Here is a 72,089-nt window from a genome sequence, read left to right as displayed (position 1 = left end):
ATCCGGATCTTGGCATCTCAGCGCCTTGTGGTGTCTTCTATTCAGGAAATATTGTTGCGCTGCCTTCGGCCTATTCGCACATCTGTCCGCTACTGACACCATCTCACAGGCCAACAGGGCGCCCCACGCCGACTTTCAACATTGTAGGATGGCCACACCAGTGCGGCAACTTACTAGACACCACCTCGGTGCCATCCGGATCTTGGCGCGTTGTGCTGCCTTCGGCCTATTCGCACATCGGTCCGCTACTGACGCAAACTCACAGGCCAACGGGGTGCCCCACGCCGACTTTCAGCATTGTAAGATGGCCACACCAGTGCTGCAACTTGCTGGACACCACCTCGGTGCCATCCGGATCTTGGCGCGTTGTGTTGCCTTCGGCCTATTCGCACATCGGTCCGCTACTGACGCCGCCTCACGTGCCAACGTATTTTCTCCGCATTTTATACCCTATGCCGCATAACAGGTCATGTGACTTGTTTATAAAACTTTTCATTGGTTCATTTTACTTTTGGTTTCCTAATGATGGAAGGCTTGATCATATGACCTAAAAACAACACTTTTCATTGGATGAAAACTTTTTTTTTTTCCCAAACGATGAAAGCCCCACCTTGTTTCTGGATGTTTCAGACTGAAGCTGGCATCAGCATGAGAGCACCACCATCTCGTAGCTCCGTCGTGGTCATTCCGCGAGCAATCATGGCAGCCGCTCCCCACCAGAAGCCTACAGGAGTCGGGGGCCCCCAAAACTTTTGATGAATTCTCAAGGCGGAGGGGACGCTTTCGAGAATGGGGTCCAAGACCTAGCAGACTAGCGTCCGATTTCCAAGGTGTCCCAGGGCCATTTCAATGGACCAGGCCCAAAAAGTAAACAGCCTGCCGCCATTTTGAGAGTCCTGTGACAGCCGCCTATCGCTGCACCGCAAGAGTGGGCGCAGCCGCCTATCGCTGCACCGCAAGAGTGGGCGCAACACAGCTGAATTGCGGCTTTTGACACAGTGGACCAAAAGCGGACGGAATGGCAACTGAAACGGTAAAGGGGCGCCCCACTACAACAGATGAGACTCCACCTGGAGAGGCCCGTTCACGCCGCCTCCCCCGGGGCGCCCCACGCCGTTATTCGGAGCAGCATTGTAGGATACCAAAACCAGTGCGGACACTTACTGGACATCACCTTGGTGCCATCGTTCTGCTGCCTTGGAACTATTCGCACAACAGTTTGCTACTGATGACCCACCCCCCGCGACGCCCCACGCCAGAAATCTGGACGTTGTGCTGCGTTGGGACTATTCGCACAGCCGACCGCTACTTCGTTGTTTTTCCCTAAAAATGTTTATATGTTATTACTGTTTTTGTTTTCTTGTATATATTTATAAGTTATTAAAGTTTTATAATCTTACTACTTTGTTGGAGTGCTATATATTTTTAATGTGACACATAATTGTAAAAACTTTGATGTACAAAGAGTCATCCCTGGAATCTTCCGCTTCAGGATCGGTCCCCTCCCCAATCACAATACAGGATGGTTTTCAGATAATAGGAACGCGTCTGCTGTGACGGATCTCATCGAGTGTGGGCCTTGATCTACTATAACTCCTTTGAAGAGGGGTGATTCTTTACAGCTGGGGCCATAAACTACATCTGCAGGGCTAGCTGATACCCTAGGACCGGCCTGGACAATCGGACACAGAGGAAAAGGAGTGTCAGAGGGTGCGGTAGTAAATAGGGCGAAAGGGAGGTGTCGGGCGGGCACAGGGTGTGATTCTCAGGGAAGAGCAGCGCAGATGGGGGGTGGTTTATTACCCATGCATAAGACAGAGAGCGGGGGTGACCACTGCCTGGGGGAGATGCTTGCGAGGGTGGGGAGCCATGCTAAGGATCGACAGCGTGCACAGAGTGGGTCTGGTCAAGGCATCTAAAATGACTGCCGTGCACGACAAAAGTGTGGCATTTGAAAAAAGGCAAGATGGCGCAGACAATGTTTTTCAACACTTCCTGATTTCCTTCGAATCGAACGTTAACAGACGTTGGGGCATATTACCAAAGTTAAGCGATATTTATCCCTAACGATGCTTAGCAACGATTTTTTTACCGCTAAGCATCGTCAGAAATTATCGCAGATAAACCTTGCTATTATCAAGGTTTATCGCAAATACGATAAAAAACGACCGCAATGCATTAATATCGCTGAAAACTCAGCGATATTCATGCATTACCGAGCTAATGCTCTTAGCCATGTTATCCACCTCCCATTGGATGACATGGCTAAGAACTGCTCAGGGCAGGTGCTAGCTTTTGGAGATATTCGCGCTTATCGCGAATATTTCCAAAAGTTGATAATAGGAGATAGCGATGTTAGCGACTGTTTCCAGTCGCTAACATCTTGGCATCCCCACTTTGCATGTCATTAGTGAAAATATCACTCACATGCAAAGTGGGGCCCAAGATGGTCGCTATCTCCTACTAGCCGTCGCTAACTGGTGTTAGCAACAGCTAGGTAATACAGATATAATTTTATCTCCGCGAAGCGGAGCGCTGTTACAGATATATATCTTGTTTTTGAACGTTAATTTCTCAAAATCCACTGAATCACATATATTGACACCTAGCAAAGGCACATCGAGCTACCAGTCCCTACAATTTTGCCAAGTTTCGTGCAAATCCATTCAGCCGTTCGATTATTATTATTATTATTTTTTTTGCCCCGCGGGGCCCTTTTAAAACCTCCACATCAAACCTAAGAGGTCAAGGAGGATCTACTATGCCCCCTTATCGTCATTTGCCCCTTCGCTTTGGCCTCCTCTTGTCTCTCGATCCTACCGAGAGACAAGATGGCGGCCGCTACGGACTGTTTGCAATGTTTACAGACGCCGGAGAACCAATCAGCTTCGCAAACCTCGTTACGCGAAGCGGAGCGCTGTTACAGATATATATCTTTTTTTGAACGTTAATTTCTCAAAATCCACTGGAGCACATATATTGAGACCTAGCAAAGGCACATCGGGCTACCAGTCCCTAATATTTTACCAAGTTTCGTGCAAATCCATTCAGCCGTTCGATTATTATTATTATTTTTTTTTTTTGCCCCGCGGGGCCCTTTTGAAAACCTCCACATCAAACCTAGGGGGTCAGCGAGGATCTACTATGCCCCCTTATGGTCATTTGCCCCTTCGCTTTGGCCTCCTCTTGTCTCTCGATCCTACCGAGAGACAAGATGGCGGCCACTACGGACTGTTTGGAATGTTCACAGACGCCGGAGAACCAATCAGCTTCGCTTCACAAAGCTCCGTTGCGCGAAAAGTCCGCGAACCGGAGCGCTGCCCGGTCCGCTGTTACAGATATATATCTTTTTTTGAACGTTAATTTCTCAAAATCCACTGAAGCACATATATTGAGACCTAGCAAAGGCACATCGGGCTACCAGTCCCTACAATTTTGCCAAGTTTCGTGCAAATCCATTCAGCCCTTCGGGCTAAAAGTGAGGCCAACCGCCCTATGGAAAACTCAATGTTAAAAACATGTTTTGGGACCCCCCTTTTTTCTCAGCCCCCCCTTGACGAACCCCCCCCAAATTTTCAGGGGCTGCTCAGAAACAAACTGTTCCATTTTCCTGAAAATTTCAGCCAATTCCGTCCACAAACGCCAAAGTTATTAGACATAGAATTTTCAAAAATCCCATAGAGAAAAAATCCTAACTATATATACCTACTGGCGACCGCCAGTAGGTAATATATATATATATATATATATCCACATAATCTCCCCGAATGGAAAGAAATTGAGCCGCACACGGAGCTTTGTCTTGGCCGTTTTAATTGATGGGTGACAATAGGATAAGGCATAGTCCTGACGCGTTTCGTTTCCCCATGGAAACTTTTTCGCGGTGAGCCTTGCACCAAAAACAAGCCATGTGTTCCACAGCCCGATGTTTTGCATTGATTTCACTTCCTCCGATGGCACTTCTTTTTTGGAATCACTTCCTTTCAATACTGCATTATGGGGCCTGTGGTTCAAACGGCTGTTCATATTTACAACCCTCCAGTGGGCGGTGCATTGGTTTCCTGTTGTGATATAAATCATTATTAGCACAATTGTCCATCATTGCCGGCAAAAAGTTCCCCCATGTCAGCCTACTTTCAAAGCTGACTCGGGGCCAGTACCGAGGTCCAGTCCTCGGCGGCACCGCTCTCCTGAATCGTTTTACCGAATAACACTTTGGTTCAAGTTTGGAGGGCAATGGCGCTCTTGTGGTGGTGCGTCGCTCTTCGGCGGAACCAAGCCAATATTTATGTCCACATAATCTCCCTGAATGGAAAGAAATTGAGCCGCACACGGAGCTTTGTCTTGGCCGTTTTAATTGATGGGTGACAACAGGATAAGGCATAGTCCTGACGTGTTTCGTTTCCCCATGGAAACTTTTTCGACGGTGAGCCTTGCACCAAAAACACGCCGTGTGTTCCACAGCCCGATGTTTTGCATTGATTTCACTTCCTCCGATGGCACTTCTTTTTTGGAATCACTTCCTTTCAATATTGTATATATATATCCTACTGGCGGTTGCCAGTAGGTAGTTATAGTTAAAACCTAGTTTCCATAGGAAAAGCACATTTTTGAATTGCTAATAACGTTGGTGTAGTTTGACGAATCTTCGCGAAATTCTCTAAAAAAAAGTCTATCCAGGTCAGCTCCTATCCTGAAAGTTTGGGGGTGATTCGTCAAGTGGGGTTTGAGAAAAAAGGGGGGTCCCAAAGCGCGTTTTCCTCATGTTAATTTCCATGGGAAATTTTGCGACGAGCTACAACCTGAACTGTTGAACGGAATTACCCCAAATTTGGCAGAAAGGTAGATCTTTGTTCAGAAAGTGACCTTTTTTTTAAATGGTGTAAATCCGTTCAGTAGTTTTTGAGAAATTCAAAAAATAAGAGTAGAAAAATCAATTTCCCATAGGAAACTTTGTGCAAGGCTACAGCCGTAACTACTGAACGGAATTACCTCAAATTTGGCAAAAAGATAGCGCTTGGATCAGAAAGTGACCTTTTTTTAAATGGTGTAAATCCGTTCAGTAGTTTAGATGATGTCATCAGTGATGTAATTTGAGATGTCATCAGTCATGTCACTGACCATTGACCGTGTCATGAATGATGTAATATGTGACATCATCAGCAGTGCATTGTGGGGACGCGAGTTATAGTTAGCTCAACTAATTATAACATCGGAATTTCTATGTTTTTGTATGAGTGAAATATCCAACTAACTATAACTTCCCTGAAACCTATGTTTTTTTCAGTGAATATATATATATATATACACATACACACATATATATACACATACATACATACATATACATACACATATATATATACACATACATACATATACTTATATATATCAAACCTTAGAAATTCACTGAAAAAAATATAGGCTTTCAGGGAACTTATAGTTAGTTGGACATTTCAACAAGAGAAATTTGAACGTTATAGTTAGTAGAGCTAACTATAACATGCGCCCCCGCAGTGCAAGCAATCCAAACGCCTCAACAAACAAAGACGAAACGCCATATTGTATATTGTATATATATGCACCAGATCATTGCCAGTGCTCGTTGTTGACATGTCTGCCCATATGCCTCGGTAAATCCAAATCTCCTTTCTCCACTTAAGGAAATACTGCACTCCTTGATGCAATAAATCACAAGTGTGCAATTTATTGATCAATCTTTTGTTGCTGAGGATAGACATCACCTTGTATTGGCCTGTCAACTGACTTGATCACGACATTAACTTGTACTTTTTAGAACAGCGTGTGTACAGCTACTAACATAACATACTACATAACAACTTTATCTGATTTACATGTCTTATGTGGTGGCCATCTTTAAAGAGTATTAATAATTCAAACTTCACATAATTTTTTCTTATAGAGCTCATTTTAATAAGAAAATATTCATTAATACTCATGCCAAATCAATTATATAATCATAATCCAACTCAATAATTCCTCATAAAATAAGAGGTATACAGCATCTTGTGTCAGACTTCTCTTCTCATACAAATATATAACCAGTTTTCACAGCCTGTATCAAACCCCAGTTGACATATTAACTAGAGTTAAAACCATTTTTGAATGAACTTCCAATCTTAATCATAAATACTTTTTTTCTCACTTTGCCCTGTGGCATGCCTGAAAAAAAGAAGACAAAAAGAAAATAGTTTCTATCCATGAAAAATCATACAGCAATGTCAGATACCCTTAACCTCACCCGGTATCACCCCTGCAGGGGTTCAAAAGTGTTCATGCAGTTTCTCATCTACACTCATACCTCTGGGTTTCTGTGAACCAAGTCTGAGGATATATCCGGATTCCAGTGTACGTGAAATCTTCTCTCTATTGCCCCGTCTCATCATTTTGGTAAATAACCATATATATAAATTCACTCAGATCCCCTTTATTTTCTTTCCCAAAAAGTCTTGTCACTGAATAACTCTCACCTCTATTTTTGATGGCACTAAAGAGCTGCAATATCTGCTTAGATATTTGTAAAATAGCACTTCCTAGATATATCTCCTTCAAGGACATCTCAGTACATACACAGCATATTCACCTTTACATCTCAAATTCCCTTTGATTTTGATAACTTGTAAAATGTTGTGCTTATGGAAGTGGCATATTCAGCATGTCTGTAAGCTTTGCATTTACTGCATTTCTTAGATTTATATTTTGGTTTCAGCCACATTTGTACTTCATCCCTTATATCACTTCTTACGAATCAGTCTCTTAATGACCTAGCTCTTCTGAATATAACGTGTGACTTTCTAGAAACCAACCCTCCAGTAATCGGTCACTCTTTAGTAAATGCCAGTGTTTAGTCATCATCTTTCTTTTTCAAATGATGGATATAAATCTGATCCTACTAATGGTGCTTCCCTTTCTCTTCTTGTTGGTCCTCCCAAATAGGCATCTTTTTGATTACATTTTGTGACTTTTTCCTGTGCTGACTGTAGCACTGCTTTAGATTACCCTCACTGCTTGAATCTCTCTACTATATTGTTTGCAGCTGCATCGTACCATTCCTGAGTATTACAGATTCTCAGTATGGTATACTCTGTTTCAATTATCGGGGAAAAAAGCTTTGAGCATGTAAAGTACCGTTAATGCTGTAGGTTTCTGTAGCGGGCAAACTATAAGGAGGAAGTTTGAACACACCGTGATCCCACGGGACATGTGTGGGGAAGTTTTACAGGGATCCTACCTTCATGAACAATGTTATGTGACAGTCATTACAGGACTCAGGGGCCTGCTAGCCATTGAACTGTTTTTTAGGAGCACATATAAAGAGTGATGCAACATTTTAGTCACAATATAAATCTTTTATTGATGATAACTTACTAATTTTAGGAATTGTGGTGCAATCTAAGTTGATTTTACCTTGTGAAAAATGATGATTTTTGCTGAACCATATTTAAGAGAATTTGATTTCTCTCATGATGTTCTCAAAGAGGTTAAAGGGGCCTCTAACTACAGTTCACATTATCCTCTTCAGCCAATTGAGAATAAAGTCTGATATTCTGAACAGAAAGTACTTTTAACAACAGCAGCAGTCTTTCAGTGAACTTCCCAGTGTATTACTGCAGCTTTCCACAGTGTAATAATACAAAACTAGAGTGCAAACATCTGTACTTATGACAGTTGTGTGTCACACCTGAAGCAATCTTGATGGCATCAAAGTAGTCAAACCTCAAGCACTTCCTTCAAATACAAACAACATAAGGGGGTTCTTTTGTCATGTAAATTATGGCTACTGCTCTAGAAAGCTAAAAAGAGAATGCATTTTCTGTTAACAAATAGCTTGCTCATCCATTTAGTGAAATCGTACTTATGTGCTCATGTTGACAGTGTTGTTCTTTCAAAAATGATTGATCCACCGGATTAGTGGGAGGCAAAAGTGGATTCCGGAACTCCGCCGCATGGAAATCCACTGAAAGCACTCACTTCATCTTTTCATTATTAGATTTATTCAGTAGATATAATTAACATTATAGTAGTAATCAGCTAAAATATATAAATCATTAGTAAATGAGTATACTTGTGGCATATAAATTGCCTAAACACAATAGGCAAGCCAAATCAAAAGGGTATAATCAAATAGTCAAATAATTAAATAGAACATAATACTCGGCACGACAAGTGTGCTCAGTAAACACTTAAAAATATGCATATGTCAACAGTGCCTGTAAAATGGGTAAAGTGAGCCAAATTAGTTACTTGCTAATACACTTGAGTCTTCTAAAAGAGATTTGAATAATATACACCATTTATGTGTACAGAACAACTGTGGCATTTTTAATACAAAACGTCAGCAATGAAACAGGAACTGAGATGTTGCACGCAAATAAAAGCATTCTCTCTTGCTGTTTATCCAGACATAAATATCTTTAAAACACAACTAAACTATTATTTTCTATGAAAGCATTCAATCTTCATGTAATCTCTTCACCAAAAGTAAAATAATAACTTCAAATATATTGCATTAATTTGTTTCTTTTCACAATATTTTCCTGCACGTATTTCATGCTGGAAGGAAGCATCACATAATGTAACAATGGGAATGTTTACTTTTGCCAAAACATGCTGCAGACTTTGTCCTTGTAATTTTACATCTTGTTAGTTATGGGATGATACGATCGTCCAGCAATGTAGGCAGATGAAACCTAATTCAAAATATTTGCTATTTTACGGAGAAAGTAACACATGCGCTGAGTTATGCTTTTGGCATTAGAATCCATGATGTTCAGGCCACACTCAGATGATAGTGGCTTGTATATTAAACTATGTCACAAACCTACTGGTTTGGTAAACTGTGGCCTGTATAATACTAATATTAATAACAATAACAACAATAACAACAACCGTATTATTATAATAAATATTATTGATAATAACAATGGCAATTCTTTTTGCTTTAATAACAATGGTGCAATAAAACAATAACAATTATTATTTACATTGATAATAATGTTAGTTGCTATTACTGCATTGCTCTTACTCTTATTACTGCAGTAAAAATAGTCATTAAAAAAATTATTATTAGCAATATTGTTATGTGATTGTTATGATTGGAAGTAGCAGTAATGGTAGTTGTAGTGTTATTAGAAGAACAAGTAGTAATATTTGAAGTAGCAGTAGTAGCTCAAAAGGCCTTCTCTCAGTGTGAGATATGAATGTGTAATATTTAATTTGCTGCCATCCCTTTTCCCTTAGCTCCTACACTGCAACAACAGAAACAAACATTGTCAAAACCAATGGGTCTGGTTAATGACCTCATGTTTTTTTCACTGCCTATTTTGTTTTTGGAAGTTTTTTGTATGAATACACTCATCATATTAAAACATTCATGACCGTATTTATGAGAAGTGTTGTATCGCTGCGACAAAGCAGCGATGGAACATTTCTCAGTGCACCCTCCTTGCGGCATGATGGATGCGCCATATTTAATGTACGGTGCATCATGTTTCAAGTGGTTACAGATACGTCAATATTACTGACGTATATGTAGGCGCAAAAGTGATGCATTGCTGGGGTGTGTCTAATATCAGACACAACTCCAGCAATGTGTACTTTCAATTGGGGCAAGCCCCATGTGACAGGGCCTGCGTCACCCGTATGCCTACTATGAGGCATGTGTAAGGTTTTGACGCAATGGCATCATAGAAGTGGTGCACTGAAATCTTATAGATTTCAATGTGCCACTTCTACGAGGTTTTGATGTGGGGGAACGCTCACCCAGCATACATTATACCGGGCGCAGGTATTATGTAGTACAGGAGTTTATGAACTGACGCATCTGCCTAGATGCGTCACTTCGTAAATATGGTGCAATATGGCGTGTTATTTACGCTGCCACAGTGTCGTAAAAAGTGATGCAACAGCGGTGTAAATGTGACGCAAGAGCTCATAAATAAGGCCTGCTTTGTCCAAAAGCCAAAATGTTCTTTTTTGTATAAAAACATAAAACCCACCAGTACTCCCTGGCACTGAAAGATACTACTAGTTTTGAGGGTGTGTACATAGTGCAAGTCAGAATGCCATCTCTCACTGTCAGGTGAGCAATGACTGAAGTGGGTTTGCTCTGTGCCCCATGCTGTAGGCTGTGATGGACTTAAGCAAACTATGAATGACCCTTCAGCAGACAATAAATGAAGATAGATGACTGAACTCCTCTGTAATTACGTATAGGATATATATAATTTTTTTTTTTTAAAGAAAGGTCTTGGCTAACTCTAGACTTAATAAAAATATGCTTTCCAACAGTAGTAAGATTTGAAAGCAAGAGAAAGATATTTGGGTTAATAAGGGGAAAATGTTCTTTTAAGACTTTCACAGAGAACAAGGCCATGAAGTGTGTTCAATAATTAGAGTAATAGATCTAAAGATTAGAACTGTTTTTTGTAACTAGAGGCATTAAAGACATATAAATAAAATATGCGGGTCTTTGTTGCAAATCCCTTATGAAAATATAAGAATAACTGAGCGTATGTATCTTCTTCCTCCATCAAAACAGCAGAGCAGTTGTCAGTGTCACCACCATTTCCCAATCTCAACAAAAAACACAGGGCTTATTCCCACATCTCACTGTACAATTCACATAATAGCAAATTTATTATGTGAGTGTTGATATATATGGCCCTCGAAATATCTGGTCACAAAATTAGTAAAAATGTCTTCTCTGACTACAGAATTGATGAAAGAGCACTGTTTAAACAGTTTAAGTGCAATAGTATATAACTGATTGATTAGTAAAGTACTAAAACATAAAATAATGGTTGTGTTTCATTGACTGAGTGGAGCAAGAAGCCAAAGGTTCGGAAAGATTAACGCTTACACTACACTGGTTAAAGGGGAGAAATATCACTCCATGGGCCTTGTGGTTATGACTAAGAGCTTGCAACTGCCTTTCCATGCCAGAGAAATCACCCGGGAAGGGCATACACTTCCTTTGAACATGCTTCAAAGTTAGGTGCAGCTAGGTATTAACTAGGTTAGGCAGTTAGCCTTATGTGTCTGGGCCGTAAAAAAGAGGTCTGTAAAGAGGAGTGATAAACGCATGCAATAAAACACAGCCCAAAAAAATCAAACTTTTATAAAGTAAAAAATCTACATTTTATTTGCAAGGGCACACACATCTAGTAAAATCAACCTGGGTAGATGGGGAAGGCTTTGCCTGGATGTATTCACATTTCAGCTTCAGGGACATGAGGAGAAATCAAGCACATGTATTGGACGACTAAAAGTAGTTTAACATTTTTTTAAATCGCTCTCAATGTGGTTTGGTAGCCCATCCTGTTGTTAACTCAAGTTAAATCTGCATTTGATAACAAAGTATGGGAACTCAACATTCATGATATAAATGTTCTGAATCATATAACTGTACCTATTGCGCATTTGTCTCTACTTTCATTTGCTTCCGTAACTGAACCTCTCCTACACTATACACAAGTAATGCATACTGTGTTGATGTTCCTGACATGGAGATGAGGTTTGTCCTCTTGCCTGAAAATATATCGGTGTGGAATCATACTCGAGTAAACCTACCTGCGGGCCTTGGCCACAATAGGTGCAGTTGCTGTCATCAGAGATATAACTTCAGGAAATCTAGAGTTCTCCCACCACCTGGATAATATTGCCCACCCAAGGCCATCCTAGGGTCCTGGGACTTTTTGATTGTCCACCCGACTGTCTCCAAGTTTGTCACTGTCACAAGAAAGTTCCTGAAACCACTAAATAATCTGCTCTGTCCCTTGTGGTCATCAACCCCACTCCAGTAGTCTTAACATTTCAGCATGAGCCTTGAGCTGTACTTCTTTCCTGATAGAATGCTCAGTGTAATTTCTCAACAGAGAGTCAACAGTTATAGCAGGGCTCTCAGGACCAGTGCCCCCATCACACTTTAGAATGGACTGGCCTGGTTGTCCTTATTAACCACAGTTGCGCAAATTGGTGATGGTCTACTCTGAAAATACCCGCTGACATCTAACAGTAGTCATGCTGAAACCTATATCTCTCAGAGCCTCCATTTCTTCCCATTGATTAGTTGCTTCCTGCTTGCACTTTTAGGTATCATCAGGAATGTGAGCTGTATCTTCACCCATGGACACTATGGTAACCTCTGTCATCCTTCTGCCCCAACAGGAACTTCATCACCCAGACCTAGACTAGCAATTCTCGTGGACTGCTCACCTGTGGATGGCTTCATAGAACTAGTTGAGTAACCTTTCGGGTGCCCTGTCCATAGATAGCTATAGCAACAACCTCGGATGGAGAGAATAAATGCTTTCTTGCCTTTTAATCTGCTTGCCTTTTGATAAATGGATTAGGATTCCCTCCCTTGTTAGTGTTTTGGGGCCCTCTAAAGAACTCATTCTCATTATTTTTCTTTGCTACAGCAACCTCTGGTGTTGAGAGCCCAAAACACTCTTCCCGTGGTTCCCCATTGCACTTTCTTTGCTTCTCGGGTGCTAAGCCAGAGGTTAGCCTCCTTTCAAAGCTACCTGGGATCAATGGCCTTAGAGGATCAATCAGATGCTGTGGCAACTCCGTAGAACAATGACTCAAATTGTCTCCAATATAAACAAATTATGCAGGCCATAATAGTCATCAACTTCGCTGCCCTTCACCCAACAATACAATGCATTAATGGCACATAAACTACATCTTCCCGAGAGAGTTGTGACTGCTTTTGGCATCCCTAATGATAGTTTTCAGGAGTGAGATCAAAGTTGTGAATAAGGTTGGCCTTAATGGGTTTGCATTGTGTGTGTTTTTTCTCCTTCAGGTTCAAAAGACTGTCCCTCCCGTAGTAGGCAGAGACTTGTTTATGCACCCCCAAGCACTTCAGGTACTTTGTGCAAGCAGAAGGTAAGCTCATAAGCAGCAAGCCCCTTTTCTATGTCATCTACAATCACATTGCTATGCACCATATCTTTGGGAATATCAGTTTTGTAATAACGCCACTTGGGTACCCTTTGTATCACTGCCACCATCCTTACTGGACTTTGATACCCTCTTGAAACTCCAGTCCATCTTGCACTAACTCCTCTCATGGGCTAGGATAACCTTTTACTCTGCCATGGCCAACTTTTTCTCAGCCAGTGCAAGGTCTACTAATGCCTAGTTCTCCTCAGCAGCGAAGGCAGGAGCTAACATTTTCTCCAGTAATTCCTCACACATTTTTCGTCAGTGATAGATATTCTCTACAGAATGGTGATTTATTTTTTCATCACTCCCTCTCTTCATGCTTCTCATTTATACTTGGACTACAGTCTAAAGTGGGGCAGTACATCCCTAAATGAGAGCTAATCTAACGGCAGAGTAGAGCAGACTTCAACTGCAGGAAACTTTGCAATTATGGGTGGACTTGGCAAGCAACTTCAAACAAGAATGATATTGAGGGGGTTCTGGGGACCCACTTTACAGGATCAGTGAGGAAGCCACACCAGGAGGCTGCAGTAAATGTAAACCTCTGTAGTATAATATCAGTGAGCTCTGCACCTTGGGAAATCCTGCAAATAGGGGTTCAGGATTGATTGCATTATAGTAAGTGTGAAACTCTTCCAGGGTGCAAAATCAGGATGCAGGAATATCAATAATCCTATGTTACCAGATGATTGAGCAGGCTCTTGGGTTCATGTGAAAACTGGTCTGGTGTACTCCAATGCACCAACGTCACTCCTGGATAACTGCAGACTTTCCTAGAGTCCATGGAAAAGCGATGTCTTCAGTTACACACATACACACACACACACACACACACGCAGACACACATACACACACAGACATGCACTCACTCACACACCCCTCCTATGAGTTTTTCTACAGCGTGTAATGCTAACTATACAAATGATTAATACACTTCAGAAAAGCTGCATGGATCTTGCACTTAACTCTTAAATAAATAGTTGGAAAGTTCTTACAATAATAAAAAATAGAGGAAAATATCAAAACGTATGGGGTACAGGTTAAAGTGGATTTTCATAGAATGGAAATAATACCTTTTGGAGCATTCAGATCAATAGATTGCTGACATAAATAAATGGTGGTGTTTCTAGTTTGACAATAAGGATGTAATACCTACATTGTCTTTTGTACAGGTAACCTAAGCTGGTGTTCTCCTGAATGATTGAATGATACAACTTAAGAAACGCACGAATGCCCGCAGGCGTCCTGACGCTCTGCGGAGCAGAGAAGAGCCGATGATGTTCTCAATAGTATTGTAGGAGATCACTGATTAAATAGCCAGGTTGTGAGTTGCGTCCTAAAGACAGGGAATGAGGTAGCTGTCTTCAGTTCAAGTGGCAAACGGTTTCAGTGAAGAGCTGTGATTCTAAAAAAACATCTCCAACCCCAGGTGGCGAGTTTGAAGGAAGCAACATTTATAATTCTAGCTGAACCGGAACACAAAGTTCTGCCTGGTGTATACCACTTAAAGTTTTTCTTAAAATAGGCTGGGGCTTTCCAGTGGAGTGTTTTATAGGCGAGTCAGAGTGCCTTAAAGGTGATATGATGCCTAACTGGAAGCCAATGAATTGTCTTATGGCTGACCTAACTGATAGAGATTTAGGAATTTTTAAAAGAAATTGTGCAGCCGCATTTTGAATGGTCTGCAGCTTCTTAAGTGGACCTTTTGGGAGGCCAAAAGAGAGACTATTAATATCATCCAGAAGATCAACCGGGAGAAATTTTTCAGTTTCTTTGATAATTCTAAGCCAATGGAAGGAGGAGGAAATTACCTTATTAACTTGATCTTTATATTTTAATTCCCTGTGCAATCAGATCCCCAGATTTTCTGCTTTGGACATTGGCATTAGTGCTGTGCCCAAATCTGAGGGCCACCAGTTCGAGGACCAGAAGGACGGATTTTTGCCAAACTGGATGACCTCTGTTTTTGTAGAGTTAAGCTTCAAGCAATTGGTATCCATCCATCTACTCAATGTGCCCATGCATTTAATTACCGTGCTACCGGAGTAATTTTCACTTTTCGTAAGTGAGGCTATTATTTGTGTGTCATCTGCGTTTGATGCCAGAGACAGGCCATAGGATTTAATCAAGGAGGTGTCAGGCTTGGCGTATCCTCAGGGTTGGATGGATGCTAGTAGGGGTCCACCTCTCAATAACTTCAAGTCTGACAGCTATCACAGCACAGATTATTGAAGTGATTAAGCGAGGGAAGGAAAGGTAGGTATCAGCAGGGAGGGAGATCTGTAACAAATAAACACAATTAATAATATTTCTCAATATCATATTGTGCCCTCTCCCCCACCTCCTCTACATCATTAATATTTATAACTGAAAAATAAAAAGGATGACAAGGAAACGATTCAGGATTGGGAGCTGCCTTCTCAAGGTGTGTCCAAAGCTGCTTAAAGGTAAGGAGGCGATAAGTATATTTAGGAGAAGGGGCAAAAGAACAGGATCATGGATGCAATGCATTTAAACGGTCTACTACTATGTTCCTGTCCTTCATCCGCATACCCTTAGTCTTGTCCTGTGTTAAATCACAGGGGATGTGTGAACTTAGCCCTCCTGAGTTCCTACACGGTTCCCCTGTTGGAAGCAGAACACACAGCAAGAAAGACAAAACAGGATCAACATGCTATTTCACTTATAGCGTTATCCGTAGGAGTACCCCTGTTTAAGGTCACAGAACTTAGTAGAAATTCCAAAAGTAATCAAGGGCATGCAGCCTATATAGGTTTGTAGCTCACAACTAAAGTTTGACTCCCAACAACTGGAACGGAACACACTCCTTATAACAGTTTGTGTTCCCTTGCGTCTAAGTCAGGGAAAGGGGATTACACTACTAGATAACCCCTGCTCAGCCCCTTGGTAGCTTGGCACGAGCAGACAGGCTTATGTCAGAGGCAGTGTGTTAAGCATTTGTGAACACATACAGTAATACAGTGAGAACACCACAGATGGACACCACACAGGGGTTGTATAAAAATAAGTATTCTTTATATAGACTTATATCAAGACCACAAACAACAAAAATCTACAATACTGTAATAATTAATACTTCACAGTGGTAGAAATAATTAAGTAATAGGCGATTCACCTAATCAGTCTTAAGCAACAGATTACCCCAATGGGAGTTCTCCCGACCTCGAGGTCAAAGAGTTCCCAAAGTACAGCGCCTACCGCGAGGTGTGCGGCTTCGGGCCCGGAGTCAAAACAGAGCCCCACAGAACAGTACCTTGGAAAGCAAAAACAAAGACAGCACAATGGCGTCGGGGATGTGCAGTGTCGTTGGTGCATTGCGGTGTCGGTTCCTTGCTTCGGGGGAGATGATGTGTCATTGTCCTGGATGCTTGCGTAGGCAGGGGAGGCGTTGGTTCTTGACCTGAGAGGAGGTGACGTTAAAATGGCGCCAAAACCACGGTTCCTTACGATGTCACGGTGTTGATGAGTTCTTGGCCACCTTCGTTGAGAATCGGCTCCTCGATTATGTCAGTTATATTGTCGATACAGCACAGCAGCAGGCATCAGTCTACGTGTACAAGTCGGAGCAGCGCTCACGATTTCGATGCAGATTGTAGTGCCCCTTTAACACCACCACCAAGGATCCATGACTTGGAGGGCAGAGGCCAGGTGCATGGTTCAAGGTCTCTGGAGCTTGTCATGTCCCTGTATTTCACATCGGAGGCCAGACGATTAGCCCTTGGAGTAACTCTGTTAGTCCTGGGTTCAAGCAACAAAGCAGTCCTCAAGCAGCAGGGCAGCCCTCTGGGGGGGCAAGGCAAGCGTCAAGGAGCAGAGAAGTCCTCTGGTACCAGCAGGGTAGTACTCTGAGGTACAAGGCATGCCACGAACAGAAGGGCATTGTTCTGGGGCTCCAAGAGAGTTTCACAAGTATATGAGGTAGGAGTCTACTGAGGGCTGCTCTGAGGGTCCAATATTTAGACTTGGAGCAAGTCTTTGACATGGTGGAATCTTCTTGGCTACCCCCACATCTGGTTCTCAGAAGTTCTTCCCTCCCCCTGCCAAGGTTTCAAGAAGTCTAGGGTGACAAAGACTGGTGTCAGTTTCCTTTGTGTGTGCTAAAGACAAGCCATTTGAAATGAAAGAGGGGAAGGGAACAGTTTCATCCCCAACTATCATTGCAGGATGGCCCGTCCTGCCAACACCTTGTCCCCCTAGTCCCCCTTTGTCTCACTGTCTGGGAGGAATACACAAAGCCCAACAGCTAAGCTATTCACAGTCATGTGACCCATATTAGTGGCAGCAAGCACCAAATGGTTAGGTCAAGAAAATGCCAATTTTCTAAATGTCTTCTAGACCACATTCAGACAAGCATATTAATACACTCTATGAGACTGTACCTGACTTTAACAAAACTTATACCCTGATCATATAAACACACAAAAATACATTTCAAATTGGGCTTGGATTGCCAGTCCCATAATGCTAAAAAATGCAGAGTTTTACAATAGTTATTGCACCTCTGCTTTATTGTACATTATTAGACTGGTCATCTAAGCTTTATTTGATTTTTTTGTGTGTGTTTATGTAAACAGGGTATGAAGTGCATGAAAAACCGAATAATCTATATAAAAAAATGAAAGTATGTCTGTCTGTCTGTCTGTCTGTCTGTTTGTCCTTTATGCATTACTACACCATTCATCCGATCGCCATGAAACTTTGGGAAGTTGTTGAGTACACTCCTGCGAAGGTTTCTGACATAATTTTTTTTGGGGCACCCAGGGCCCTCATAATCTTTCGAATACTGATGTACGCACCAGACGGAAAAACAAAAAATCGTGTATCCACAAGCACTCAAATAAATAAATAGAATTAAAACACCATTCATCCGATCGCAATGAAACTTTGGGAAGTTGTTGAGTACACTCTCGCAAAGGTTTATGGCATAAACATTTTTTAAATATCGGCCCCCCAGGGCCCTCATAATCTTTCGAATACTGATGCACTCACAAGACGGTAAAACAAAAAATTGTGTATCCACAAGCACTCGAATAAATAAATAGAATTAAAACACCATTCATCTGATCGCCAGGAAACTTTGGGAAGTTGTTGAGTACACTCCTGCGAAGGTTCTGGCATAATTTTATTTTAAATATCGGCCCCCAGGGCCCTCATAATCTTTCGAATACTGATGTACGCACGAGACGGAAAAACAAAAAATTGTGTATCCACAAGCACTCGAATAAATAAATAGAATTAAAATACCATTCATCCGATTGCAATGAAACTTTGGGAAGTTATTGAGTACACTCCCGCAAAGCTTTCTGGCATAAACATTTTTTAAATATCGGCCCCCCCAGGGCCCTCATAATCTTTTGAATATTGAATGTTTCCATTTACGGAATACCAGGCGAAGCTACAATGTATAAGTCCATCGATACTGTGATGAATCAAGATGAAGTTGTCAATTACCCAACGAAATTCTGGAATTAACTGGATTTGCCAGGTATACCACCACACATTTTAACATTGAAAATTGGCGTGCCTAGCATTCTTCTCTGAAACATCAATCCACCACAGCTTTGCAATGGGAAATTCAAGGGGGAAGATGTACTGTTGCCACGTATTCCAATGATCCCAACAGATATGCCTTTTGAATACAGTTTCCGGTGCGACTCGCTTTTGCAATGACCATCAACAAAGCACAAGGACAATCGCTGCAAGTGTGTGGACTACATTTGGAGAATCCATGCTTCTCACATGGACAACTGTATGTGGCCAACTCACGCGTCGGAAAACCTTCCGATTTATTCGTGTACGCACCGGACGGAAAAACAAAAAATATCGTGTATCCACAAGCACTCGAATAAATAAATAGAATTAAAACGACACTTTGAAATGTTTTCCATATTAAAATGAATACGTTTCAATAAAAATGACACAATGTAAATTAAATGTTATCATGACGAGTTTTCTTGAATTTCCTTTCTTCTGAGATCACAGCAACGCGTGACGGGTAAGCTAGTTGGAAATAAATGCACAGGCCAAGACAATTCATTTACTTGTCCTACAATTTAAAGCATTGACTAATTTTAGATAGGGTAAATGTTTATATATATATATACTTCAAAGGAGGCCCAGCGCAGCTGTTTAAAAAGGGCCTGACCCCCTGATATACAACTTTCTAAAAGTGTCATTTTCAAGAGTTGTGACGTAGAATCCAACGTTATCATTAAAGAAAGTTTGAATTCCTACCTGCTCTCAATCAAAAGTTATCTCTTATTAAATGTAGTTAGTTAATCCAATGTTATCTAATTGGAGTGATAGGCTTTACACAGTAGTGAACAATGAATTTAGGAGCATTTTATTACTAGGACATGTAAAATGTAAAAAGACATGTCCTACTTTTTACATACAATTCACCCTGCCCTATGGAATTTAAGGCCTACCTTAGCAGTGACTTATGAAGGAAGTTGCCCGATAGGGGTCACTCGGGTCACTCACAACCACCTCTCAGCATTCCATACAAATGAAGAGTCAATCAGACAGTAGAGAATACAAACAAATAACAATTTATTCAAAGTACACTCAGAGTGGAGCCCTGTTTGCCCAGTCACTAGGAGTGTTGCAGAGAGACTTGCGTCAGCAAGCATAACAATACATCATGTAGACTTCTAAACCAATGAAAATGCGCCCACCATGGAATTTTCCAGAGAGATGCAGCTGGACAGTAAATTACAAAGGAGTACGTTTCGATTCTGAGGTCGGGCGCACATTATCTGCTTTTCAAGGTCATTCCGCCTGTGCCCGCTGCTAGACATGTGCGAGCAGGCCTACATCTAACAGAAATGTATGCGCTAATAAGAACAGTGTATTAATTAGTGTAGCAGAATTCGATTCCGAAGAAATACAACCTAGAGAAGGCCGTTTCTCGGAGACAGCAAAGGATTTTTTTCGATCATGATACAAAATGGCGCCTGTACACAAAATGGTGCAGTAAATAGTAACTTACATAAAACAATGTGAAAGCATGATTTTTATTCCAACAGACCCTCCTTTTAGCATGAGCAAGTAATTTTCTGTTATGATAAAAAAACATGTCATTCAATAAGTCATGAATGAACTATCTTAGGAGTACTCCAAATTTTCAGCTTCGGAAGGGAAGTAGTTAGGAATGAAAAAGTCTAAAAAAATACCCACATCTGTTTGCATGAGGTCTTCAACTTCCTTCTGAATCATAATTGTTGCATTTGTATCATGAATCGATATTCTCTTAGGTGCAAGAATAGTGGTGCATAAGAGCAACATAAGGGGAGGCACTTGTCTATAACACATCAAGAAACCAGAATCAGAATGAAATAAATCACATTTTCAAGAATTCAGCCCCACCCACCAAAGAGTGACCAACTCCAGTTCCCAATTTCCATTTCTTTAACATTTTCTAGGATGTCCAAAATGTGCTGGGTACAACAGCGCACACACCACCACTCTTAGCTAGAATGAAATCAACAGCATATCTAGATTGCTCGAAATATATACACATACTTTCTAAACGGGTGGTGATATCGTGCAAAACTGCTCTTGTAGAGTTAGACAATATCTGCAGCTTACATCCAAAATATTTTCTGGCTCTTTCACCCAAAGATGATACCATTGCTATAATTACTGACTTCCATATCTGTCACTCCATCTCAAAACTCTGCCATCAACGTTCTATTAACCCATCTTATACTAGGCTTACTGTACTTACAGGTTACGCCGAGGGGAAGCATCAGTCCTAAAGCAACATCATCTGTACCATTATGAACATTTGAGTATGTACCATTGGATGAAAAGTAAAATCCTGGGTGTGCATATAGTGTGCCTTGATAATCTACAGGGGCATATCTGGTATGCATTCGGAGGTATTCGGATCCTTCTTTTTCGTAAAGACATTGTATTCTTAAACAGTATTACTCCAGAACAGTTAACATACAAAAATGTGTCAGTACTATTAATTATTGGGCAACATGTAGGGTAATATCCAGCTTTTCGATTAACCGTTAAATCTTGGTAATGCCAGCTCACTAAAGTGATGATGTTCTGCTCTTTCATATACAAGCTATCACAATACGTGGTATTATAGCACCCCGAGTACCCCTTTCCTCGTGACTTTCCGTAATACAAACAACGACCAGGATATCCCCTTACCTCTATAAAGGGGGCTGGGCGACTATACGTGTAATTAACAAGTGACAATGGGTATGTAGTCCATAAACTTGTTACCGATTCAGTGGGATAACAAGCTATACCTGCCCCAAAAAGTATTTTATGCGTGTCCAAGAATGCATTACTCAGGGCTGTCCTTTTTGTGTGGATTTGAGAAATAACCTTGTTCTCAACATTTGACGGGCAATCTGATCTTGTTCAAGGGCCCAGGACCCCCAACTAGAATCAATAGCAGTAAAATCACAAAAATAATATATAGCACTTTTTCCTAGTTGACCAGAATACACGTGTATGAACAGGGGAAATCGCTGACTGCTCTTCATCAGCAACCACTCTGCCCTAGGAATACATAGCAAATGATAAATCAAGGGGGCAAAAACCAGCAAGAGGAATATACAAGTTCCCAGGGACCCGTCAGAGCCTCACTGGTATAGGCTCCTATTGTCCATCAAAACGTTGAGCATAGGCGGTGGAGCTTGCTCTACCCTAAGCCTGGGTTCCCATGTTGATCAGGATAATGTACCCCCAAAGGGATACTATCAATATATCCTGTCCAATGTTCAAACAGTGGGCAAGTCTCACTTCAACCTAAGCTAGCTCCGTTCGTACTACAGTAAAGTACACCCTAACTTACACAGTCCATCCCTACCTAATCTGATTTCTCAGTTTGTGCACTGTTTCTCAGCCGAGGTCGCAGATTGTACCTAGTGACTCCAGACACAGAGGGAACAACAAAAAGGGGCTCCTGGATTGCCCGTATTTCCGGAGTAACTGCTACATTCAGCACTTCATAATTTTCCTCATCCGTTTCGGTCCAGGTCAGCCTGGCGTCACTGAAAGGGATAAATCGAGGCACCGTTTCACACAGTGAATCCCCTACTCCATCTTTTGCCCATTGGTCGTAGGGCAGAAGCAGAGGCACCGTTTTACAATTGGTGGCATGAACCCGGTTCTTTTGGCCAGCGACCTTGACAGCTGTGCGTGTAGCCAAGAGTACCTCATCTGGTCCCTTCCAGCGCGGCTCCAAACTCTTAATCCCCTGAAAAGTTCTCACGAGAATAAAGTCTCCTGGCTGAATGTCATGTCCCGGCCATTTGGTGTAGCTAACAGGGATTACTGGTCCTGTTGGTGAATAGAACACAGACTTTCAGTTAACTGGCTAAGATAGTCTATCAACAATGGATACTCAAGATTTGAAAACCGCTGAGGGCGCGGAACGCCAAAGATATTTGCTGGGCTTCCAAACACGACCTCGTACGATAACAATCCTGTCCTAGAATGTGCCGTCGTTCTTGTTGACAAAACAGCTAATGGTAATGCATCTTGCCACTGTAACCCTGTAGTCACCTGAAGTTTCGCCAGCTTCAGTTTGAGAGTACTATTGTACTTCTCAACCAAACCTGCTGACTGTGGATGATTGGCAGTATGAAACTTTTGCTTGATACTCAAGCCATCACAAATTAATTTGATTACATTAGCATTGAAATGCCTTCTGTTATCACTCCAGATCAAACGGGGCAAGCCGAAACGAGGAAAGAACTTCTTGGGGAGTACCTTTGCTGTCATTACGGCTGTATTGTCTTTAGTGTGATAAGCCTCAGCCCATTTACTAAAGGCACAAACAACCACCAAAACATACTTCAGATTATTGCACCTGTATAACTCAATATAGTCTATCTGGAGGACCTCAAAAGGGAAAGTAGGTGGTGAATAATTACCGGGTGGTGTAGGCGTACCCTTTCCAGGATTGTGCATCATGCATACCATGCAATACTTCACTAAATGTGCAGCTGTCTTCGAAATGTTATCATTCTGCCATACAGGGTCTAACAACTTGCAAATACCCTTAGCACTGATATGGCCTACATCCTGACTACAGGAAGAACATATGTATATGGAAACATCCATCTCTGCTTCCATGACTTAACAATCCAACATCCCTCATTGTTCAATTTCTTGCCATACTGCTAATTCTTCCTTTGTGGCCTCACTCTGGATCTCTTTAACATTCTCAAGTGTATCATCAAACATGGTAACTTCAGGTACCCACCTAGCGGGACCTGCTACAAACATCCTTTTCATTTTAGTCTGGGCTGTTTCCTTAGCTGTCTAATCTGCAAAAGGTTTTCCCCTATCTACATCATCAGTGTACATCAGCACTACACTTTACTATAGCCAATCTCTTAGGGAGTGTCAAAGCAGACAAAAGCCTCAATATGAGGTGTCCATGCTGAATCTTGGTGCCATACAAAGTAAGAAACCCTCTCTCTGCCCAGAGTCGGCAAAAGTTATGTGCGACTCCAAAGGCATACTGGCTGTCAGTATAAATCATGACAACCAGTCCCTCACTCAATTCGCAAGCTCGTATTAAGCCAACAAGCTCAGCGATTGATAGGGAAATTGTTATGTCTCAACTACTGTACGCAGCGTGGTGATAGCATATGCAGCAGTTGTAGAGCCATCTGGTAATCTGAATCGACATATAGTTCCCCTTGTGGGTGAGGTGAGGGAAAATCAGTCAAGTCTACCCGTTCTTTCGTCTCCTCTTCTATCTGGAAGATGCAGTCATGTTTGTCGACTTCATCCCTCTCAGAAGGGAGGGGCAGTAACGTGGCTGGATTCAGGGTAGCACATCTTTTAATCATGATATGTTTGGTAAACAATTTTAATTCATAGCCAGTCAGACGTGCACTGGTGAGGTGCTACATCTTTGTCTTTTTCAAAAGTGTATCCACAGCATGGGGTACCATGACTGTGAGGTCAGGTTTTCAGGTTTTAAAGTCTTTATTTCGATAATAAAATCATAAAAGACAACATTTAAAACATATTAAGACATTTGGACAGCCGAACAATATTCCCTTATAATAGCATTTTACAATAACAGCAACATTGTCCTAATTCATTAGAATTTAGCTTAAAACACTTTTAAAGTTAAAAGTAGTTATTAAACATCCAAGAAATACAAAGACAAACCTGACCAGAAAATACTAAAAAGAGGATTTTAAGAATACAGAGTAAAAAAAAACCATTCCTAATACAATGTACATTATCCTGCATTTAAGAAAAACGGTTATACTTTAGTTAACAAATTGAAAAACCCTATTGATGGTTTTGTCTGCTTCTTGCCCTGATGGCCCAAGCCCACCCTAGAAATTTTGCTATGCTCACCACGAACACCTCTGAAGTGTTAGTTTTTAAAACCCAAATAGCCTCAGCGGACCTTCTGAAAGGGAGGCGTTGAAACAGAGGTTTTATCCATTTTGTTCGTGGCGCTAAGTAGGTCGGACAGGCAAACAAGAAATGACCCTCAGTTTCCTTATGACCTGGGCACCAACTGCAAAATTCCGTTGCTCCATTAGCCCAATTTTTTGTAAAAGAATTCAGTGGCAGGGCTCCTACCCGAAACTGGTGGTAAAGTTTCTTATCCAGCGGTCTGGTGATAATATCCCAGTAGGTGTTACGGGAGGGATCCAACTTAATGGTCAGAAACCTTCCCGTTAGACTAACAGAGCTGGAAGCGGTCACCAACGATTGACGGACCGAGGCCCAGTACAATGCCTTGAATTCCTGTTTTGAGGGAAAGGCATTAGTACCCGGAGATACCCACAGCTGTTCCAGTCCCATTTCGACCAGAATGGTTTTTACCGTTTGTAGCCAAGGAATTCTCCCAGAACCCCCAATTGACCTCACTTCAGCCAGTTCCTTTGCAAAGAGGGTGAGGTCAGGGGAGGTCCATATGCGCCTTCAAAAGGCCACCAATCTAAATCTTACCATCTCGTTAATTGGGTTGCATCCCAGATCCTGGCAGAGGGGTATAGAGGGCGAAGATTGGGGTAACCCTACTAAGCATGAGCGCAAAATCCGCTCCGATCGCGGATTTTGCGGATTTTCGGTAAATCCGCGATCCGCGAACTCTCGCGGATTTACCGAGAATCCGCAATCCGCGATCGGAGCGGATTTTGCGGTCAAAAGTTCAAGCCTGCATAATTTACGATGGCGCCGGCAAGCTGCCAGCGCCATCCTCAAATGGTTACTTAATTAGCTTCGACAGGAAGCTCTAACAGATAAGATAAAGCAGGGGCTCGAGCGCCTGCTTTATTTTATCAGTTGGAGCTTCCTGTTGAAGCTAATTAAGTAACTTTTGCAGGATGGCGCTGGCAGCTTGCCGGCGCCATCGTAAATTATTTACATGGTGTCTGAAGGGCAGGGTTCATTCTGGCACGACGGTCCTGGCACAAAAAATAAACCTCAACAGGAAACACTTGCAGATATCAATAACGCATGTGCCCTAGTTGCAGCTTAAATTCAGTGACTCATTCATCAGCCAAAAAATAATCGTGAGCGTTGTGGAGGCTGGGCAGGTGTGCCTTGTTCCCAAATATACCATCGAAAATCCGCTGTGATGCTGGTCTCTGACCTTTTATACACACAAGAGGCATGTGCGCTCGCATGGAAGCCCCGTCCGTTTGGCCCCGCCCACACACTCGAGGTGTGCACCGTCTTCCCGCCATTTACCCACTATGATGGACATTTCAATCAAGGGACCCCTGCGCACTTCGGCGCGATTGCATAGTAACACACACTTGGTCGCTGGAACTAGTTGAAGCGCAAATGCAGTGACTCATTCATCAGCCCAAAAAAAATCATGATGCTGGCCAGAGGCATTTGCATCTTTGACTTTCACGAGCGCAATCCCCGTGCCTTTCCTGTGACCAGGGGCTTCTGTCTCTTAATCTGTTGCTCTGATCGGTCTCTGACCTTTTGTATACACAAGAGGCATGTGCGCTCGCATGGAAGCCCCGTCCGTTTGGCCCCGCCCACACACTCGAGGAAGCCCCGCCCCCAAATCCGCCGATCCGCAAAATCCGCGGATTTTGCGGATCCACGATCCGTGAATCCGCAAATTCGTGAATCGTGGATCCGCAAAATCCGCCCATGCTTAAACCCTACCAAGCTCCATAAGAACTTACACTGGATTTTGAATAGGCTTGAGAGATCCATGAATCCCCAGAGATCTGCACCATACAGGATTGCAGCATTAATCTTAGTGTCATAAATCTTTAACGCTGGCGTGACCCGTTTTGTAATCGATCTCTTTTGCTCGTTCAAAAGGCAGCCAGTTAGTCGGGCAAATTTTAGCTGTTGAGCACCTACTTGCTCTTTCCATCGCAAGCGACGGTCCAGGGTTACCCCTAAGTAAGTCATGGTCTCAACTTGTTCCAAGCTGATCCACTCATACTTACAGAGCTCCGGACAAAATGACTCCTAGTGAGGACCATAAACTTAGTTTTGCCCACATTTACCTTAAGGTCATTGATGACACAGAACTCCTCAAAGCGGTTCAGAGCCCGCTGTAAGCCACTACGTGTTTTGGAGAGGAGTAGAGTGTCATCGGCAAAGATAAGCATTGGGAACCTTGTCCCTGCCAGCGAAGGGGCATCAGTGGGAGTGTCTGCGAAGAATTTAACTACTTGATCGATAAATAACAAGACGAGTGTTGGCGCCAGGACACACCCCTGACGGACTCCTCGAGTCACGGGAAAAGGTTCCGTCACTTGTCCCTGACCTCCCCACCTCACCCTTGCATAATTGTCCTCATGCATTTTAACAATTAGATCAAGTAGTTCCATTGGTAATCCTAAATCCCTCAAAACACACCACAGTTTATCCCTCGGCACTAGATCGAATGCAGACTTCAGATCAATAAATGCGGCAAAGATGGTTCCACCGCCGAGCAAAACCACCTTCCAGTAGATTAGACAAAATCTAAACACCTGGTCGATGGTGCTCGTACCCGATCTGAAGCCTGCTTGCATAGGAGACAAGATATCCTCTAGTTCAATCCAACCTTGAACTCTGCCCAAAACCATTCGTGCAATGACCTTTTGAAGGGAGTCGATGAGACTAATCGGGCGATAGTTGCCCGGGTTGGACCTATCGCCTTTTTTGTAAATCGGGAGAATCTCCGCCCCCTTCCATGACTTGGGAATTCTAGCCCCTTTAGCTATTGCATTTGAAATCTTGGTTATGTACGGCACCCAGAGGGCGGGGTTAGCTTTAAACAAGTCAGCAGGGATTAAATCCATCCCTGGTGCTTTCCCCCGCTGGGTCAAGCCAAGAGCTAACTCTACCTCGGTTTTTGTGAATATCAGTTTCCCCCCACATATAGGTGTCAAGGGCACCTCACCCAATATAGAGGGGGGTTCAAAAGTCTCAACACTAAATTGGGCCGTGTAATGATTCACCCAAGCTTCAGGGGGCACATGGTTTGTAGGAGTACGGGAGTCTGGGTCCTTGCCCCATTTTACCAGTTCCCAAAATTTAGTCTGGTTATTCAAAGTGGAGGCATCCAGAAGATCGGACCAGTACATATCCTCCCACTCCCGTTTGGCTTCCCACTGAGTTTTCTTATAATGCGCCCTTGCTGCCTTAACAGCACACATGTTCCGGGACTTAACCGCTTTGACAAGATGTCTATGGGCCTCCCTGCACTTTTTATTATACCATTTCTGGCGGGGGCCGTATAATTTAGCGGTTCCCTTCTGGCATGGTAGAGAAAGGAGAAGCTTAAGCTGATCAAAACAACACTCATGGAGGTCAATAATAGTGCTCTCAGAGCTACCCCCCCCTGGATCATCGGGCTGTAATTCATTTAACGTTTTGGAAACCACAGTCTCAATACTCTCCTGTAAGGTCTCATCCCCCGCTAACCTAGACCATTTTAGCCTCCTTCGGTCATTAGTCAAAGCGACATCCCCTGTCCGGGAGGTGTCTGGTTCCTTCAATCTTTCCATTCCCGGCAACCTTAACTTAAGTTCTGGGCGGGGTACCACTTCCATATCTACCAACAGAGGCCAGAATTCCATCTTTAACAGGAAGTAATCTATCCGACTTTTCCTTAGTCCATTATCAAAGGTATAATTGGCACCTAGATCAGATGAAGAGCGACCATTTACAGCCCTTAGCCCCCAGGTTAAACATAGAGCCATCAGTTCAAGGCAGCCTCAGTCGCTTTTACAATTTTCTTGGTCATCAAATCCGGAATGTTCCAAACTGCGTCCTCTGCCAACCCCCAACTGTCCCTGGCAGCATAGAGCGGCTCAAAAGTACAATTCAAGTCTCCTGCTAGAAGAATAAAATTATCTCTACCCAATCCAGCAAGGTATTTATCCAATACATCCAGAATACCAGGGCAGCGGCCGCCAGGTAGGCCTCGTGCATATATATTAATGATAATCAGGTCCCGATGGCCATCCTTACTCAATTTAATGGCCAGAAGGTCCGGGTTCTCTACAAATATCTCAGTTGGATGATAACCCGATGCCTGCTTCACCCAAATCACCAACCCCCCTGATGCTCGACCTTTACTACCCCTAATAGCTGGTTTAAAAAAGTTTACAAAACCTGCCCTATGAATTGAATCTGGTGCCCAAGTTTCCTGTAGTAAAACAACATCAAATTTGTCAACAAACTCCAACCAATCCTCAGAGTACATGCGTCCCTTAACCCCTGCAACATTCCAGGACACTATATTAAGTGTTTCAGATGGAGGAGCTGCGATACATGGTGAGTGATGAACCATTGACACTGATACAGCCGGGATCGCCAGTTTACTCCCTTTTCCTGCCCTACTCTCCTTGTTGTCAATATTATCCAAACTATCCCCCACCAACATGACCTCTGTTGGGTCCTCAACAGCTGCTGCAGCCTATTCCTCAGTTACATGTGCCCCCAGGCCTGCCTCTTCATAATTTACAAGAGGTGGGACCCCCCGACTTGGCATAGCTACCACGTTCCCACAGTCCTCAGTAGACTTAATCTTCCTAGTCGGTGTATGTAGTCAGTCTATAGCCTCATGGTCGGAAAGGGGCCCAAAACGGTTAAAAAGTAGAGGATACTGCTGGGGGTAGGGTGTTCTTGCTATAGGGTACCTCCTAACTGGAGGTCTCATGTGATTGGGGCCTAATGGGAAATTACTATGTCTTTGGGGGTAGAAATAAGCAAGCCCCAGAGCTTGTACGTCTCCCTGTCTAGCAAACCTGGCTTCCCTTCTAATGGTATCCACCACCCAGGGATCCTTGAACAATATTAATATGCAATCGCCCTCCATGTCTTTGGTGCCATATCCCACCCAATCAACTCTCCTTACAAAGAGAATTTCAGTAGGAGATGATGGTGGCAAAGGGCGATTTTTATTCAACAAAAATATCACCTTATTACGTAGGTCCCCATGTGACTCCTTAGTACCATCTTTTAACGGGGCAACACCTGTTAACACCATTGTGTATTGGGTTGCCTCCGGGGGTAGGTCTGCGCGGGGGACAGTATACTTGTTTAATTTCCCCACAATTGGGGTTTTGATGGTATGGTGATTAGCTATTTGCCCTGGGAGTTGCTGTAATAAAGTACTAGGGGTAAGTTTTACCCGATCATCCGACTGGGATGCTTGAGACCTCTCTGGATCGGGTTTAGCAATACCCTTCTTCTTAAGAGCCTGTGACAAAGTGCCTGCAGCTGGGATGCTGGGATTGTCTCTGGGCCTCCCCCCCCGCTATCGGTTTGCTAATAGCTACCCCTGTTGGTACTGGGTTGGTGGCTTTACTAGTGGAAGCATTATTTGTACATTTTGTTTTGCTTACTGACTGGGTAGGAACCCCTCCCACTGGACTGGGGATAGTTAACTTTTGTAGTAAGCCCAAGTTTGTGCTCCCTACAGTCTCCAGAGCATCTAATTTAGAGGTCATTAACCTTGTTCGCTCCAAAACAGGAAGCAGGAGGGTTTTGATCATAGCCTCCATTTTTACCAATAGGATTTCGTCACTATTGAGGCATGTTGGACAGGGATTGGATTACCCCAGGGGGATAAAGGAAGGGCAAAGCACGTTGGGGAATACCGGAAGGTATTTGGGGAGCTGAGGGATGCTCAAGGTCAGAAGCATCAATACTAGATGGATCATTTAGTTTGGGCAGCTTATGGTCTCTCCCCCCCTGGTGGCTCAAAACTTGCTTTCTCTTGCGGGATACCGATCCTGATCCTGAGGGGTCAACCTGTACTGGAAAATGTGAGACAACATTGTTAGATGAATGAAGATTTTCTAAACTAATGTCGTTTTCCCCGCTATTCTGGGTTTCATCCCTGCCGCTTGACTGAGTATCATCCAGGTTCTGGTCATCATTAACCAGAAAAGCTGAAGCTGAAGGGCCCACCCCCTCTCCTTCTATGTGAACTAGTGCCTCAGTAGTAACAGAGTGTACACAGTTAAGTGATGCATGGGCAGCAGGACTAGTGATTGTTGCCAACCCACCCAACGAGGAACGCTTACCACTAACTAGATCTAAGGAGAGTCTTTTTTCCACCATCGCTATTTCCTTTTCCAGTATCCCTGTTGCTCGGGTGATAAAAGCATCAAGTGGGCCCGAAACAACTCCCTTAGTTGTTTGTATTTGGACTGTACGATCTTTGCCTGATCTTAAAGGCATGTTACAATCAACTTGGGCCAGCTATACCTATATTGTATCGCCCTCGCTGTTAATAACAAATGTTTATATTACTCTATGGAGCCCACACAATGGAAGTGATATACCTTCTACCTTAAACGCAATTTGCCAGGGGTTCCGGCCCAACCCAACCTCAGCCGACCACGGACGGCCACAGACGGTCCCGCCCTTGTCCCGGGCTTCTCCCGGCGCACTCCAGCGCGCTTCCGCGCAGCGGGTGCACTGAGTACTTTTGAGCAAGAGGGGATTGGCTGATGGGCGGGTGGGCAGGGCCAGCAGGGAGAGCAGCCCAGGTGTGGTCAGTGGGGCTCGCAGGGACTCCTGGTAGCTGGAGTCCCTGCCTCAAAGCTCGCAGCCCTGCCGGCGATTCCACCCGCCCCGAGGTCTTCCCAGTTGCAGCTCCTCACTTGCAACAGCTCCGGGTGGGTGTGGGACGCTGCGGGGCCCGCGAAGCGGGTCCGGCGAGTCGTTGGGTTCCCCGCAGAAACAGAAGGTCAGTGGCAGCAGTAATTCAGGGCGGGCAGCAGAGCACACAACAAATCCGCAATGGGAGGGTCCCACAGACAGGAACTCCAAGCCCGCTTTTCACTCCGTGGGCGGGGGGCGGGGCCAGCAGGGAGAGCAGCCCAGGTGTGGTCAGTGGGGCTCGCAGGGACTCCTGGTAGCTGGAGTCCCTGCCTCAAAGCACGCAGCCCTGCCGGCGACTCCACGCGCCCCAAGGTCTTCCCAGTTGCAGCTCCTCACTTGCAACAGCTCTGGGTGGGTGTGGGACGCTGCGGGGCCCGCGAAGCGGGTCCAGCAAGTCGTTGGGCTCCCCGCAGAAACAGAAGGTCAGTGGCAGCAGTAATTCAGGGCGGGCAGCAGAGCACACAGCAAATCCGCAATGGGAGGGTCCCACAGACAGGAACTCCAAGCCCGCTTTTCACTCCGTGGGCGGGCGGGCGGGGCCAGCAGGGAGAGCAGCCCAGGTGTGGTCAGTGGGGCTCGCAGGGACTCCTGGTAGCTGGAGTCCCTGCCTCAAAGCTCGCAGCCCTGCCGGCAACTCCACGCGCCTCGAGGTCTTCCCAGTTGCAGCTCCTCATTTGCAACAGCTCCGGGTGGGCGCGGGACGCTGCGGGGCCCATGAAGCGGGTCCGGCGAGTCGTTGGGCTCCCCGCAGAAACAGAAGGTCAGTGGCAGCAGTAATTCAGTGCGGGCAGCAGAGCACACAGCAAATCCGCAATGGGAGGGTCCCACAGACAGGAACGCTAAACGCCCGCTTTTCACTCCGTGGGCGGGGGGGCGGCACCAGCAGGGAGAGCAGCCCAGGTGTGGTCAGTGGGGCTCGCAGGGACTCCTGGTAGCTGGAGTCCCTGCCTCAAAGCTCGCAGCCCTGCCGGCGACTCCACGCGCCCCGAGGTCTTCCCAGTTGCAGCTCCTCACTTGCAACAGCTCCGGGTGGGTGCGGGACGCTGCGGGGCCCGCGAAGCGGGTCCGGCGAGTCGTTGGGTGCCCCGCAGAAACAGAAGGTCAGTGGCAGCAGTAATTCAGGGCGGGCAGCAGAGCACACAGCAAATCCGCAATGGGAGGGTCCCACAGACAGGAACTCCAAGCCCGCTTTTCACTCCGTGGGCGGGTAGCGGGGTCTGTATTGAGTACGAGTCTAGCCAATTGTCTTATTGAGGCGGCCACAGCCACGACCGCTCTTAGACAGCTCGGGAGGGCTCTTGTGACAGGGTCAAGAACAGTAGAGAAATAAGCACACAGCCGTTGCTTATCTCCAAATTTTTGTGTTAAAACAGAAAGTGCGCAACCAGCCATTTCATTGGTGTACAACACAAATGACTTGTTATAATCAGGAGTGCTGAGTACTGGAGCCGAACAAAGCATAGTTTTCAATTGCTCAAAAGACTGCTGACATTCAGGCATCCAAGGCAGGGGCTCATGCTCGTCTTTAGTGGTTAGTGCAAGCAAGAGTTTAATTAGTAAGGAGTAGTTGGGTATCCACTGCCGACAGTAGGCAGTGATACCAATGAAAGCGCGCACATATTTCTGAGTCTGTGGGATGGGCATTTTAACTATGGTACTGATGCGCTCAGGAGTCAATCCCCTACCCTCCTTTGACAGCAGGTGACCTAAGTATGTGACCTCCTGTCAGCAATACAGAAATTTAGAAAGAGAAACTTTATGTTCATGTTGGGCCAAATGCAACAACAATTTAATGGTACTATCTCCACAACCCTGCTTGGTATCAGAAGCGATAAGGAGGTTGTTAACATACTGCACCAAAACATTACCTGTGGGAAGCAAAAGGGAATCCACTTGACCTTTCAGGGCCTGTCTATAAATGCTCGGACTGTCTGTATAGCCCTGAGGAGCTCGACAGAACCTAAAGCTCCTACCAGCTAGGGTTAACCCAAACAAATATCTGCTACCTGGATGAATAGGAATACTGAAGAACGCATTTTTCAAATCAATGACAGAAATGAATTTAGCAGAAGAAGGAATCATTGTCAAAAGAGTAGTAATGTCAGGGACCACTGGAAACTGGGGAACCACTATTTTATTAACTTTGCGCAAGTCAATCGCGAAATAATAAACATCTTCATGATCATCAGAGGAACCCAAAGGTGTCCATTTCAGAATGGGAAGAATGGGACTGTTACAAACATTGGCAGAAGTTTCCTCTACCACTCCCTTCTTAATCACATCCTGCATGATTTGCAATAAGGCTCGCTCCCCTGCCGGTGGTATTTTATATTGAGGGATACGGGGCAAAATAGCACCATCTTTAACCTGTATCGAAATGGCGGTATCTGCAGCTATCTCACATCTATATCACCTGTCGCCCACAAAGTGGGTGGCACATCCGTAAATTCAACAGGAAAAAGCACATTCTTAGACAAACACTGTTTAGCTCACACTAAATCTCGACCTATTGTCATATAGATACCTGCCGGGGAACAATAAATCGTAGCATGGAATTTCTTCAACAAATCCAAACCCATCAAATTCTCACCACAATGAGAAGTCAGCAAAAATGGCGAATCCACAGTAAAAGGACCAATAGTTAATGCAAGAGGTTTTGAAATGGGGCTTACAATCGGTACACCAGAAAAACCAACACATTATTATGTCCAGACAAACCTGCCTCAGGGACCATAATTCGGGAAACAGAACTTTTTGTCGCACCTGTGTCCACCAAAAATTCCTACGTCGAACCATGCAGTTACAGCGTTATGCAAGGGCCACGCTGGTCTATAGGTATCAGAACTGGTCCCTCACTCTGTCCCTGGCTGTCCTAGCTGTAGGACATTCCCGTTGCTTCATCCAAATAGTAGTCATCATGTCAGTACTGTCCATCCAGAGGGTCATCAAAATAATTACTATCAGAACGACCCTGTGAGGCTGCAGCATTCTGAGCCCTATCAGCCCTACCAGCTCCACAACCTCGTCCACGAGAATCCTGTCATCTAGGGACCGCCACCTTTTACAAACACAGGACACTCGCTACACCAATATCCCTCCTCCTTACAGTATACACACTGATTCGGCCTCAAAAGCATATTATTCAGCTGTCTACTAGTGCGTGGATGCTGTCTGTCAGACCACCACGTCTTCTACCATTTCCCCTAAAAGCCTGCTGTAACAACACATTTGTCTTTAAATCCTTGTACCTTTTCTCTGTCCTCTCTTTTTTCTCATTATCCCTATGTTCATAATACTGTGGCCCAGGTGCTTTCAGAAGCCTGCAATCGAGACGCAATCTGAGGAAGCAAATTAGAAACAAATCTATTAACAAGCAACCGAACATCTTCCTCAATAGACAAATCCTTCCCACTGTAATCCAAAAATGTACCTTCAAACCTAGTGAAAAAATCAGACACACTCTCATCTTTCTTTTGTCAACAAGCTAATAATTTATCCCAATCTACATTTCTTGGTGGAATAAGGGAATGCATATGGGTAATAATACAACCTGGCATGCTAAAATTTCCACTCGAAGCTTGTCACCTGGCTTTCTCTTCCAGTCTCATGCTTTAATTTGATCCCACGCACCTCCCAATTCCACAACATGATCTTGCATGTGCACTTGACACCAAATATCAACCGGAACCAGTAAACCAAAGAACATTTCAATATCAGCAAGAGTCATTACAGTGGAAGAGGCAGCTTTAGTCAACTCTTTATAATATGCAGTAGGGTTATTTCTAGGGTCAGGCAAATGAGCCTTAAGAGACAATACTTCACTTATTTTCCATGGAGTATAAACCCATTGCTCCTGAAACCTGGCTGCCACTGCTGCTCGAGTAACATTACCACGACCATCTGTTAATTCTGGTATCTCTGGGTGATATATGGAGATGAACCTCTCTCATTTGAAAGTGAAACACCGACATGGGACTTTTCTCATGTAGTCTTCCCCTATAAGCTAATATCGTCGTGACATTTGCAAAAACTTTTTCTGGCTCCAATTCACTAATATACACTCGATCTCATATGTCATATAAAATTTGAGGTGCTTCCGCTTCAAAGCACTGTTGCCAAAGACCAATTAAAGTTGCACACATATGTTTAAGGGCATGTTGTTGTATGAAGGGCTCAAAATCTCTCGTAGTCACCCAGACGTCCTCTACACTATAAATGGGATTACAGGCCCACTGGGCATCCTGATTGGCTATTACCTGTTTCTCGTCATCTCCCACATCAGATCGCATTAATGGTCCCATACGCTCCTTAAATTTCATCCAATCCCTATCCTCAAATCCACGTACTGGCGTCCCATTACTCACTAGTGTTAAAGGATGAAAAACCATAGTGGGAGAAGCAACACAAGTGACAGACACTATCGTCGCTAATTGTTGTGTCACAGGTGAAAGAGCTGGTGAAAACGATGCTGAGACAATAGGTATCAATAGAACGACACAACTGCCAATGCTTAGACTGACTCCTACCACTATTTCTGGACGACTTCATGAACATAACATGATAGTCTGCTTTAGAAATTGCAACCATCCAGTTTTCATGTACTTATTTTGTCTTCATTTATTTTTTCAAACATATAATTTGTTGTGCATAACAATACATGAACAACATACAAAGCAGTACATAAATATATAATAAACTTCAAACAATTACATCATGACATACCATCATTTTAACCACACAGTTGGCCAATAAACATTCATTCCACATTCAATCAAAAACCATCCATCCTACACACAAAGGTCCCAGTATCACTAATATCCACGAAAGCAAATTTAAATACACAAATACCGTTTTTTATGTTTTCTTTCAACCTAATATGAAAATAGTTGCTTTCCTATTTACAGTACTCGATACTTATGTAACCCGGGACCGGTGACACACAGACTTTGATCATTTTCTGGATGACCGAAGGTAGGATAGCTATACAAGGGGCGCTCACTAGATTGATGGCCTTAGTTTTTAAGATTGGAGTAAGTTTAAAATATTTTGTTTTGCACCCTTGTAGAAAGTTGTTGGCCCTGAGGAGAACCCTTTAACCGTCTGGGTTCGAAATGCGTTGACCGACCCGGTCCCGGGTCACATAAGAATCGAGTACTGTAAATAGGAAAGCAACCATTTTCTTATTAGGTTGAAACAAAACATAAAAATGACAAAGGATTAAGTTTCGATTCTGAGGCTGGGCACACATTATCTGCAATTCAAGGTTATACTGCCTGTGCCCACCGATAGACATGTTGGAGAAGGCCTCCATCTAACGGAAAGGTACGTGATAATAAGAACAGTGTATTCATTAGTGTAGCGGAACTCAGCTCCAAAGAAACATAACCTAGAAAAGGCCATTTCTCGAAACGGCAAAGGATTGGTTTCGATCATGATACAAAATGGCGCCTGTACACAAAATAGAGCAGCGAATGCTAATTTACATAAAACAATGCGAAAGCATGATTTTTATTCCAACACTTTCATGTATTAAAAGGGAAGGTTTAGGCCTGGCAAAAGGTTTATTTTACCATGTAGAATTGGTAATTCTAAAACTGTGCTATAGGCTGCAATGGCAGGCCTGAGACATTTTTTAAGTGATACTTAAATAGTTATCCCAACGAGTCTAATTGGGCCATGTTTTTATGGTGAAAGAAAAAAAAACACTTTAGCACAGATTAGTAGTTGTAAAGTTCACAGAGCCCTAATGCCAGCAAAATGAAATTCAGAAAATAGGAGGGGTGAAGGCAAAACGTTTGGGTCAAGGCCACACCAAGGGTGACAGGTCTAACAGGAAGGCGGTAATAGTTTACTACAGATGGTAGTCTAGTGAAAAGTCCTCTTGTCCCAAATGTATTATTTTCTGCTAAATTGCCTGAATCCGTTCAGCTATCATCATTGACAAAATCTTCGTATCATCATTCAACAAGGATGTAGGCTGATAGGACGGTGTTTCCATGGTTTACATAATAATATATTATTTGCTTTTTAACAAGTGGAGTGTTCCTGTTGAGAAAAGTTCTTGACTGAGTAGATGGAATGAGGCTATATTTTGTTGAATTAACAACTTCAGAAAATAAGAAGGTCCCCCTACTGGGAGGGGAACTAACCAGTGCACAGCAAAAGGACCGTAGTCTTATTCCATAAACATCATAATCACAGCAATCTGTGTGAACGATTTCAAAGTTTTTAATCCATTCATGAAGAATATTCAAGCATATTCATGTTCAGCCTGAAGCGTGTCATTGCACGCAATATAATCCAACCATTGTGTAGTCAAAAAACAAAGTCCCGATGCATTTCGGGCAAAAAGCCCTTTCTCAAGGGAATGCTCTACAAGGAAATATAAATGTAACCAGAATCAATAAACTATACAAGATACAAACGATCGAATGCAGGCATGCATAAACCAAAATTTAAAGTGGCTAAACTGGCTTGTGAAAACTATTGCAAAAATGTGTAAAATATCCCAAAGATTACAACATCTAACGGCCATATCGGAAGTTGTGAAAAGGTCGGTAATGCGTGGTGAAAAGACCACCCGTGGTCGCGTGAGCAGAAAATACATTTAAGAAAGGTGTCCGGGAAGGTACCAAACCGAAGTGTGCAGCGGCAGGCGACAAACATGCCAAGGTGTACAGGCCAATGCTTTTTTTTGGCACTTCTTGCCATGGCAAGATCCAATATTGGTGTAGGGTATCCTCTTGATTTCAATCTGTCAAGTGTGTGTTGCATTTGCACTTTGCATTCATCTTTGTCAGAAACTATACGTTTAATCCGTAGTAGTTGTGCATAAGGTAGATTGTTCTTTAGACCAGGATTTTAGAACATAAAAGCAACATCCGCACTAACAATCTTAAATCCACTGTGGCTGCTCATTTTGCCGAATTGAGACATTCTGTTGCTCAACTCAAATTCCTGATTTTGGAACAAGTACCAATAACTTTCAATAATAAGAACACTCTGCTAAAACGAGAAAATTTCTGGATCCGTTTCCTCTCAACGATGGCGCCCAATGGGCTTAACGATCGAATCGAATTTCTTTGCTATCTGTAACATTCATATATCAATGTCATCTGTACACACCATTCATCACCCCAATGTACATTTATTCACTTGTCACACTGCACCTTTCTAAAATGGCGACGTTTTTGTTACTCTCCACAGTCCGTTTTTCCTGTTAACTCACACTCCGCACTGTGTCCTTTGTTTGTGTTCACCGTTGGTAGTTGAACAAGAGGAGCACTCCCCGTTCCTAGTAACACAACCCTACTGTCACGCCGCGAGGCACCCCGTAGATTCCCAGCATGTAAGTAACCCGGTGGTAATGTTCCTGTACACCTTGGCATGTTTGTCGCCTGCCGCTGCACACTTCGGTTTGGTACCTTCCCGGACACCTTTCTTAAATGTATTTTCTGCTCACGCGACCACGGGTGGTCTTTTCACCACGCATTACCGACCTTTTCACAACTTCCGATATGGCCGTTAGATGTTGTAATCTTTGGGATATTTTACACATTTTTGCAATAGTTTTCACAAGCCAGTTTAGCCACTTTAAATTTTGGTTTATGCATGCCTGCATTCGATCGTTTGTATCTTGTATAGTTTATTGATTCTGGTTACATTTATATTTTCTTGTAGAGCATTCCCTTGAGAAAGGGTTTTTTGCCCGAAATGCATCGGGACTTTGTTTTTTGACTACACAATGGTTGGATTATATTGCGTGCAATGACACGCTTCAGGCTGAACATGAATATGCTTGAATATTCTTCATGAATGGATTAAAAACTTTGAAATCGTTCACACAGATTGCTGTGATTATGATGTTTATGGAATAAGACTACGGTCCTTTTGCTGTGCACTGGTTAGTTCCCCTCCCAGTAGGGGGACCTTCTTATTTTCTAGCTTTGTGCTCACACTGCCTGGCCAGACAGTGTTCTACCCAGTGGCACGCTACAATTCTTCACAACCTACAAATTTCACAACGCTGTGCGAGCTCCCACTTATCGTTGAATTAACAACTTCCACAACTCAGATGGAAGACCATCTGGTCACAGAGTTTCGTGGCTTCTCAGATTATGAGAGACTGTCTACTTTTTCCTAACAGATACCATTTTGGTTGAGTAACTTTTCCTCTTATCAGACAGGGGATATTTAAGTGTTATCTTTATTCTTACTATGCTGATCTGGCAAAGTTTCCTAATAAAATGTACACACCAACCTTATATCTTATGAATTTGCTGTTCATAGAGTCTTTGTCCTGCACGTCCTGTTCATTGGCATACGTGTGCAATAGAATTCTTATTCTCCCTGGTCTTCATCTGACATGCCAAGATCTTACTATATTTTTTGGAGACTTTATATAGCTCATTCACCACAGCAACTGCTTTCTTAACCATTTCAGCATGCAATCACTCATGCAGACACACATCTAGCCAACAGGGTCCTTAGAACTTGACATGCTGGTATGCTACTTGGCAATGGAAGAGGGAGGGGGGTACCCTACACGTTTGAAAGGTTTTTAAAAGTGTCATTGTTTTAATACTCGGTGGGACATTTGTTGAATCTGTTTACCTATGGTTGTTGCCACTTTGCTACTGAACCGTCAGAATTTAATCGGAGGGTCCCTCGGGAACAAGGTGAATCACTGTTAGAAACAGCAGCATTTCAGAGCTGAATTGGCGGGCCCCAGGGGAATAAGGGGAATCATTATTGGCACTGTAGCACTTTAGGCATCACTTCAAGAGATGCCATTTTGGTAGGCGCTCTAGCTCTTCGTTACATCATTGCACATAGAAGAACAACCGTGATGCAGACACACCACCCGCATGCCAAAGGCAAACCTGTCTGCACCTGTATGCACCAGGGCCCCTGCCTCTCCAACTCACGAAACCATCAGATACACACCTGCTTAACTACGTAGCTTTCATGTTAATATGGACATCGACTGCTTACATGCCTTAGACCCCAACATGCCAAATATGTCTGTAAGACCAGCGCATTTTGCCCTCAGCCCAACCCTAAATTGTCTAGAGGAACACAACAGCAGACTGGCTAATGCCTGATTATCATTAACTGTAGGTTTCTGGTCTGTCACAAGCTGGACATTGTCTCCCTGTTTCAGGAGAAAATCCTGTTTCTGAGGGATACCTGGCTGCACAAGGGCTCCAAGGGTTCCAAGCCAGATGTAGTCCAGGTCATGCCTCCTGGATATCACATGATCTGGCAAGACTGGGTAAACAAAGAACTTATTGTTCAGGCCCTGATCATCTCCCGATTGGAGTACCAGAACTCCCTCTATATATAAACCCCACAGTACCTAAGAAGAAGGCTACAGACCATCTAAAACGCTTCTGCTCAACTCCTCTTCAAAATTCCAAGGCACCTTTCCACAAGGAGGGCCTTGGCTGACCTTCATTGACTCCCCATAGAGCAGCAGGTCAGTTTCAAATCCCTGTACATTACGTACAGGGCCTTTCACAAAAAGGGACCTCAAATACTTTGCACTGTCACCAAACCTTATAATCCTGAAAGGTCCCTAAAATCCACCATATCCTTGCAGCGACACCCAGAATCTGACGATCCAAGTGGAGTGGTTGCTCTTTTAAGTACAGAGTGCCTAAACTGTGGAATTCCTTCCATTCAAAATGCATCAAATAGAATATGCATCCACCTCTCGAAAGGCTCTGAAGACATGGTTATTTGTCAAATAGTTATCTCTCTTCAGCTCTTAGTAGGGTGGGTCATAATGATCTGCTGGTTTGGATTAGTGCTGGGAGGCCTCAAGGTAGCCATGCTCTCTACAAATCAACTAGATTAGGTATTGTTTGTTCTGAACTTTCATGTCTGCTAATAGTTTTTGCTTTGTCTTATGGCCTGGGCCTTTTATCTAAATAACCGTTAAATGCTTGAGGGGCTTTCAACAACAAGTTAAATTCCCTCTCTTTGTTTAATCCATTAATATTCAGTAATGATTGCGAGTGGTATAATGCTCTATGTGTCCCATGCAATAAAAAAATGTGTGGGGATTAAGTTATTAGAGAAATATTTTGTTGTCGAAGTCTGTCAATTTAGAATGAGCTCTGGATTTGTCAACATTAAACAATAAAAGAAAAAAGCACAGATAGTTATGATTCTGTTGGACCGGGCCCTTTCTGGATGATCAACCCCAAACTTATTGGCTTTTACCCTCTACTCTTTGCAGAATTTTTTGTTTGTTTTCTTTAGGACTCTGTGCACTTTACCACTATTAACCAGTGCTAGAGTGCTGTGCTCTCTGTTTGAAACACAGTAACACTGGCTTATATCCAATTACTTGTAAGCCCAGGGTCTATAGAAATGCTACTAGTAGGCTTGCAGCACTAAATGTGCTATCCACTAAAGTAGCCCCTAAAACATTTCTCAGGCCTGTGATTGCAGAGCCTTTGTGCGCTCTTTAAACTGCCTTTTCGACCTTGCAAAATAAACCTTTGCCAGGCCCAAAGCCTCCTTTTTAATATAAATCTAACACATAGAAGAGATTGAAGAGGTGTGGCTTATAGGTCAATATCTTCTCAGGAATCCCAATTATGGGATAAAAGTCCCTTCACCCACTAAAAGTGGCATGTGTCATCACAGGGCTGCTCCAACACTCCCTGTGCCCCCAACAACAGGGGTGGAGCAATTATTTTTTTGTATGTATATTATTTTTTGCTTCTCATTTTCTCCATAGGGGACTAGAATTTAAAGGTTGCTAAAACTATCTTTAGAATACTCACTCTATAATTGATTCACTTTGTTATGGATTCCTTAGAAGGTATTAAAAAAAGTAATGTGGATGGTCCTGGGGTATTCTCACGCTACCATCTCCGTATCAAATATATAGTCAACATGTTTCGGTGTGTCATCAGTCTCCACTTAGGGGTTATCTATGAGCCCTCTGGACCCCCTGCTCAATTTATAAGCGCTTCCTGCCCATTTACCTTTAAAGTTAATCCCTCTGCACCGCTCCCCACAACTCCTTCCTCCTCTTGCTCGCCTACTGGGAACTCAACCCCATCCCCCCTTATTAAAGCATGCCTACTTAATTGCAGATCACTCCCCCGCCACTCGGACGATATCTAGCTCTCCCTTGACACACATGCCTGGGATTTAATGTTTCTGACCGAAACATGGGTCATGGATCATTCCAACCCCGACCTCACCCTGGCCATTCCTAGTGATTTTCGCTTTGCAGGGATAAACAGGGCTGACAATAAGCTGGGTGGCAGAATTGCAGTGGTCCTTCACTCTAGCTGGGAAATCTCGTACAGGAAACCCCTGAATATTGGACCCTTAGAAGCTATGTATATTAGTATTACAGTAGCACCTAGGTTGCTCTGGCCAGAATTCTTTTATATAGATCCCCCAACTCCCCGCCCCATCACCTATTAGAGCTCTACAATATAGTTGCTGACCTGTCGCTGAAACACCCCCGTTTTATGATCCTTGGAGATTTTAATCTGCATGTGGATGATATTCACTGCACTAAAGCCCGCCAGCTACTAGAGATAATGGAGGGCCTTAATATGATCCATCTGGTCTGCAACCCACCCATCTGGCCGGCCATACACTAGACCTACCTTTTACCAACAACCTCAAGCTAGCCACAGCTCCTCCCTTACCACTTACATGGTCTGACCACTTCTTAATTCCGTTTAGCATTGCACTACCCCCTCAGTCATCTAATATTTCCACTTCCAGGGAATACTGTAGGAAATGGTTTAAAATCACCAGCAAATCCATGACTCCCGCATACTCCTCTACCCCCCTTCACTTGGCTGGTGACCCGGAGCTTGATGTACTAAATTTCAATCGCTGGCTTTTCTCGCCTCTTGACAATGTTGCTTCCTTTAAACCTGTCAACTCCTCTAGACAAAAACCATCTGCTCCCTGGTTTACTTCAGAGCTGCGAGCCGAGAAATGGCGCTGTAAGAAATTTGAACGCAGCTGGAGATCATGCTCTGATCCCGCGGCTAAATTGATCTATAAAGCTGCCTTAACATTTTTTCATAAACTCAAACATGCGGCGAGGAGAGTTTTTCATCAATAAAATTAACATTGCAGGTATTTCTTCAAAAACACTTTTTAAAATAGTAAAAGATTTCACCAACACGTCTGCTATTGCGAGTAGTTTTCCCCCTACCCAGGATCTCTGTAACGGGCTATCTGATTTCTTCTACAACAAAATCTTGGACATTCACTCATCGTATGCACTGACTTTCTTCCACCCTATCTCCACTGACACCTCACTTCAAAAACTCCTCACCTGCAAATCTGGATCTCATAATGATCCCTGCCTGGCGCCGTTCTTTAACACCTTAGCCCCCTTTATTAATTTGCCACTGAACCTGATCTGGAATTCCTCCCTTGGCTCGGGTACCTTCCCTTCTATCTGGAAAGAGGCCCGACTAGTGCCTTTCTTTAAAAAAATGGATGCTGACCCGTCTGTTTTTAAAAACTTTCGACCCATTTCCCTTCTTCCAGCGCCAGCCAAAGTTTTGGAAAAACTAGTTTGGGAACAACTGTTTATTTATCTTGAATCCCAGCGTCTTTTTCACAACTCCAAGTCTGGGTTTAGATCCGGTTATAGTACTGAGACTGCCATCCTTTAAGTCTCTGAGACCGTCCACGAGAACGTGGATTCAGGCAGATCAGCCATGCTAGTGCTCCTCGAACTGTCTGCGACATTCGATACCGTCTCTGTAAAGTTGATACTTCTGCATGTCATCATTAGAATGTTAGTCATGTTGCTAGGATGGAATGTTAGCTTTTGATTATAGGAGTTAGTCTGTGAGCTGTGAAGCTGTGCTGGAGGCATTTACCTTTTCTCTACAATAAAACTATTTATCTTTCATCAAATTGACTGGAAATTGGATCTTTTCATTGATGACAAGGTGGTCTTCTCTGTGCAGGGGACAGAGACATTGATACTTTGATACCTCCACCCCTGGATTTATGAACTTATTGGAGATTTATGAACCAATTGGAATATATCTACAGCAACTTGCTTCTGGATATCCTGTGAGTAAAAATCTAGTGGATGGAAACATACACTTGACAAGATTTAATTAGAATTTGTGTGATTTTGACTCTCTAATAAAGAAAGGATGATTAAAATCCTGTAATATTCTTCTGAAGATTGTTTAAATCTAAGCCTGAATGTTTTAATACAGGGGCTTAGACAAATTTTTCCTGTTTTATCATCATTTCAGGACTGCATGTATTAAACTGTAGCTGAAGTGCATCTATTAAACTGTAGCTGAACTGAAGCTGAACTGAAATTGAGCTTGATTTAACTGAGCAAACTGAGCATACTCTGAGCATAATTTTTTATTGTATTTTTAAGAGCTAAAAGTCTATAAATCATCTGATTGAAACTTCATTTTTAAATTTTCCACAGTGAAATGTTGAAGATTATTTGAAAGTAAACACTGTAACAAATGTTTACTTACTCTATGCTCTAATTCCTCCCGAAAATAATCTCAATGTTTATGTTGGCGGCCATGTTGGAAAACATGCTCTAATTCCTGCAGAAAACAGCTTGAATGTTTTTATTGGAGACCATTTTGGAAAACAAGCTCTATTTCCAGGAGAGAGTTGTCCAATTGTTTTTAATGACGGACATGCTCGATGTTCTTTAAAACATGCTCTTATTCCTCCCGAAAACACCCTGAATGTTTTTCTTGGCGGCCATTTTGAGAGTTTGGGAAATGCTTCATTGAAAAGACTTGTTGACAAGATTGTTATTGAAAAACGCTCGCGATTTTGAAAGCAATCTGAGAAAAAGACAGTTTTCTACAACATTAATTTTCTACAGTTTTGGGAAACTTGTAGTCCTGGAAGAAGTGCTATTTTCTTCAAATTCAAAACATTTGGAATTGAAAAGCAGTATAAGTGGACCAGTGATTTCAGAAGAATAAAGTCCATCAACTTTCTGGTTTGTTATTTTAAACTATTATTTTATCTTTTTATATTAACTTATTGTTTTGACTTGTTATTTTATTAACTGACATTTCCTTCTAGCTACGTTGTATTGGATCTATATTTATATTGTAATTATATTTTGTTATCAATATGGGTGAGCAATCGATGTCTGCTCCTCCAAGTTTTCTTCCTACTCCTGGTGATCCAGCAATTCTGTGAAAAGATTGGGAAAAATTATTTCTCACTTATATGTTAGCGATAGGAGCAGATAAATATGGACCCATACGGAAGCTAGCCATATTACTCCACCATCTTGGAGTTGAGGGACGTCGATTGTATGAAGATTTACCTGAGATTTCTCTGGAAATAGGGGATGGTCAACCCATTAATCTATATGAGATGTCAATGAAAATGTTAGAATTGCGTTTTACCACTAAAGTGAATGTGGTCCTTGAGAGTTTTGTAGTCGCAGGCAAAAAGTTTATGAGGATATTGGCACCTATGTTGCTGCGCTGAGAGGTTTATCACTTACATGTTAATTTGAAAACTTAGCTGATTCTCTTATTCGAGATCAAATAGTAAGGTAAGAGAATACAAGAGAAATTACTTATTAAAGATCCGTCTCTTGAGGAAGCAATTCAAATCGCTAAAGGGTTAGAACATACCCAAATGTGGATTAAAGAAATGGAAGTTTGCAGTGATCCATTAGCTAAAGATTAGAGTAATAAGAGTTGTGAAATACAAGCTTATATTGATAAATCTAAGTTAGTTAAACAACCTATAAAAAATACTGTCAAGTCTGATGGATTTGTTGGTAATAATAATATGTCAAAATTTGCCACAAGAATTGTTTAATGTTACCGTTGTGGGGCACCTGGTCACATTGCTTCTAGTCCCAAATGTGCTGCGAGAAATGCACTATCTAGAATTTGTGGTAAAAGGGGACATCTAGCTAAGGCGTGTAGAACCAAAATCCAATCAGGACAAACTCAATCAAACCAAGTACATGAAGTGAGTGATGTTTCTGATGATATGCAAGAGCTTATGTTATGTATTGATTGTTACAACGACACTTCTGAGTACGCTTAGGTGTACAGTAATGATTTAGAATCGCTTTGCGATCACTCAATTTTGGATTGTGATGTACTTAGGGAGAGCACTTCATTATTAACCAAACCTCATTGCATCATAAAATTAGATTCATATGATGTTAATATGCTTGTAGATTCGGGCAGTCTATACACTTTGTTATCCATGGAAATGCATTGTGAAGTGTGGAATTATAAATCTGATGCTGACTCATGGAGTAAACCTGACATTAGAGCTGTCGGGTATGGGGGAAAAACTATTGACATAATTGGACTCAAATGGATGATAATATCTTTTAATGGAAAGAAAGTTTATGGAAGAGTGTATTTGACTAAACAGGGTTCGAATTTGTTGGGTTGGCATCATCAAAAAGATTTAAATATTATCCTCAACCCTAACCTGTTATGTCTACTGTTGTGCATGATGTTAATTCTGTCTATCAAAATGACTTATTTGAGAAGTTCTCAAGAGTATTCTCTGATGATCTAGGAAAATTGAAGGACTTCTTGCACAAAATTATTTTAAAGAAAAATGCTGTTCCAGTGGTACACAAGGTTAGAAATGTTCCCCATCTAATCAGAGAGCCATTGCAATGTGAACTCAAAAAGCTTCTTGCTCAAGGAATTATTGAACCAATTGAGGCCTCTGAATGGTTGGCTCCGATTGTTGTAGCACCAAAAGATGGGAACAAAATTAGTTTGTGTGTGGACTTGCGCGATTTAAACAGGAATATTTTGGTGGATAGGCAACTTTTGCCAAATATTTCGGAAATGCTTACAGCTATGGGAGGTGGTACTGTTTTCAGTGTAATAGACATGTCTTCAGCGTATCATCAGGTAGATTTGAAAAGTGGGTCGAGACATCTTAACTCTTTTGTTATGCCGTTAGGGGCATTTAGATATTGTAGGATGCCTTTTGGTTTAGCATCTGGCTCTGCGGTATTTCAGAGAGTCATGGAAAAGATTTTTGGAGACATGAATGATGTTTTATGCTTTCAGGATGATGTCTTGATTGTGGGGAAAGATAATGTGCACAATGATACGATTCTGAATGAGGTGTTGAAAAGGATGGATGCCAATGGATTGACTATAAAGAAAGAAAAAAGTCACTTGAAAAACAATAGTGTAACATATCTTGGACATGAAATTTGCAAAGATGGTATTAAGCCTAAAAAATGTAGCATTGCTGCAGTCAGATACTCTCCATCCCGAAAAATAAGGATCAACTTAAGTCATTCTTAGGACGTGCGGAATATTGCTCAAAATTTGTCAAAGCTTTTACAGAAATTGTTGAACCATTGAGGTTGCAGATGAAGAAAGGAGTTATCTTTTCTTGGAATGGTGGTTGTGATAAGGCAATTCAACAATATAAAAAAAGTATCATTAGTGATCCTACTCTTGGCCATTTTAACGTTAAGGATAGAACATTTGTTACAAGTGATGCAAGTGCAGTAGGGATTGGAGCTGTTTTGACTCAGTTGAGCAATGGTGAGGAAAAGATCATTGGATTTGCTTCCAGAAGATTACGAGATGTAGAATTATCATATTCTGTAATAGAGAGGGAAGCCTTAGCGTGTTGTTGGGGGATCAAGCACTTTAAGTACTTTGTACGGGGTCTTCCTTTTAATGTGCGAACTGATCATAAATCGTTAGTTCATCTTTTCAAAGGAGGTAGAGGGTTAGAAGGATATGTTACCCCTAGAATTTCAAGATGGATTTTATCTGTTCTCGATTTCAATTTTGTTGTTGAATATGTTAAGGGTCTCAAGAATGTGGTAGCGGACTATCGATCAAGGATGCCAATTGAGGGTGTGGAAAATATTATGGATGACATGATTGATGTAGTACATGATGTTAAAAGAGTTGAACATGCTTTTAGCAAGGAAGAATGGACAAGGGCAATGTCAAATGATGAACTTCTGCAAGAAGTGATTACTTGTGTTTCTCATGGGTGGCATCAAAACAATATTGAAGATGTTAAACTTAGAAGTTTTTACCATGTTGAGGCCAAATTGAGTGTATGTGAAGGAAAATTGTTGAGAAGATATTAATTTGTACCACCAGTAAGTTTGAGAGGGAAAATTATAAATATTGCTCATGAGGGGCAGAAACATGACTAAGAGAAGGGTTCGACAGTCATATTGGTGGCCTGGAATGGATAGAGAGATTGAAGATGCAGTAAGAGATTGTTATGCTTGTGCTCAAGCGGATAAAACTAAATTTATAAGGCAAACTCAACCGGTGTGTACATCTTTTCCTAAACGTCCATGGGAAGGAGTGGCAATTGATTTTCTAGGGCCAATTGCTGAGCTTGGTTCTGGCAGTAGGTTTTTGATGGTCATTGTTGACTACCATTCCAAGTGGTTTGTAGTAGAGAGCACGGAATTTATAAATACTCAAAAGGTTGTTGGTTTTATGGAAAGAGTGTTTATGAATGAAGGGATACCTAAGACACTGGAGTCAGATAATGGTGTTCAGCAGGTGTCGAGAGAAATGCAGGAATTTCTTTCTAAATTTGGGATTATTCATGAGAGAGTTGCATTGTTTAGGCCACAAGCCAATGGTTTGGTGGAACGAATTAACCGACTAATTATGGACAATATTCAGTTGTCCCTAGCTAATGGATTATCATGGCGTGAAGAATTGAAAAAATTGATGTGGTCCTATAGAATTACACCGCATTCGATAACAGGAGTTTCTCCATTTATATCTTTGAAAGGACGTGAACCTGGTGTCAAAGAGGTTCCTTGTTGGTTGAAAGTGAAAGATTGTGTGTGGGTTGACAGAAGTGCAGTCGAAGATAAAGTATTTAAAATGCAAACTGAGTCTGCTAAGTATTATAATGGAAAGAAGGGTGTGAAAGAAATTGAATTTGGAATTGGTGACTGGATGACCATAGAACGTGGTGGTGTAACCACAAAGGGTGATAGCAAATTTTCTGCACCGATACAAGTGAAGTCTGTAAAAAGAAATGTTGTTATTTATTCTGATGGATCAGCCTGGAGTACTGGAAACATATGTAAATGTTGTGCTCCAGTACACGTTTCTGAAAATTGATATTTTTGGAATGTAAAGATGGAAATGTTATTATATCTATTTAAGTTTATTTTTATATTTAAAAAATGTATACATTTATGTTTAGTATATATTAAGTAAGGGGATGTGTAGAGTTGATACTTCTGCATGTCATCATTAGAATGTTAGTCATGTTGCTAAGGTGGAATGTTAGCTTTTGACTATAGGAGTTAGTCTGTGAGCTGTGAAGCTGTGCTGGAGGTATCTACCTTTACTCTCCAATAAAGCAATTTATCTTTCATCAAATTGACGGGAAATTGGATCTTTTCAGTCTCTCACTCTATCCTGCTAGAAAGACTCCACAACCTCAGGATCCAGGGCACCCCTCCTTCCTGGATTCGATCCTTCAGGAGCGGCCAAACTCAACAAGTCTCTCTTCAACTTTTTGTCTCTGATGAGAAACCATTGAATTCCGGGGTCCCCCAGGGCTCGGCCCTGAGCCACCTCTTCTTCAATGTTTATCTCTCACCCTTGGCAGCACTGGTTGAATCCTGTGGGGTAAGAGGGATCTCCTATACTGACGACACACAACTTGTGTTCTCATTCGATGATCACTCCGAGGCAGCATTTTTCAATTTCAGACGCTGCTTATGTAATATCTGCACTTGGATGTCCCAGAAAATGCTCAAACTCAACTCGGACAAACCTGAGGTTCTACTTTTCAATCAAAAAAGCCCCCCCCCCTACATCACTGTGGTGGCCACCTGAGCTGAATCCCCCTCCCAAATCTGTGAACTCTGCTAGGAACATTGGGATCCTGTTTGATAATGAACTGTTGTGTAATTCCCAAATTAGTCAGGTATCCTCTGCCTGCTTTGATAAGCTGCACATGCTCAGCAAAATCCTTCACTTTCTTCCCCTGGAGTCCTGTTGTACCATCATCCATGCCCTGATCACCTCACATCTTGACTATGCAAATAGTTTTCATGTGGGGCCTCCAGCATATCTGATCAGACGTCTGCAAAATCCCATATTGCCATTCAATTTATCCCTACCTGAAGAAACTCCATTGGCTTCCCGTGACCAAACGCATCCAATTCAAGTCTTTTGTCCTGGCCTTCAGATCACTTAAGGGTCATGGCACAGCTTATCTTAGAGCTCGACTCAAGCACTCCCAGTCCAGCCGTGTCCTCAGATCAAACAGTCTCTGCCTTCTGCCTACTCCCCATTTCTGCCACTCGCAAATGGGTGTCAGAGCCTTTGCCGTGATCATGGCCAAAACCTGGAGCAGCCTGCCACTCTCCTTGCGGTCGACCAAGTCTGAGACTATCTTCCGACGTGCATTAAAGACCTGGCTGTTTTCCATCCCTTAGACCCTGTCTGGTACCTCATCTGCCGCCTGCCAATAGCGCTGGGACACCCCCGTTGGGGGTAGCTGTGCGCTCTATAAGCTTCAAAAATAAATAAATAAATGAACCTTCATCAGGACTCAGAGATCCCTCTTTTTACTCTTACCGTCATTCAGTCATTTTATCAGTGGACATTCTCTTTAGTGGGTACCAAATTCACCATAAAGTGACCTTACTTGTCCCCTCTGTTTCTCGGTGTTGAGAGTTATTCTCTGTAAGATCACACGTGTACAGAGATGATAGCCATATTATGCCCAACAATCACACATTACAATGCATTTCTTCGCATAAATCCAGTGGTGCATGCAAGGCATCCAAATACTAAAAGTGAACACACCACCAAAACGTGAGGTACTCTTTTATCAATTGTGAATTCAACAGTGGAATAAAACCATCCAGGAATATTTAGTGTTAAAATTCATTGTCTTACTCCAACAATTATAAGCTATTTCTTGACGTGAGGTAGAATGTGAGTGTCTCTCTCTAGTCAAACACTATACAAATAGTAAATCCTGAGTCAAATATCATCTCATTGAACATCGTAATAAATCAATGGTGAAAGCATCCTTGCTGCATGTTCACTCATTTTTTAAAGACTGTACTCTTAGGTGTTTGCGATGGTGCAACTGCCACAAGTTTTGTACCTCCATGTTTCATCTAAAGGCTCTCAGGTTGATAATCCCCTTTCTCAGCCTCCCCACTTATTTAATCAAAGGACCGCCACCATCTGGGGTACTGCTTCCGACCCTCAGATGTTATCAATATACCCTTTGTGTCTCCATTTGTAGGGGTTGCGCTCACCTTCACACTCTGCACTCAGTGGCATCCGTGCATGTCTTAGACAGAATAACTGGTCCGCTGACCTTCTAGTTATGGTATAGGATGGGCATAGTACTGCGTGTTGCACTGCGCTCAGCAGTTGCAGCAGCATGATAATATAAAAAAGATGCATGGGCTGATCACCTCCCAACTCAGATGTTAGGCAGGCATGCCACTCGCGGGCGATATTTCTATTTGGGCACACAATTAATCATGCTCTTCTCCATTTTCTGGTGAGTCCTCTCATCAAATTACTCAACCCACCTCTAGTATATCATTCTGTGTCTGATTAGTGCTGTAAAAATGGCACAGTCTTAAAAATTCAGGACACACACAATGTGAAAACCTACACAATGACTAATTACTGGTATGTACTAACGATCTCATCGCAGGCTATTTAGATGGTGTCAGGGACTGGTATCATTTAATCCCTTCACATGGCTGCTCAGTCTATAAATCCAAAAGTTGTTTTTATTTTAATAGGACATTTTTTACATCCTTCACGCTGGATGGAATATACAGTTTGTCCTGTACCACCCATGGAATGGTATTGATAGAGTAATTGCTCTCCAAAAAGTAAGTGATTAGTATGTTCAATGTTTTCCTACACTTCACATTACTCCTATGCTCCATTATCTGCACTTTAACCTTTCATGCTGGTCATTCCAACATGCAACCGATTGCAGGGACAGTGAATAAGATAAATGATATTTTCAGAGTTACATGTGATATGCCTGGTCAGGAAGACCGCTGGATATCTCCAACCAATGTTTTTCGACTTGGTAGTCTGGGTAAGGTGACTTACTTTGCATGCTCCGCACTACCTGTGCTAAATTGCAAATCTGTGTTTCTGAGATGGGTTTCTAACTAAAGGTCTAGTATGCACCAGGATGTCTCTGGTGTTGGCCCTCTTCTTGATTGAGAGCATCAGTTTCTGTAATTCTAAGTTATTGGAATTGATAATATGTCAATTTGTATTAATACAGTTCTTCATATGACTTGAAGCTGTCCTGAAGGTGTTGACACAGATCAGTGTATCCTGTTGTTTTTTTCATTTGTTTCTAATAGTGCTCCCCTATCACTTTTCCTCGTTCTTTTACATGCTCTGGATATCACCTGATATGTGTAATGTCTCTCACTTAGATTAGTGTTACGTTTTTAGGCCTCAATGTTGAAAATCATCAATATTAGTGTAGTTCCTATGTAAGTCAGTCATTAAAACTTTATTTGGTTTGTTACAACCATAAAAGTATACACTTTACATTTTGTAAGACTTTGTAAAAACACGTAATGTAAAACAATTATTAAAATGCAACACATAATCATTTCCTGGAGGATAACACGGCTCCTTTTGTTATTAATCTAATATCCTCCTGAGTTATTAAAATCACAATAAATTATACATATATAACCAAACCTTCCAAACACAATACATACATTACTATTAAAATACAGTCTCATTTTATATTAGGGGGGCTACTTGCACCTATAACTCTGTACACTGGAGAAATACCCTAACTCTGCTCATGAATTTCCCCAAAACACAGGCTATGTCCAAATTTGTCATTCACACTAAGAGGTTAGCAGCTTGCTTCCTATTCATAATCCTGTATTTTTTAAATATCGGGCAGAAAATCTCCTTTTGTATATCAATAACCATCCTACAGTCTAATAAAATATGTATGATGTCACAACAGGTACCTAACATACCAGTGCAGTTACCATCACTATTTATCATGAGGTTTTTTACCCTATTATTTACGTAACAGGGATTTATTCCTATTCTCACTTTTAATACCTCTCGCCGTAGACGGTGATTGGTAACCTGTCTAAATAGGGATACGGTTGATCTACTGAAGCCCATGCTTGGGTCATATGGGACACCGATGTTTTCCGCAGGAGGTATTCTCGATCACATATACGGGACACGTCGCTCCCATAGACCTTAGTTCTTTTTTGCCTATTATGGCGTGTCCTAACTGCGTTCATAGTTCTAATCCCAGCACTCCATATGCTTCTCTTAATGAGGCTCTTGTTTCTTTCACCCAGGATAACTCACTAGAGGCAATTTCTTCTCTTCACAACTGGGAGATTTTTTTGGGGAGCTCCCCTGTTCCCTTGGCGCTGCCAAAAACATATTAGGGCCATCCTAGTGGTTATTGCCCAAGAGGTAAATCCCAACTCTAATCCTGCTGCTTGTACCATTGATGATTTTGGCAGCGAGAACAAGCTTTTCAGGTTAATACCCCCCTCTTTATCCCAACATTTTTTCCAGCTTAAAAAGAGAACCTCTGCCCCGTATAGATATTGCGCGGGGACCATTGCTAAGTAGGCCTTTATAACCGGCCTGTCTGACATTTCACCATAGAAGCTATTCAGTCTTTTTAAGCCCTTCATAGAAGCCGTTGCCCTCATTTTTAACGCTTCCAGATGGGTGGTCCAATTCAGATTGCTCGTGAACCATATTCCCAGGTATCTATATTCTGTTACCTTCTCGAGTAATTCCGTACCAAGACGCCAAGGGAATCGGGTCTTACTTATACCGAAGCATAATATTTTTGTCTTCTCCATGTTCACTACATTTTATATTTAAGCAGTATTTATGGAACATGTTTAATTTCCTCTGCAGACCTATCTCTGTCTGGTACATAATCACCAGATCGTCTGCATATAGCAGACAAGATATGTGATTACCTCCTAGCTTTGGGCTAGCTCCTCTGACCTCTCTTAAATTCAGGGGCAGGTGTGCTATGAACAGGGAAAAAAGCAACGGGGCTAGTACGCACCCCTGCCTCAGGCCATTTCCAATCTGGATCCTCCCAGACAATCCACCCTCCTCGTCCGGGATTACCTGGGCCCAGTTATTTGTATGTAAGGCCTGAATAAGGGCTAACAGGTCATCGTGTATTTTATAACCTACCAAGGTTGACCAGCTGCTCCCTGCCTACAAGGTCAAATGTCACGCGAAAGTCCACAAAGCAGCAGAACAAATTACCCCTCTGCTCTATCGACTTCCGTGCGACCGCCCAGAGGGCAAAACAATGGTCCACCGTTGAATGCCCTTCTTTAACTCCCCCCTGTTCTGGGGGTACTATGCAATTATCTTCAGCCCAGTCTTTTAGCAGACCTAGGATTACTTTGGAGAATACTTTTTCCCCAATATCCAAGAGGTTTATAAGGCGATAATTTTTAGGGGAATTTACATCGCCTTTTTTATGTATCGGTCTAATGACAGCCCCTTTCCAGCTGTCTGGCAAGATTCCAGTATTTAATATTCTCGAAAACATCTTTGAGAACAAATTCGCCCACCAATCTATATTAGTTTTTATAATGATGGCGGGTAGATTGTCTGGGCCAGCAGCGCGTGTCAAATTTAGGTCGGCTATTATGGTCTTAATATGGCCTTGGGAGAACTGCCCCATTACTTCTTCCCTAACTCCTGGCCAGCTAGATGGTAATAAATCCCCCCTCCTTGGCCATTTACCGTAAATTTCCTCGAGGTAGGTTACCCACTTATCCTCTGGGACAGAACATTGCAGGGTCCCTGCCGCTTTCCCCGTACATTCCTGTATCATTTCCTAGAAGCCTTTGACATTTTTTTCTTCAATTGCCTCTAGTAAGTTCATCTAGCATTTTTCTTTAAAGGATCTTTTTTTTCTCTAATAGTTGTCTTGTATTTTATCCTCAATTTCTTAAGTGCTAGTAATGCTGCATCATTGTAGCTACGCCTAAGGCTTCTTTCATGTTGCCTAATGGTGACCTTTACTTTCCTGCCATCTTCGTCAAACCATGGTTTATTACTTGAATGTAGTGTTGCTTTACTTACTGAATTATGCTTTCCCCGTTTTATTTTTATCCTGAGGCATTTTACCAGTTGTCTTATTATATCCTCATACCAGGATATATCCTCCCCTGGTGATGGATTTTCTAAGTCAACTACTATCTGGAATTCCCTCAGTTTCTTTAAATATTCTTCACTAATCCGGGTTGTGAGTCGCTTTGGATATTCAACATCTATATATGTAACACTTTCAGTCTCGGCGGAACCCTGTTCACATACATTTCCATCGATAATGGTAAATGGTCGCTACTCTCTACCTGGAGTATTTCAAAGTGTTGAATTAAGTGGAAACACCATACCTGGATACATTTATAGTCTATGGGGCACATTTGCTGCCCTATTTTAAAGGTGCGCTTTGCGGGCCGATCCGTTTCTTTCCTACCATTAACACAAACCAAGCCCATAGCCCCCAGCAGCTGTCCAAGCTCCACATCTTGGTTTGAGAGCTCATTGCTGGTGAACATTGCAGACTCTATATTAGACGCTTTTAGCAAGTTGCTATTCCAGGCATCGTTTTTTTGGGGATTTAGTCTATGATTAAAATCCCCTGAAATTAGGAGCACATCTCTTGGGTAGATTTCATGTAAGTTCTCAAAATCCTTTTTTAGATGCTCGAGCTCCTCTTTATACTCATTTTTTCCCCTTTCTGTATGTACACATTGATAGTACATAAGCCTGCACCACCTACGTTGTTATTTAGAATCAGCACTCTGCTACCCAGTGCCCAATTACACGTTAAGTTAAGGAGAAATATATCTCTCACTATCCTTGTGGAGACCAACGCCATCTGGCCACCTGATTCCCTACCTATTTGGTTCTTCCTTGCAGGTCTTCCCAAGGATGTTTGTAAACAATGGAATTGTCCCACAAGCCTTGGGGTGGAACCTGTCATATAAAAGTAAACTGTTTTTGTCAGTGGGTTAATGATACAATTGTGTGATTAAGTTGCCATACTTGGTCACAATGTTCAGATCAAAAAAATTAAGTGACGTATTGGTGATATGGGCTGTAACACATAAGAAGCTATTTCTGGAACTAAGACATTCCAGAAAGGTTGTGTATTCCTCTTAGACAGCCACAAAATAGAGATATGAGGTGTGCCTAGATGGGACACCTGCTGGCAGCAAAGGGGGGCAGAGATGAGCACAGGCCCACTCACAACTGAATAGCCTGTGCTCTGCATTCACACATAGGGCCAAATAACTCTTATTGTCCCTTCAACCAGCTTGAAACCAAGACAGGGGGAAGGAAATTCCATGCACTTCAAAGCCACTGTCTAGAAGCTTCTCCCACCTTCCAGAACCTGGGAATCATAGTATAAAAGAAAACCCTCAGACACCACCTCTTGAGTACACTTTTGGACCTGTTAATACTCTACCCGGAGGCTCGGAAGAAGAACTGCTGTGCTGCTACAAGGATTGCCACTCTGCTGAACTGCTGCTCTAAAGAAACTGCTGCCCTGATGTGCTGATCTGCTGCCTGCTGCCCTCTTGCCTGAGAAAGAAGAAATGGTTCTGCAACATCATCTTGAACCCAGGACCCCAGAGTAACTCAAACTATTAGTCTAGTGGCCTCCTGATCTGAGCCTCAGGGACTTAAAAGATTCCCAGCAGCTTCTGGACCCATCTTCAGCAAGTTCCAGACCGCCAAGAAGTGCCTTTTCAGGTCCTGGACCCTTGGTGTGACTTGTGGGCTTTTTAAAATAAAGCTTTGTGCTCTCCTCAACTGCAAATGAGCCCACTCGCTCTGGAACCATGCTGCTCACCCTGAACTCCAGTGAGGGCTGCTGCTAGCCCATCTCTGCATACAGCAGCATCGAAAACCCATGGGGAACCACCAACACTAAGCTCCAGCCCACCCAACCGTGTAGTCAGGCCTGCTCTTTGCACCACGCTTACTACTTCCTGCAATGCTCTCCTTCCTCCTCGCGACCTTCTCCAACGCGAACGGCACCCTTTGGCACCAGATCTTGAGAAGGTAAAACTTCAGCTGGACTAATCCAGGACTGTATTGAGCCCACACTCCATTGCAGTTGGCCTGAACTTTTGGCTTTGACCTAACCCAGCGCGACCAGATAGCCACGGTTGGTGCTTTGTGCTTTTAAATGCTATTTTTTACTTTATTCTTTTAAAAATCATAACTCTGGTCCTGCTGAGTGTATTTTTGTCGTTTTTTTCCTTGTTTTATTTATTAAATTAAGCTCTATATTTCTAACCGAGTGTGAGATCTTTTGTGTGGTGTATTCCCTATTTTACTATTTGAAGTGTTGCACAAATACTTTACACATTGCTTCTAAGTTGAGCTTAACTGCTATATGCCAAGCTGTCAGAGGGTTGAGAACATGTTCATTTGAGGGTTGCCTGTTCCTCACCCTGACTAAGATTGTGGTTGCTGCTTGACCAGGGCTCACACCCCAGTCAACCAACAACTGAATTTCTAACAGATTCCTATATGGATATTCCATTGCGGTGAGACAGCATTGAATGGGCCAATAGGTGCCTCTTTCTTATGTACTATTAGTTCAGAATTGTTAGCGCTTGAAATTAAATTTAATATAAGCAAAAGTAGAAGCACAGTTTCTCTTTTTGCTTTATTCGCCAAATTTCTTTTACGTGTAGATCATGTGTTATAACATGAAAGACTTTTGACATTCTTGGTTTTTGAAATGAGATGACTTATTCTACCTATGGTAGTAGGAGCCAGATTCCAAACTCCACTTAGAAAGAGGGAAGAAGTTGGCAAGAACATTTTGATGTTAATTAGACTTGGGAATGATGTTTAGATGGTCTATAAATACTAGCAACTGTAAATTATTGATGACAGCAATTCGAAGTGCAGCAGCACGCCACCCAATACTGTCAGTAGATGTTTCCTCAACCTGTATTTCTGATGTTTTCCTAGGTAATATGGATATAGCCCATATCAATTATTGTTGCCCAGATTCTGCCACTAAAGATATCCATTTGGAATTTAAAAATGCTTTATGTTTGAGGGTGAGGGTCTTCTCTAGCAGTAATGCTTGTACGGCTGACTGATCCAAACTACTGAACATTGCGGCTCATTTCTTACAAATATGGCGTAAGATATTAAACTTTAAAGAAACTCAGGTCATTCATCTTTATTTGGCAAATCATAATGGCTAGTTAGGAAAGTAGTTAAGGATTCCATTCCTAAATTTCCCATTTGCTAATCTCGTGCTCTAACTCAACATATCTCTAAGCGTTCCCATCTTTGTTTTTCCATCTTACTCTATTTTACCCTCTTCTAACCTTGTATACTCACTGATCTGGTAGAGCAGCCCATACCCCAGTGTGCCATAGTTACTCAGATTCTATGACTGGTGAATATTGGTTGCGCCTACAGCTATCTGTCTTATAATATATAACTGAAATGTTCCCCCTACCTCCCGCTGCAATTGCCTAACTCCCCACATATTCCCTTTGTAATTTATCCCCTTTCTATTGTTGTATCCCGATGTCCCTTTGACCTACTGTGTGTTATTTATTATTTATTTGGCTATTTCTTAATGACTCTCGATAAGGAGATGTAGGGCAATAGAAAGAGGAGTCAAGATACTCCTCTTTTTTCTTTCTATTCTCACCATGACCATCAATTTTGATGAAAGTTGCAGGAATACATTGATATTCTTAGTCTTGAATTTATCAATATATAGTTTGAGTTTCCATCTTCTTTGATCAGTCCTCTGAATATATCAAGGTGACCTAAAATTTGAATTCCTTGAATAGGTAAAAAAAGTTCTGCCAACATTCTCTCAAAGTCACTATAAGCGAGGAAGTTCACCAGAACTTTTTTGTGGTCTAGAAGGATCATGTTTTCTTGGTGATGCTGGGTCTCAATGTACCCTTTGTTCATCTTTGACAAAGTATATTTCTTGAGTTATAGTAATAGAATAGAATAATACTATTATGGACCCTTCCGAGCCTTCTTACAATGCTTCCAGTATGCCACTGATGCTTAAATTGCTCTCTTCAGTATGGGTTTCCAAGTGTTCCAAAGACATGTTAACCACCTCATTCTTTTTGGAGAGTGCAGTGAAGAGATACCATCAGCATTATCCTGTACCTTAGACTCTAATGTAACAAAGTTTATTTTACTGATTAATTCTTGCAAAGCAGTGATTCTTAAGTGGTCCTGGCAAACAACACTGTGAATATCATGTATTTGTATGGGTTCCTTTCTGGTTGCCGCCAGTTTGTGCGTAAGCAACTAAACTGCCTGCTGAGTTTTAGTGATAGCCCTAGAATGATTGACCTTACTCTGGCTGAAATAAGAGCTGCATTGGGTGGTGCCAGGACTGCCTACAATCCTTCCTCTGATCTGAGCCTTAGCCTGAGCCTAAAAAGGAGGGTATAGTATCATCTGGTGATAGGAAAGTCTCTACCAGTCCACCAGAACAATTGCATTATTATTATCCACTTCAACTATTTGTTTTATTATTGCTAGTTTTGATGCCAATGTGTATAATATATTTTCACATAGAAACAAAACCGCATCACTATTTTCAAATTCACCCGTCATGTACTCTCCATCAACCCCAACTCAGAAATACATGGTCAGGCATGCTCTTAGATCTAGGCCTGAGGTTACTGATTGACAAGATACAGATGGGGTGGCACGTAGCCGGCAGACAAACACATAAACAGGAAACACAGGTCCATCCCCCAGTTAAGTGCTGCAATGGCACAATTGTTCAGGGAAATTGCCTCCCATAAAGAACACATGGCCAGACGGGTTTGCGCTTTCCCAAGGATGGTTCACTGGATGGAGTAGTGTTCTCCCCTACACTGACAGAGCAGCAAGGAGACTCACCAATTGCTGGAGCAGTTTGCTGGACTGTTCTAATTGACACCTGGACTGACCCAGTGGCGTAGTAATAATACTGACACTGGTGACTGGCTATAGAACCATTGTAGCACCCCTGACAGGGCTGACTTCCAAGAAGCAGCCCAAGATGGTAATATCTACTAAGAAGTGTCATAGAGCCTTTACCACCGGAAGGAAGCACAGTATACAGCACTTGTACTCAAGACACCTAATTTCAGCACTGAGTTTGTGGTCCAAACAGATAGCTTAGAACATGGCAATGGGACAGTATTATCATAGCAAAACGAATGAGTGTCAGGATTTTCCTGTTGCCTTTAGCAGCAGGGCATTCCTCCCCAGAGAGCAGCATTAAAGTGCAGTAGAAGGGGAGGCTTTTGGTGTGCTGTGGTCACTGACGAAGCTGTGGCCCTAACAGTTTGGGAAACACTTCTGGGTTTAAACCGACCACAGACCTCTCAGGTGGCTCATGCAGATGAGAGGATAAAACCCCAAATTGTTACATGGCCCTTTCCCCTACATGGGTATGGATTTTGCAGTGGGTCACAGACCTGGAACTACCCACTCTAATGCAGATGACCTTCCCAAGTTCTTTTGATTAAGATGATGAAAACTGCCAAGGGAATTGCTGAGTTGCACCTCACCTTTCATCAAGAGGGAAAATGTATCTTTTTACGTGGTTCCCTCCATTGTTTTGTGGGCTGATGCTGCTGGTTGTTTGACTCTATACACTAGGACTCTGATGACGAGGCCCCATTGCATGTGCTGTGACCCCTAGAACATGTGAAAATTGCTTCTACTCATAATTGGCATATTCAACATACTATAATGTCACAGCCCCAGTCACTGCATGACCCTCTGTGAGCTTGTGATTTTGGGTGAGTTTCCCCCTTTCTGCTTTTTTCCCCAAGTTAACATGTTCACTTCTTTGTGTAGGTTTTCTGCGCTCTTCTCTCCTGGTGGCATAGTGGGATCTATTGGCCTTTTCGGGCAGCTGGCTAAACTGTCTACAAAACAAACTGCTTGATTAGAACCAACCGGAATGCTCCAGAATCCAAGTAATTGTGGCAGGTGCACCTGTTAACAATTATTAGAACTAATTGCTTTGTCCTTTACTCTTTCTCCAGAACTGGCGCCATCTGCAGGTTTTCCTGTCAATTATTCCCATGTGGAATAACTACCACAGTTAATTGCTTTGGTCCTACTAAACGTTCCATGACCCTAAAATATTTGCCAAAGTTAATTACTTAGCTCATATTGAACGTTCCATGGACAGGTCAAGTGCATCTATCAATCAAAACTCATGTATAGTAATTGCTAGGATTAGCACATGCCAGGCATGATTTCCTTCCAGCAATTTTGATTGTTTTACTCTGCATGCACTAACAGCACACAGGCGATCTCTATTTATAGGCCACTTTCAGTCTGATTTTCTGCTTGGTCTCTTTGCTCGACCCTTAACCAAAATCCCTTGACTGGCCCACTCTCCACCTTCTGTTCACATCCAGACCACGTTCCGGTCTTGCCTGCTCTCGGCCTTGGACTGTAGCTGATTCCTGATCTCGACCCTGCCTGACGACCGCTCCCGCCTCAAACTCCCAATCCCACTTCCTTAGAGGAGTGGGATCTAAGCTCACTCCTAGATCCTCTGTTACTCTCTACAGCTCCAAAGTGAAAGAAGAACTTCAGAGTGCATGATGCAAGAGAGAAGAGGAAAAACAAAGAATGGAATTAATGGATGGAAGAGAAAGAACAGAGCAAGGAATGGGCAGTTAGGGCCTTTTTGCCTGGGCTGCTTTTGGTTACAAGCCCTGACCTAGAATTTGTATTTCCACACTGATTCCCATAAGATTTCCTCTGCTCTTTCAGACAAAGGTTTCGGCTCTTTCTAGTAGATGAAATGTCTGAGTGAAAAAACACAATTTATAAATCTCATGGGCCCAGTAATTGCAATTTCGGGGCCATCAAAAGTTTACCGGCCACTTGTAATGAATACATTTATCCCAAAGAGCTTCTTTACCTCAATGCGGACAACAGATGATGCATTATGAGTACCACCACAGTCGCAGCATTTGCTGATCTGATGCCTAAAAGGAAGAATTGTATTACATCTTCTCGAGCTTGTGCTCATTGACTGCAGGAGGTTTAGGAGAATTTCCATATTGAAGAATAAACATTTATAAAGCCAATCCCCCGTATACCTGAAGGATAGACATGGTTGTTGCTGTGGTTCTCCAGCACAATCTTTTTTTAAAGAATAAAGAGTGCTTATGTTATGAGTAAGGATCAATGTTTCTAAAATCATTATGTAAAGATAATGGGTGTTGGGAATTTATAAATGTTTCTCATGGTACACACCTAATGAATGTTTCAAATTATAATTGCTGCCTTTTCGGGTGGTTTAAGAATATTTCTGTGACTTGTGGGTGACAGACTTCCAATATCAGCAAAAAAGGAAGATCCCAACCCTGGTGATAGTGACAAGAATCTGCCCACTACCTGTCAAGTTATTTTGACAATATCGGGCAAGGACCACGACTTCAATCACCGGACCTCCCTGCTTTGAAGGCGGGAACTACAGCTGGAAGCATCAGTGAGCACTTTAAAGGGAAATCAGGATCCACGCAGCACGTGCCGCGCCGGGGCACACTTCCCGGACCAGACCAGCCCAAGAGTGGTCCCGTCTGTGCCCCTAAGTGTCCGGGGAAGGCCGGGCTGGGCCACCCCTCATGGCTCGGAAACCTCTATGTCTAATTTAAGGTACAATATTTATTTCTGTTTTTGTTTTCACTATTTGTCTGCTCATAATGGGGAAGAGAAAAGGCATGGGATCAAACACTAAAATAAGCAGAGCAGAGGGGCCAAAAACAACAGGTATTATTATACAAATTATTTGAATTCTGTTATGGATTACCAGGAATCTAAACTTGAACCTGTAGAAGAAAGAATAGATGTTGTTATGCGACAATCAAATCCACCGCCCATCGAATCTAAAGTAATGATCAGAAATGTAGAAACTTCAAATCATGGAACTGAGCTTAACTCTGGACCGGGCAATATCTCATTGGAGAATCCACCTACACAAGAAATCTCTCCGTCCCATCAAGATTCAATCATAATTCCTGACATGGAGTCTGAAGTAGAGGCTAGCCCGTGAGCTTATTCACTACACTCCCAAAGAAAAAAAAAGAGTAACGGGGATTTTGATGAAGCACCAGCTGAGACAACGTCTGACTCTTGATAGCTCAGTCCAAACCCTGACAGAGAAAACAACAAAGAGTCCTAATACAGAAGAAGGGAGTGTGGTTAAGGTCTACTATGGAAATATAAGCTCAGAGAATAGAAGAATATTTGGAAACAAGCTACGGATCTCTGTTCGGATTTTTTACGAAAGGTTGAACAAATTATGGTAGGCTTTTATCAGAAAGGCGACTTTAAATTGAGGGACTTAGCTGAAACTATACCATCTATGAGGCACCCAATGGCACCTTCTAATAAGCAGGGCTTTAGAGGACCCAATCATATGGAAAAGCCATCATGTTCATCAAGGCACCTCACTCCAGTTGCAAATCAAGCAAAGGAGACCCCACTTCCAAGCTTAAATGTGAATGCGTCTTCAAACTCTGGTGTACAGGACAAGCAGAGACCACATGATAATCCTGCTATAAAGACTCAGGAGTTATATTATTGTAATAGCACACCTTACCACCTGATTGCACACCCTCTATTATGGTGTTGGAAGATGTCCCACAGGTTAGGCTGGACCATAAGGAGAATAGCTTATCCATAAAAAATAAAGGGCCTAATTAGGATGTCGGAAGGAAAGCCTCTGACCATTGGTCGGAGGCTTTCCGACCGACATGGTAGGTTTAAACTCCGACCACCGCATTAGGATGACGGCAGTCAGAGTTTAAACCGGCGACGGACACCGCTGGTCAGTCAGAACTGCATCATAATCCCTTATGGACGGCGGCATTAGTTGGACACTCAAAATATATCAATTTACAAAGATAGTATGAATTGGAGCAAAATTGATTTTATACTGGTTTTCTTTGAACTCTGCTCTCTTTTCAAGGAATTCGAAATTGCAAGTGTTGCAGTGATCATAATCCTCTCACTACTTCCTTGAAGGCTTGAACATAATTATGGATAAGGCAGATCCAAATGGAAAACTGTGAGTATAAGAATAAAATGGAACAAGTTGTCCTCAGAAGCATTCATCATTAAACTTGTTGATGCAAACCAGGTGTACTTTTTAACATGTCTGTTAATCGGGTCTGACCTACATAGTATTCACAACAGTTTTTAAAAAATGTGTATGTCTGCCTCGGAAATGTTAACATTGAAAACTGTTAGAGCTGTGGTAAAAGGCTTCAGTTGGTTCAACGCTACCTGTTCAGCTGCCCATAAACAGTTCTGATCTGCCCAACATTCAAACACCGATGTCCTCTTGAGATAAAGCAATTCCGCTATACATTGGAAACATGCAAGAAAGAAAGGAGACTTAAGGCATGGGAACATTTGCTAGAAGCAGGAAGCAATGGACCCCACAAGGTTTTGGGAGTGCTAAGTTAAACAGATGACTCCACCACTTTTTAGCTTCAGTAGTATTTATTTAGCTAGCAGTGAAATACCACCAACCCATCCAGGCAGCGATAAACTCTCAATTGCCTGTTCTAATCACTGAACTCCAGAAGCCTCAATTACATGGAACCCCATCACATCACCAGGTGATATGCTTGGCATTCCACCCATTGCAGCAGGACAATTCTAACACAAGGTTTAACACATCTTTCCCCTTTACAATCAACCAAACAGATGATATAAAATTAAAACAAAAAAAATAAAGTCAACAGAAGCAATAACATTGCATAAAAACTTATACTGAGATATAAGAATACAAAATCCCCAATGAGGCCTAAGAATGAAGTAATCATATATCATACTTTAAAAAATATATATTTTATTGATTTTAATATAATTACAAGCAACAACACGAAGTGCAGTACAATACAGAAGGACAAACCGCCCGTTCTATCAGACATCAAGATACAGTGGTCCAGCTGGCCGAGACCGGCATATACAGCATCATGAGTAGAATGTCATAAACACAGTGAATCCGTATACATAATCCCCAAAGCCACACATTTTGTACATACAAAGTTTACATTGCTATATCCCGTGATCAGTGACAACATGCCACTACAACAATACATTGGCATCACAAATCCTCAGCAGCTTCAGAGCGCAGCCATTCTGCCACCGGGTCCCAGATGTCACGCGGGCAGGACCTGGAAGGCATGAGCTCCCAGTAACACCCTAGCTGTTCCCTGCAGTATGTCACATCCTGAACCCATTCCCTTACAGTTGGAGGGGAGACAGCTCCCCAATGCAAAGCCACTTGTCTTTTTGCTAATAATAGCATCATTGCTGGCAGCTTCCTAGACTTTGACTGCACACTTAAAATGATACCTAGCAGTGCCACTATTGGAGTACAAGGGAGTTCCTGCCTGGTGATAGAACCGCACCGCCAGCTACTGCAGTCCGAGCCAACACGATTTTATGCAGTTGTGTGGGGTTGCGGTATAACCGGTGGAGGTACTTGAAATGGATAAGTCTGAGACGACAATTAGGGGACAATCGTCTAGCTGTCTACAGCCAAAGCTCCACTGCTCATCCATGATGACCTCTCCAAGGTCCTCCTACCAGGCCCTACGAGATGGTCGGACAACCACCAGAGATTCCCTTTGTGTTGTGTTGTAAATCTGTGATGTGAGTTTACTGCCTGACTCCAAGGAAAGTTTGTTTTCTTGCTGGCAGTGTGGGGGGGAGAGGTCGGGGAATGTCTTAAATTTGCTCTTACATGTGGCACAAACCTGATAGTAAAGTAACATGTCAAGTGCAGTGGGTGGGTTAGGACCACCCATTTGTTGTATCCTTTAAAAGCTGTCAGCTTGGTACAGATCTCCGACAAGATGAAGGTTGTGAGCCTGCGCGCAGTCCTGCGCCCTAGCATCCATCAGTGGAGGTAACAGTGGATTATTAAGCAGGGGCATAGATAGAACGTAGAGTATTTCTATGAGTGCTGTTTTGCAAAGGCCCCCCAATGCCCACTGCAGAGTTTCAACGGTGTCCATTTAGTCACGTGGAAATTTGTATGTGTGGTAGAGTGCAGTTCTCAGGGTAAGTGGTGGCACTCTATCGATCTCTATCACCACATGTGGCTAAAAAGTTGTAGGATGAACCCAAAAATGCAAACATTGAGCGTGAGCGTGTATGCGTATAATGTGAAATCTGGGGCGGCCATTCCCCCCTGTGCTTGGGGCAATGTTAATACCTCTCAACATATTCTGGGTTGTTTCCCCACCCAGACCACTTCTATCATAAGTGAGCGTATGCGTTTGAGAAAGTGCATTGTGAGGGGATAGGAATATTGGTGAACAAGTACAATAGTTTGGGCAGGACAATAAATGTTGCCACTGCTATGCGGCCCGCCAATGAGAGAGGGAGAGATTTCCACCTCTTCACTCTGTCCTCTATACAGTCCACCACTCTCCCGTAGTTTGTCAACCATATCTCCTGCATACTGCTGCTGATCCAAATCCCCAAGTAATGTGTCGGGCCAGTAACCCAAGCTATCAGGTAGTCAGTGTCATATTGCTGAGTTCCAGATGTTAGTGGAACAATTACGGATTTACTCCAGTTAACCACTACGCCGGACAGTCCCCCAAATCTAACTAGCTCCCTTGTCATCGGACCAAAATTCTCTTTGGGATCTGTCATATACAGTGTGATATTTTTGGCGTACATTGACACTGTGGGTCCTCTGATTTGTGAACCCTATCCCTCTATTAGTGTGGTGCTGGCGTAGGCGGGCGGCTAGGGGCAAACAGCAACGGCGATAAGGGGCAGCCTTGTCTAGTGCCCTGTGTGATGGGGATAGGGTCAGAGACCAAGCCATTCACTCTTAGTCGTGCGGTGGGGAGAGTGTAAAGTAGTTTAATCATACATCATACTTAAATGTAATGTCATAAAAACTTAGATTGAGATATAAGAAACCAAGGGGGGCCCTAGAGGGCGCACAAGCTTAATGGCCGCACTCTAGTGAGGCTCTGGCAGCCTGGCGCTATTATCCTCAATTTATCCTGCTTACCCTGCTCCCACCCGTCCGAAACTCCCCACAATGAGGCAGGGAGTGTTGCCTGACACTCGGTGAAAGTTTGGCAGCTCTGACTTCAGGAGGGACGAAGTTCGCGCCGTTGGAAGATCCTGCCCGGGAAACACTCTACCGCTGCGGAGCCCGGAGACGGATCGGAGAACTGCGGGACACCGGGGCGCACCACGAGGCGAGCGGGCCTGAGGAGCAGAGGCGGACGGCTTCCTCGGCGCGCCTGCGGAGGCGGGCTGCGGCTCCTCTCGTTATCCCCCCCCACCGGCGTCCGGATACCATGGAACGGTGAGAGTCTCTGGGCACAACTGTATTTTTTTGCAGAAGGAGGCGAAGCCTGATGCCGATAACAGCGCCTATGACCTTGCGGGGCTCAGGCCTCGCCGCTGAAGCTGCTGCGTGATTGGGGCCCCATAGCAAGATAGAACGACGGCCTGAGTGACTCACCCTGGACTGTAGGATTCAATCGGGTGAGCGATAAAGTCACGAGCTCCCCTGCACTCAAAATAATATAGCGGCATAGACAACGGGAGGGCTCTCCCACTCCTCGAGCTCCTGCAAAAAGCCTGAGGGCATTGGCGGCCGCCCTGATCTATGCCGTTAAACCCGGCGGGATTACCCAGTGTTCATTGCCCTGTTTGATACGCCGGCTCCGGCGCCGAGATTTCCTTCCCTGCAAGGTCCTACTAGGAACGCCGCTAAAACTTTCTCCACTGGCTGGTGGTGCAGAAGGAGCACCGCAACTGCTGAGCAGCGCCTCACGGACGAAGAGGTGCTCAATCCACTTCAAGCTTCGCCGAGACAGATTACCATAACTCTGAGGCACTTGGCGCAATGGGGAAACCGGACAGCAGGCAGCCCAAACTGCAGTTTGAGCCTGCAGTGCAAAAGAAAGTGACGAGAAACACTGTGGACAGCGGGCAACCTCGGAGCCCGTCCACAGAGGTATCCACATCAGCCTCTGCGGTGCCGGACATTGCCACGATGTTACATGAGATGCGCCAGGGCTTCGCCACTGTCGTCGACAAAGTTGATAGACTCTCAGCCAGAATGGACGGCATAGCCCAGAAAATGGACATACACGAGGAGCGTATTACAGAGGTGGAGCGACGAATATCCGAAAATGAGGACACATCGGTATCACATACCTCGAGACTCTCGAGAATGGACAATGTGCTGCGTGTAATTGCCGCCAAAAATGAGGAGTTGGAAGCGAGGAGCCGCAGAAATAACATTCGCGTCACGGGCATTCCAGAGACGACCAACACAGGCAAGATGGAGCTCTATATAGAGAAGATTCTTATAGCGGCGGTGGGGGCGGAGGCCTTCTCGAACCAATTCATAGTGGAGCGTGCTCATAGATCGCTCGGGCCTCGACCCCAGACGGGAACCCCACCGAGACCCATCATTGCGCGCCTGCTCAATTATAGAGATCGTGATGCGGCCCTGCGAGCGGCGCGGACGACACAGAACCTCACGCACGATGGAGTGACTTTCTCTATATACCCTGACTTTACCCCAGTGGTACAAGAACAAAGGCGGAAATTCCTTGCTGTTAAGAGGAAACTTAGAGACCTACATATTGACTATGCCCTTTTGTACCCAGCCAAACTGCGAGTGACCCATCAGGGCACACAACATTTTTTTGTCAACCCGCAACAAGTCGAGGATTACATTAAAACACTGCCTAAACAAGGAAGGCGACCTGCAGAAGCTGGAGGCCAACATGACTTGAGCACTGATTAAGTGAAAGGCTGCCATTTGTTGCTGGGATTTACCACACTGATGGGACATGATACTTCTCTCACTCCAAGGTTCGATGTTACTACTCAATGTGTAGACTGCGACAGATTAGAAGGGTGCCACGGACGGGTATCGGATTGCAGGCGGTAACGTATGCCAGGCACCCACCCCCTCACTCCCTTCCCCCTCCGGATAGAGACATCAGGGACGGGCATGGAAGGAACGGGAGGAATGGGGGTGGACGGACGTGCACCTCAGATGACCCCTACTGGGTATACCCCAAGGAACTTGGTTCCATTCCTGTTGATGTTCGGGTGTTTTGGTTACCCTTTGGGTGGGGGGAGGGCCTGGGATGCTGGCAAGTTGGGGATGCTTCAGTGGGTGGGGGGAGGCGGGCAAGTTGTGTGGCATGAGAAGATTGCAGACAGCGGGATGTGGGTCTTTCTGACAGAGCCTCATAGACTTCACGAGTGGGGATGGATGGGGTTCGCTGCTGCTATCGCTGTGCACACTATGTACTTGCAGGGGGTTCTGGGGGGTGGGCGAGGTGGCTACACAGTTGGGAGAAATGTTTGGTTTCTGTTTAATGCATGTGCGTCCGGTATCGAAGAACTGCTACTATCTTTAGTCTTGAAATTTCTTGATTGCGTCAGGGATGTGAGTGGGCCTAGTATTCGATTGCACGGCTCAAGCAAGGCCTGCTGCCTGCTGGTGGTGGATACGCCATACAAAACGCCTCGACCTCTGGTGAATATATACACTTGCACACATGGGGGACACTAACTTGAATATTATCACATGGAACGTGAGAGGACTGGGTGATCCTAGGAAGAGACGGCAAATACTAAGCTACCTTGATCGACATAAAATTCATATTGCCTTACTCCAGGAGACACACTTTAAGCCGCAGGGTTTACACACATTTGGGAACAGATGGGCCTCATATACAGTATTCTCCTCATATTCCTCTTATGCACGGGGTACGGCTATTTTGGTAAAAAGAAACACACCTTTCCATTTAGCGGGCTCTAAGACAGACGCGCAAGGGAGATTTTGTTTAATGTGGGGCCGATTTGGTCATATGGCTGTGACGCTGGTCTGTTGCTATGGGCCTAATGTGGATGATCCACAGTACTTTACTGACCTGTGGGCGGCGATTGTGGGGACGGGGCCACAACACATTGTCTGGGGGGTGATTTCAACACGACCCTAAATCCGGTCTTGGACAGGTCACACCCAGCGCCACATCACTATACTTCTGGGAGGGAGATTCTCCGTGCAACGATTGATGATAATAATCTTTTAGACGCATGGAGATCTATGCATGGGACGAAGGAGGAAGGCACACACTGCACTGCTCAGGCGAATTCATGGGCCAGACTGGATTATATACTCTTGACACCACAACTTTACACATCACTGGTTTATTCGGCACATCTCCCCAGAACATATTCAGATCACTCACCTGTTCTCATCACATTGCGGGGAACTGAACTAGGCCCTCCTGTTACGGCATGGCGTATGCAACCCACGATGCTACTGGACACTGTCTTCCAAGAAGAACTCCGAGATGAATGCATAGATTTTTTTAAACGAAATAAAGATTCAGTACAGGATGTCGAAACTATATGGGATGCTTTTAAGGTCACGCTCAGAGGACTTTGCATTTCAAAAGGCTCAGGGGTGCTTAAGAGTATAGTGAATAGGTTACGGACTTTAGAAACTGACCTTAGAAACGCGGAAGATGCGCTCCGAGTTGGCCCTGGGAGTGACACACTGGCTATAATACGAGACAAATTATCGGAATATACTGATGAAGCTGCACGGGAGGTGAAGTTCAGGAACAAACACTGGGTGGCCAGGAGGTATGGGGAAGGCGAGTGACCTGGGAAAGCATTAGCAGCAACGATCAAACGTATGCGTTCGCCTACTGTCATACTCAAATTGGAGACTGCGGAAGGGGTACTGCTCAGAGACACCGCACACATATTGAATGCATTTGTAGGACACTATAGTACATTGTATTCCTCAACCAGAACAGAGGAACTGTCGCTAGATGGATACCTGGCAGATGTATCATTGGGGTGGCTGAGCGATTCACAGAGAGCCTTTCTAAGTGCCCCGTTCGAACTGGATGAGGTGAGGGAGGCGATCATGCACATGAAATCGGGTAAAGCCACTGGGTTAGACGGCATCCCTATTGAATTCTACAAGACATTTATAGATTTCATGGCACCGGTACTGCGCGAAGTGTACGAGGATGCCCTGGACGTTGGTCACCTCCCTGCCTCCATGAGAACCGCTCTCATCACGTCACTTCTCAAGCCGGGGAAACCTGCTAACCAATGCGATTCATATAGGCCCCTGTCATTGCTGAACTGCGACGTGAAGATTCTCGCAAAATTAATAGCTACACGCATTAGCCTTCTATTGCCTGACTTGATACTCCCAGATCAGGCTGGATTTGTCCCAGGCAGGGCGACTTCGCACAATCTCCGCACCTTTTTTTCAGTCTATAATTCCGTTGATGAGGAATTGCCTATGGCGGCCATTTTTTTGGACGCCACCAAGGCGTTTGATTCATTGGAGTGGGATTATGTCTTCCGGGTGCTCGAGCGCATGGGCTTTCCACTTATCTTCATTTCCTGGATTAGATTATTATATACGAACCCGATGGCCAAAGTCCTCATTAACGGTAAACTGTCCTCGGACTTCCCGATTTCTAGGGGTACTAGGCAGGGTTGCCCCCTCTCCCCACTCCTTTTTGCCATAGCCACCGAGCCCCTAGCGGCTAAACTGCGTCAACACCATCGGGATAGTGCGTTGCGATGTTTTCAAAGACAGATACTGATCTCGATGTATGCCGACGATATTACGCTCTATGTTCGTCACCCTTGTGAGAACTTGAATCCCATCCTTAGGGAGTTCATACGGTTTGGAGTCCTCTATGGTGTCCAGATAAACTGGAACAAGTCATGTATTTTTCCACTCACGGCCTCGACGCATAAGTTTGCATTAGAGTACCCACTTGCCTGGTGTGAGGGGGATTTTAAATACCTTGGAATACGCATTGAAAAAGACAGAGAGGCGTT

Source organism: Lissotriton helveticus, chromosome 6 (assembly GCF_964261635.1).
Source record: "Lissotriton helveticus chromosome 6, aLisHel1.1, whole genome shotgun sequence".
Taxonomy (NCBI): domain Eukaryota; kingdom Metazoa; phylum Chordata; class Amphibia; order Caudata; family Salamandridae; genus Lissotriton; species Lissotriton helveticus.
Note: the sequence above shows the minus strand (reverse complement) of the source record.